Source organism: Gadus chalcogrammus, chromosome 2 (assembly GCF_026213295.1).
Source record: "Gadus chalcogrammus isolate NIFS_2021 chromosome 2, NIFS_Gcha_1.0, whole genome shotgun sequence".
In the NCBI taxonomy this organism is placed as follows: domain Eukaryota; kingdom Metazoa; phylum Chordata; class Actinopteri; order Gadiformes; family Gadidae; genus Gadus; species Gadus chalcogrammus.
The window spans coordinates 6,777,201-6,846,105 of NC_079413.1; the positions used below are offsets into that span (position 1 = coordinate 6,777,201).

The 68,905-nt window shown below is 43.8% G+C and overlaps 5 protein-coding genes across 8 annotated transcripts; all 5 read left to right on the forward strand.

Moving 5' to 3' along the window:
- The first annotated feature begins 9,055 nt into the window (after nt 1-9,055).
- Nucleotides 9,056-28,524, forward strand: LOC130404234 (uncharacterized). Its single transcript, XM_056608881.1, has 22 exons — nt 9,056-9,311; nt 10,599-10,883; nt 10,980-11,330; nt 11,558-11,821; nt 13,317-13,580; nt 13,727-13,882; nt 14,250-14,459; nt 14,874-15,116; nt 15,341-15,496; nt 16,365-16,574; nt 16,854-17,087; nt 17,388-17,589; nt 17,725-17,762; nt 20,904-21,179; nt 21,278-21,604; nt 21,796-22,047; nt 22,328-22,451; nt 24,151-24,365; nt 24,819-25,085; nt 25,210-25,542; nt 26,293-26,547; nt 26,635-28,524. Exons 1-22 carry the CDS (start codon nt 9,230-9,232, stop codon nt 26,640-26,642), a joined length of 4,752 nt encoding a protein of 1,583 aa, XP_056464856.1. The 5' UTR covers nt 9,056-9,229; the 3' UTR covers nt 26,643-28,524.
- A 104-nt stretch (nt 28,525-28,628) lies between these two features.
- Nucleotides 28,629-29,735, forward strand: cmc4 (C-x(9)-C motif containing 4 homolog (S. cerevisiae)). Its single transcript, XM_056577889.1, has 3 exons — nt 28,629-28,744; nt 28,875-28,936; nt 29,014-29,735. Exons 2-3 carry the CDS (start codon nt 28,879-28,881, stop codon nt 29,160-29,162), a joined length of 207 nt encoding a protein of 68 aa, XP_056433864.1. The 5' UTR covers nt 28,629-28,744; nt 28,875-28,878; the 3' UTR covers nt 29,163-29,735.
- A 173-nt stretch (nt 29,736-29,908) lies between these two features.
- On the forward strand, nt 29,909-34,053 carry cdc37 (cell division cycle 37 homolog (S. cerevisiae)). The gene is made up of 8 exons (XM_056577888.1): nt 29,909-30,312; nt 30,499-30,780; nt 31,025-31,130; nt 31,230-31,345; nt 31,472-31,594; nt 31,974-32,156; nt 32,262-32,333; nt 33,470-34,053. The coding sequence occupies exons 1-8, from the start codon at nt 30,205-30,207 to the stop codon at nt 33,632-33,634; spliced, it is 1,155 nt and encodes a 384-aa protein (XP_056433863.1). The 5' UTR covers nt 29,909-30,204; the 3' UTR covers nt 33,635-34,053.
- A 333-nt stretch (nt 34,054-34,386) lies between these two features.
- Nucleotides 34,387-43,775, forward strand: tyk2 (tyrosine kinase 2). Of its 3 annotated transcripts, none has more exons than XM_056577883.1 (24): nt 34,387-34,887; nt 35,194-35,401; nt 35,501-35,621; nt 35,716-35,848; nt 35,944-36,107; nt 36,193-36,571; nt 36,697-36,876; nt 37,112-37,269; nt 37,539-37,656; nt 37,767-37,950; nt 38,200-38,303; nt 38,455-38,622; nt 38,824-38,908; nt 39,116-39,243; nt 39,457-39,592; nt 39,982-40,133; nt 40,758-40,902; nt 41,001-41,092; nt 41,181-41,373; nt 41,733-41,854; nt 42,395-42,567; nt 42,657-42,774; nt 43,010-43,120; nt 43,224-43,775. In XM_056577883.1, the coding sequence occupies exons 2-24, from the start codon at nt 35,221-35,223 to the stop codon at nt 43,368-43,370; spliced, it is 3,492 nt and encodes a 1,163-aa protein (XP_056433858.1). In that variant the 5' UTR covers nt 34,387-34,887; nt 35,194-35,220; the 3' UTR covers nt 43,371-43,775. The 3 variants fall into 3 exon arrangements, with proteins under 3 accessions (XP_056433858.1, XP_056433859.1, XP_056433860.1); XM_056577884.1 differs by having other exon boundaries at nt 34,387-34,800; XM_056577885.1 differs by having other exon boundaries at nt 34,388-34,887; nt 41,736-41,854; nt 43,224-43,665.
- An 85-nt stretch (nt 43,776-43,860) lies between these two features.
- On the forward strand, nt 43,861-55,777 carry raver1 (ribonucleoprotein, PTB-binding 1). 2 transcript variants are annotated; one of them, XM_056577886.1, is made up of 14 exons: nt 43,861-44,623; nt 45,415-45,481; nt 46,172-46,641; nt 48,354-48,545; nt 49,196-49,316; nt 49,445-49,551; nt 50,126-50,207; nt 50,409-50,578; nt 50,682-50,763; nt 50,869-51,011; nt 51,338-51,409; nt 52,220-52,354; nt 53,233-53,289; nt 53,385-55,777. In XM_056577886.1, the coding sequence occupies exons 1-14, from the start codon at nt 44,297-44,299 to the stop codon at nt 53,529-53,531; spliced, it is 2,172 nt and encodes a 723-aa protein (XP_056433861.1). In that variant the 5' UTR covers nt 43,861-44,296; the 3' UTR covers nt 53,532-55,777. The 2 variants fall into 2 exon arrangements, with proteins under 2 accessions (XP_056433861.1, XP_056433862.1); XM_056577887.1 differs by having other exon boundaries at nt 50,129-50,207.
- Nucleotides 55,778-68,905: the final 13,128 nt, after the last annotated feature.

Sequence of the window (68,905 nt, forward strand, 5' to 3'; positions counted from 1 at the left end):
CAAAGCTCTGTTTACACATTTCTTTATTCTAGTACATAAAATATTATATAGTCCTATTTTACACATTTTCAGTTATTATTTTATGATTGCTTTAGCAATGTAATCGTATGTTTTCCATGCCAATAAAACCGCTTGAATTTATTGGAAGTGAATAGATAGTATGGACCATAGACATGAAAATCTTTATATGTCTATGGTATGGACACGCCCCTGAACAGAAAGATTGAGCTTTATATATGCTTATTTGTTTCAAAAATTAAATGCATGAGCTTTTAATTTGACCTTACACTGTCATCTAGTGGTAACTCGTTGTGATGCAGGACAGATTACTGTAACAGTCCTCCGAATGAATAGGCTCGACTGTACTGCGTCTACTCTCTAATATCTTAATATATTACTTTTTTAATGAGCGAGTCCTTTTTTTATTATAGATTGCATGAGAGGTAATCATTACAATGATTTGTTTTTGTTTTTTTGCCCAACCTATAGTACAGTAGAAAAGACAGTGGTGGGTGTCTGTGTGTTTGCATGTGTCTGTGGTCATGTTTGTTTGTGTGTGTGTGTGTGTGTGTGTGCGTGCGTGCGTGTGTGTGTGTGTGTGTGTGTGTGTGTGTGTGTGTGTGTGTGTGTGTGCGTGCGTGCGTGCGTGCGTGCGTGCGTGCGTGCGTGCGTGCGTGTGTTGTCCGTGTGCCTGTCCGTGTGTGCGTGTCCGTGTGCATTTGTCTGTGTTTGTGTCTGCATATGTGTTTGTGTTTGTGTACGTGTATGTGTGTGTGTGTGTGCGTGTGCACCTGTGTGCGTGCTTGCGTGTGTGCGCGTCTGTGTGTGTGTGTGTCTGTATCTGAGATAGCTCCAACACATACAAACTGAAGTCTTTTTTCCTCTGAATCCCGAATGCATTACATCATCCTTAACTCCTTCCCATCCTTGGAATGTTCTGTTAACTTGAGGTCATTCCACAGAAAGACCTCAAGCTCTCCTATCACATTTCTAATCATATAAGTTGAATAAGTGTTACAAGTGCATATTTAACGCATATTTAACGTTTTAGCATTAAATTGCATCCCATTGTTTTCTTAAATGTTGCCAACTTGCTTCGGTCCTGCACATAATTTGATTGGATTATTATTCTTCGGCCAAAAAAAAGAAGTAACTTAATATAACTTAATGTAAATAGAATCAACCTAAACCTTCACATTGAATTTGTCCTTTTTACATAGAAATTACATTTTTCTTCCATTTCATAACATTGAGGTTGAGTCATGGAGAACATGGAGTGAAACTTGTGATTCACTGCACTTCCCTCGTCTGCAACGTAGGTGCAATACAAACTAGGAGCCGTGGGTGCCCTCCTACGAGCGGGAGGGCCGGCTGTGTTCAGGGAAACATTCTGGCTTAGCTCCAGATCAGAGCAACAGGGGCCTGTTTCCCGGAAAGCTTTCCCTTTCTACAACATTACCCCGTGGTAGTGTCAGAGAAAGAGAAAGCTTTTCGGGGATCAGGGGATCTCCAGTATTGGTACATTGAAAGAAGTCGCAGAAGAAAAAAGACATTGGGGAAGTTTATTGACATGAACAGCAACATCAGAATTAGGGTAAGGGTTAAGATAAGAGGGAAGTGGTGGTGGTGGTGGTGGTGGTGGTGGTGGTGGTGGTGGTGGTGGTGTTGGCGGTGGTGTAGAGGGATGGGGGGGGGGGTCCTATTTGGAAAAAATACAATAGGTCTGAACCAATGCCTAAAGGTTAATGAATAAACCAAACAAAGGTTGACTCAGTTTTCCAAAGGGGGCTTTTTTTCAACAAGCACAACAGGAAAATGCATGTATAATTCAACTAAACCCTGTTTGACGCCAAATTAGTTTAATTACGTTTTGGATTGGATCAATGGCAAAAATAACAGTATAAACAGGATATGAATAAAAAGACAATTGGCTGTTCAGTCAAAGGTACTACATTACCACCTGGCGTCAGGCGTCGCCTCAGAAACAAATTTTAAGTACACTCATCCTGTTGGTGAAGACTTTTTGTCGGTTTCCAGTCCTGAGAGTGAGTGTGCGCTCAATGTGTCTTGTTTGCTATCTGACATAATATTCCTTCGACACACCAAAGGCCGCATATCTATATTACAGCAAATGCATAATTCATGACTACACCTCTATTGGTAAAATGTTCCAGTTTATACTAAGTCATTACATACATGTATATCTCCGTGAGAGCAACAAACACGTGTTATATTCTAATATATAGACTTACAAAGAAAGTATGATGACAATATTGAGTTTGTTGTGTTTAGATGCTATAAGCCATGCAAAAATTCTGATATGAGGTTCGCTTTTACTCTGTAATCTGACTAATGTGATCAAGGAAACATTATATCCTGCTTCCTGTGACATTGGGAGTCACTGCTACATAAGGATGTCTAAGCTATGGAGAGTTATTACAGAGAAAAAGGAACGGGAAGAGGAAGTTGCTCTGAGATGCCTTCAGTCACCAGAGGAATCTGTGAAGACAGAGGGACCTCTGTGGGGGTAATCTATTCTCCATGATCACATGACACTTACCTTACCCAGTACAGAAGTTCAGATTTGTGTGTGTGTGTGTGTGTGTGTGTGTGTGTGTGTGTGTGTGTGTGTGTGTGTGTGTGTGTGTGTGTGTGTGTGTGTGTGTGTGTGTGTGTGTGTGTGTGTGTGTGTGTGTGTGTGTCTGTGTGTGTGTGTGCGCGCGTGTGTCTGAAAAGTCATGTGGTCAGCAAAACCAGCTGTTCATTTTGCACTGGCCGACAAATTTTGAGGGCATCCAATGTCCAAGCTAACCATTACCATTCACTGCCTGTGAATCCCATTCACTGTCCCCCCACAGTCTTTTTGAATGTCTATATATATGTATATATACAAAATATATATACATACATAATCGCATTTATGGAACCATGTCGTATATCCAAAGTGAGTGAGTGTTTCACTTCAGGGTCTCTGGTATCAGGTGTTAGTGTGGGTCTGACCATTCATTGAGCTTACTCCAACAGACAGCCTTGTGTCATGTTGACTTTGAGTCATCTTAAGGTCGGGAGGATGAGTTCATTACCCTTTGTTATCATCTACCCCTTCCTTGATGAACTACAGCAAGACTTGGCTGCTGTTTACCTTCACTGATGTAGACTATTCTAATAACCTTTGATCCAAACCTAATGAAATAGTTTTCATGAAAATAATTGCATTTTATATTTTATCTAACCCCAATCAACTGAAAAACTCAAACGGCCTACCGCTATTGGAGAGAGAGAGAGAGAGAGAGAGAGAGAGAGAGAGAGAGAGAGAGAGAGAGAGAGAGAGAGAGAGAGAGAGAGAGAGAGAGTGAGAGGTGAGTTAAATAGCGTAGGCTATTATACAAGGGTCAGTTATCCAAGAGTTGCTGGGCTGGTCGTAGGGACATCATCTTTGAACATATATATATATATATCGGCCCATATTGGACAAAAATGAGAGTCTGGGGACGTGTTGCCATATTGGCAGCGGTTTTGCTCAACCTGACAGGTAAGATATTTATCCTATTATTTTATTTTTTGTATTGCATTTTATTTTCCAAAATATTATTTTGAGTTAAACAAACATCTCTGCTTTCAAACTGGCGTCCATTGCACTTAGAAATACCATCGACTTTCTGGATGAGATGAGATTCTAGGGTTGAGCGGCAGTATCTGACATAGTACTGCTAGAGCCAAGAACTTAAAGACCTAAAGAGGGCAATATAAGTCACGTTTATGCCATCTTATTGGATACAAATGTGGCCATAGCCCTAAGCATATGCCTGTATCACAAGTAAAATCAACAGTTTAATTTGTTTTAATGTAGTATATGTACTAAATAATAATTTAGTAACTGTAGTCCAATTTATCAGTTACTATGTCTTTACATATTACCTATATGCCAACGTAGCCTTAGTCTGTTTAAATTCACTTACAATAGTGGAGCAAACAAAACACCTGAGCAGAATTGAATGAAATCGTGTTAAAGCAATGGCCTAGCTACTGTCACGGCATGCTGTAACTGCTCAGTCATAGGTAACTCCCATCTAATTAACATAGCAATTTGTCTCAATTCAGACTTTAGGTTCATCTCAAATCTGAAGTCCCGTTCACGCAGACTTAAGCTCATCATGGGACTTGATGAGGTTGTTAAGTACCATCAGACTTTAGATTGAACTAAAGTCTGAACGGATTAAAGTTTGAAGTTCTCGGGCCAGACTCTGCGGGATCTCCCCTCAGAGGTTCTTCTGTATCATGGTATAGTCTTGGTCCCAAACGACGTACCAATCAACCACTGTTCAAAACAGGATTCCACAATCTTTTCATGCATCACCCCTTCGCCGGGCACGTTTGTGCATTTCAGCTGTCCTCTTGGTGTTGCTGAGCTTGACGGCAGCTTTGTTTACTGCCGAGCGCCAAGTGTTTTTATCAGCGGCCGTGGACTCCCACGTTTTAGACTCCAGACCTGGCATGGTAAGTTGGTATTTGAGCTGGTCTTTGAAGCGTTTCCGAGGTCTACTTCTGTCACGCTTGCCCTGACGCAGCTAACTGTAAAGGACAGCTTTTGGCAGCCTGTTTTCCTCCATGCGTGAGACGTGACCAGTCCAGCGCAACTGGCGGACCAGCATGATGGCTTCCATGCTGGGTAACTGAGCTCTCTCCAGGACTTCCATGTTGGTGGTGTGGTCCTGCCACCTGATATTTAAGATGGAGCGCAGGCAACGTTGATGGAAGCACTCAAGCAGCCTCAGGTGCTTCCTGTAGGACCCAGGACTCTGAGCCATACAGTAAAGTGCTGAGTACAGCAGGCCTGTATACTTGGATTTTGGTGGTCAGTCGCAGTGATTGGTTGTCCCACACCCGTTTGCGGAGCCTGCCAAATGCACTGTTTGCTTTGGAGAGTCTGTTGTCAATGTATTTTGTGATTGAAGCATCATTTGAGATTACACTGCCCAAGTATGTGAACTGATCCACTGCACTTAAGCAGGTAGTGTCAATGGTGAAGGATGGTGGGATGTACTGTACGCGGGGTGGTGGCTGGTAGAGCACTTCTGATTTCTTGAGGCTTATGGTGAGTCCGTAAGCCTTTGTTGCTATTGAGAAGCGGCTTACAATGAGCTGCAGTGCCTCTTCTTTGTGTGCTAAGAGGGCACAGTCATCTGCAAAGAGTAGTTCTGTGATATTTTTGTCAGTGGTCTTCGTCATTGCCAGAAGTCGGCGTAGATTAAAAATACCACCATCAGTTCTGTATCTGATGTACAGGCCTTCAGTCACATCTGCTGTGGCTTCTTGAGGCATCATGCTAAAGAATGTGGCAAATAGGGTTGGTGCAAGCACGCACCCTTGCTTCACCCCGTTGTTTATGGGGAAGGGCTCTGAGATGCTGCAGTGTGTTTGACCTGTCCTATCTGTCCTACATGAAGTTGTTGGAGGATGGTGAGGAACTTGGGGGGGCAGCCGAGTTTGAACATGATTTTCCAGAGGCCCTCCCGGCCTTCGATAACCGTATCGAAGGCCTTTGTAAGGTCGATAAAGGCATCATAAAGGCCCATGTTTTGCTCCCGGCATTTTTCCTGGATCTGCCTCAGGACGAAAACCATGTCTGTGGTTCCCCTCCCGGATCTGAAGCCACACTGGCTTTCGGGGAGAACTTCTTCGGCGACAGTATATGAAATTCTATCGAGAAGGACCCTGGCTAGGATTTTACCAGCGATCGAGAGAAGGGATAGATAGATAGATAGATAGATAGATCCTTTACAGTAATAATCCTTTACAGGAAATTACAGTGTCACAACAGCGTGGACAGACATAACAAACACACATTCCCTCATATGCTAAAATACTTAAATACTACAATAAATACAATAATAAATACTAAATACTACAAGGTGCAAAGTTAATTTTGTGCATTGTAAAACCGTATGGCAGCTGGTATACAGGACTTCCTATATCGCTCCGTTTTGCATATTGGTGCAATTAGTCTCTGACTGAAGGTGCTGTTCATGATCACCTTCAGGGCGTGGAGTTCGTGAGTGGGGTTAGACATAATTGAGGCCAGTTTGTTGAGGATTCTGGCCTCTGCCACCTGCTGGACCTTTAGCTGCTCAGCCCCGATCACTGAGCTGGCCTTCCTGATCAGCTTGTCCAGTCTCTTTTTGTCCGCTGTGCAGGCGCCTTCTCCCCAACATGCCACAGCGAAAAACAGAGCACTGGCCACCACTGAGTGGTAGACAGTGCACAGTAGGGGTTGGCAGATGTTAAATGACCTTAGTCTCCTCAAGAAAAAGAGTTGACTTTGTCCCTTCTTGTACACCGCTTCCATATGCCTTTTCCAGTCCAGCTCACTGTCGAGCTGTGTGTGTGTGTGTGTGTGTGTGTGTGTGTGTGTGTGTGTGTGCATGTGTGTATGTGTGTGTGTGTGTGTGTGTGTGTGTGTGTGTGTGTGTGTGTGTGTGTGCATGTGTGTGTGCGGGTGTGCATGTGTGTGTGTTTGTGTGTGTGTGTGTGTGTGTGTGTGTGCGTGTGTGTGTGTATCTGAGATAGCTCCAACACATACACACTGAAGTCTTTGACCGACCTCTAGACATTTCTTCAAAATCCCTAATGCATTACATCATCCTTAACTCCTTCCCAAAGTCAATATCCCATCCTTGGAATTTTCTCTGTTAACATGAGTTCATTCCACAGAAAGACATCAAGCTTTATTTTTTCATATTTCTAATCATATGAGTTGATTAAGTGTTATATGTTATATAAGTGCATATTTAACACATGTTTAACATTGCATTTTATGCCATTGTTTTTGATGTTGCCCCCTTGCTTCAGTCCTCCACATAATTTGATTGGATTATTATTGTTGGGCAAAAAAATGAAGTAACTAAATGAACAGGAATATAACTAATCAACCTAAACCTTAATATTGAATTTGTCATTTTTACATTGAAATTAAATTTTTCTACCATTTCACAACATTGAGGTTGAGTCATGGAGAACATGGAGTGAAACTTGTGATTCACTGCACTTCCCTCGTCTGCAACGTAGGTGCAATACAAACTAGGAGCCGTGGGTGCCCTCCTACGAGCGGGAGGGCCGGCTGTGTTCAGGGAAACATTCTGGCTTAGCTCCAGATCAGAGCAACAGGGGCCTGTTTCCCGGAAAGCTTTCCCTTTCTACAACATTACCCTGTGGTAGTGTCAGAGAAAGAGAAAGCTTTTCGGGGATCAGGGGATCTCCAGTATTGGTAAATAGAAAGAGGTCGCAAAAGAAAAAAAGACATTGGGGAAGTTTATTGACATGAACAGCAACATCAGAATTAGGGTAAGGGTTAAGATAAGAAGGAAGTGGTGGTGGTGGTGGAGGTGGTGTAGGGGGTTTGGGGAGGTGGGGGGACCTATTTGGAAAACAAACTATTCTAAACCGATGCCTAAAGGTTCATGAATCAACCAAACAAAGGTTGACTCACAGTTTTCCAAAAAATAAGCTTCCCAGAGAGAGTGAGGTATGCGCCATCCAAAGGTAAGTCCAAACAGGATATGAACAAGAGGACAATATGCTGCGCAGGCATAGGTACTACATTACCGCCCGTCATCTGCCGCCGCCAGAGGGACTAATATTAAGTACACTCTTCCTGTTGGGGAAGACTTTTTGTCGGTTTCCAGTCCTGAGAGTGATTGTGTCCTGTTTGCTATCTGACATCATTGTCCTTCGACACATCAAATGCTGCATATCTATATTACACCAAAAGCATAAATCCTGATGACACACGCCTGGGTCTTTGTCTTTATTGGTAAAATGGTCCGGTTTATACTAAGTCATTGAGAGATACATGTATATCTCTGAGCATCCCTGGATAATATTTGTCATATTATAAACCAGGCAGGTCAGGGTCAAATTTACAGATTTGAGTTTCGTTTTCACTCGGAAATCTGACAAATGTGATCAAGGAAACATTATATCCTGCTTCCCGTGTCATTGGGAGTCATTGCTATTTAAGGATTTCTAAGCTGTGGAGAGTTATTGTTAAGAAAAAGGAACGGGAACAAGAAGTGGCTCTGAGATGCCTTCAGTCACAAGAGGAATCTGTGTAGAGAGAGGGACCTCTGTGGGGGTAATCTATTCTCCATGATCACATGACAGTTACCTTACCCAGTACACTGTTGAACACGAACAACAGACATATTGTAGTACTGTTACTATAGTGTAGTACTCTGTTGTAGTAGTCTTGGTAGTGAGTCGGGCAGAGACTGTGCGTGACGGTATATGCATGTATAGTTTGTGTTTGTGTGCGTGTGTGTGTGTGTGTACGCTCGTGCGTTCGTGCGTGCGTGTGTGTTTGTGTGTGTGTGTGAAGGAATTGGGGAGTTTGTGTGAGTAGGAATGTGTGTCTGTGTGTCTGCTTCTGTGTGGGAAGAAGTGGGGGAGTGTGTGTGTGTGGGGGGGGTTGGAATTTGTGTGTGTGTGTGTGTGTGTGTGTGTGTGTGTGTGTGTGTGTGTGTGTGTGTGTGTGTGTGTGTGTGTGTGTGTGTGTGTGTGTGTGTGTGTGTGTGTGTGTGTGTGTGTGTGTGTGTGTGTGTGTGTGTGTGTGTGAAAAGTCATCTGGTCAGCAAAATCCCAGTGCGTGAGTGTTTCACATCGGGGTCTCTGGTATCATGTTTTTGTGTCGTCCTGACCATTCATTAAGCTTACTCCAACACACAGCCTTGTGGCATGTTGACTTTGAGTCATTTTATCTGTTCCTTCCTTGATGATATACACAAAGACTTGCCTACTGCAGGCTATATCTTCACTGATGTATACTGTCCTAATAACCTTTGATTGAAACCTAATGAAATAGTTTTCATGAAAAATATACTTTTATTATTTTTTTCTAATCAACTGAAAAACTCAAGCGGCCTACCACTTTAAACACTAGTAAATAGGAATGTGCATATTTTATCAGAACTGATCTTAGGCGGTGTCTTCCGGGACGCTGCTATTGTGTGTGTGTGATAGTGAGAGTGAGAGAGAGAGAGAGAGGGGGGGAGAGGGAGTGGAAGAGTGGGCTTTCATTCTCTACAGAAGTATGACTATGCGGGGGTTTCCTTAACGTTCATTCCCGCCGGCAGTTGAGTTGTATCAGCAAAGGTTAAATAGCGTAGGCTATTAATCAAGGGTCAGTTTTCCAAGAGTTCCTGGGCTGGACGTAGGGACATCATCTGTGGATAAAATGTATATATATATCGGCCCATTCTGGACTTATCAAATGAGAGTTGTTGCGCTATTGGCAGCGCTGTTGCTCAACCTGACAGGTAGATATTTATCTTATTATTTTATTTTCCCTTAAAAACAGGTTAACATTGCCTATTGCATTTTATCTTGCAGGCTAGTCAACGTCATATAGCGTTGCAAAGCATTTTGTCAAGAGTCGAATATTTAGGCAACCACATGTCGACTCGACACACTGTAGGTATCAACTTAAAATAGCGTATACTTTTTTTGGGGGGGGGGAGTAAAGCCTATGCTACTTTTAAATGTTATCAAGTGATCGTCATTAATTATCGAACAACGATTGACATCCATGTTGAAAAGGGATGTGCGCAATTCGCTCATGTTTAAATTGTTCTGGCTGGTCTTGTTCTGCGTTAAAATGTAAACATTAGACATTCAAATGCAGACATAAATCCAACCCCGTTGCGCTCCATACTGAGTTTAAAACACCTCTGCTTTCAAACTGGCGTCAATTGCACTCAGAAATACATCGACTTTCTGGATGAGATGAGATTCTAGGGTTGAGCGGCAGAAGCTGACATAGTAGCCAGGAACTTAAAGACCTAAAGAGGGCAATATAAGTCACGTTTATGCCATCTTATAGGCTACGACTGTGGCCATAGCCCCAAGCATATGCCTGTATCACAAGTAAAATCAACAGTTTAATTTGTTTTAATGTAGCCTATATGTAGGCCTAGTAAATAATAATTTAATAACTGTAGTCGAAGTTATCAGTTACTTTGTCTTTACATAGCCTATTACCTAGATACCAACGTAGCCTTATTCTGTTTAAATGCAATTACAATAGTGGAACCTATTCAAAACACCTGAGCAGCATTGAATGAAATCGTGTTAAGTGTAACGGCCTATCATAGCTAATGTCACAGCATGCTGTGATTGTGTTCAGTCATGGGTAACTACACATCTAATTTAATTAATTCAAATTAGACTTAAGGTTAATCTAAAGTGTGATGTCCCGTTCGCCCAGACATGAGCTCATCATGGGACATGATTATGTCATCAAATCCCATGAGCTTTTGGATTAAACTAAAATCTGAATGGATTAAAAGTTTGAAGTTCTCGGGCCAGACTCTGTGGGATCTCCCCTCAGAGGTTCTTCTGTATCATGGTCTAGTCTTGGTCCCAAACGACATACCAATCAACTACTGTTCAAAACAGGATTACACAATCTTTTCACCCTGCAATTCCCTTTCATTCATATTCACATTTGCCTGCAGCTGCAGCACATTGAAAACCAGTATCAAGCAAACAGTCAAGTGAGGCAGTTAATAAATGCCATTGTATCCCCAACTCTAACCTCCTCTCAGGTCCACATGCCTCCTCCTGTCCGCTGGAGATTGAGCCGCCCAGAGTTGTGGTGCCTTATGGGGGCTCTTTCTCAGTCCTCTGCCGTGCCCTCACTCCGTTGGTGGAAAACATCGCCGTGGAGGCCGCACATGGTAAACAGGACCAAAATCGAATCCAAAATGTTACCTGGTCTTTTGAACAGGTGGACGCCTGGGACATTGTGGCGTCGTGCTTCGTTAACCTTTTACCCAGCAGCAATTACACTGAACTTCAGTGTCAAAATGGCATACCCGTCACTGTATACAGTAAGTCCCTTTCCTGCACACGTTGCAACAATGGACCGAACCCATCATTTGCATTCGTTCTTTCACCATAAACTCCTGTTTATTTTAATTCAACAGAATACCCACAGAATGTGACCATCACGGACACTGAAGGCGGCTCGGATGCAGGCGAACTGGATGAGGGAATCCTGCGTGTGTTTCGCTGCGACGTCAACGATGTGGCTCCTGCTGAAAACATCATTGTGACGTGGCTCATAGGAAATAAGATTGTGCTGTCCAATCATCATTTGAAGGGCTCGAAGGACTTGAATGACACGAAGAAACCCAGAGACGTGACGTCGCTCTTCTCCTATGAACCCAGAAGAGAGGATGACGGACTCCAAATCAGGTGTCAAGTGGACTTTAACCTGGGACCCTCTGGACCCCAGAAACCTCAGACCTCCCAGGGGCTTTCACTTAGAATTAGATGTAAGTGTGGTTATTCATGCACTACATATTATTTCATATGCTTGATTTATATATATTATTTTTTTCATGTTGCTGATTTGATTATAATTGTGTTATTAAAAACTGGTAACAGCAATTAAGACTTAGGGTTAATTCATTCTTGTTTTATTTTTAGTAATTTACCCAAAGTTCAGGATGACAGTGCATCTTATCGGCGTTGACATATTCCCTGATGCTGTGGGTTTCAGATCCTCCAGAAAAGATCACTCAGCTGGAAGACACTGAACTGGAAGTTGGTTCGTCGGGCACACTGAAGTGCTTCTCCGATGCCTACCCAGCGCCGACATATCACTGGGATTACTACAAGACTGGGAACGTACAAGTGATGGATGTACCTGGGGGTTCCCATCTGCACATTAACAAGACCACCGATGTCAACATTGGCAACTACACCTGCATCGTGGCCAATGACCTGAAAAATATATCTAAGATGGCTAGAGTCACTGTTAAAGGTAAGCCCAAGATCATAACAAGCAGACATTTTTGAATTACATATTGCTTTAAAATTTCTTGCATAATTATTGTGTTAGTATATTGTATAACATTTGTAGCTGTATATCAATTTCAATTTGTAGGCATTACGTTGCCTTAAAAGTTAAAGTCAATTTTGTACCGGTTGATGGGATTGTTGTCTGGTCATAATTGCCACTGCATAAACCATTAGTGTAATGCTATATGAATTTGTGGTTTCATGATACTGTGCTACTTAAACCATTTCTTACTGAGGATGCTGACATCTTTTTAAAAAAATATGCGCCCGAGTTCGCATCATATATGGCAACACTCACTTAATATGCTGTTTAGTATCAGTCATATTTATAGACCCGGGTGGTGACGCTGGTTTTCGGGGGGAGGGTCGCTTCCTATACTTGGATACTTGGCAAAGTCTGAGAGACAATCCTGAAATGTAACGTTACCCCGGTCTACCGAAATTCAATTTCCGTTTGATTCACGTCCTATGAGCAGTGTACGTCAGTCAATCGTCCGAGCATATCGAGAATGATAAGAACATGATAAGAGGTAGATCATTTCAATGATCATAACTATTTAGTTGGGACGAACATTTTGACAAAGATAATTCCGAAATGAATGCAAACGGATATCCCTTGCGTCCCTCGCCTCTGGCCAGTAAACCCATGTAACTGAAAGTCCCGCCCTCTTTGTAGCCAATAACGCTCATTGTGATTGTCCCGTTCAGGCGTCCCGAAGTGAGATGAAGACGCCAGGGAACTCGGTTATACTTGGCATAACTCCTCTAGCGATTGAATGCGAACGTATAGCTCTTAGTTTAGTTGGCGCTGTCGATTGTAGCCGTAGTTTAAATTAATATTTAAGAAGACACGCCATAACGGGAGGGAAGCATCGATAATATCTAAAGCTTCTCAAGTTTTCCCAATGGAAGATTTGCAATGTGTTCGTCTTCTTTCAATCGTTTTCACGTTGGAATTGCTGTCAATTTCCAATACTATGTCTAGGTCAAGTGAGTATTATTTTCTTTAAGGTGACACAATTTAAACGATTTTATGAGATCGTGATAGCCCTACGAAGTAGCCGATGGTCAACTTTGGCCTCAACACTTCACTCGCCTCTAAAAGTAGCGGCTCCCTAGACATGTAGAGTCGACTTTTTACATTTGGTAAATCAACACACTCAATAAGGAAATCATGTTGATCAGTAAGTTAACAATAATAAAACGATCGGTTTGACCACAATGCTTAACCATTACGTTATCGGTGAGATACATTGTTTTAAATTACAAAGAATTCATCATACAAGTGCCCATTTTCTTGAGTAGGAGGGGTATCCTTCCTGAATGACGCCATCCGTGTATGCTACATTCCTCCTTTCAACAGCTTTGTAAAAGAAATATGCAGCATCGAATGACTGAGGTTTTTTGGTAAAAGAAAGGAAAACACTAATTATCCTTTCCTTTATTCTACTCTTCAGGTGCCAACTCCCAATGCCCTATTACAATTACTCCGGAGAGATTGGTGATGCCATATGGAAACCAAAAATCAGTGTTATGCGAGAATAGTAACGAAGATGCATCAAGAAATGTGATTGCCCTCAACTGGCGAGTCGATCATCACATTGTTCCTGGCCCTCGGTTGTTCCTTGACAAAGTTCTAGTTTGGGATCCGAGGGCCGAATGTATTGGAACCTTTTCCGGAATCGGAAAGTGCAGTAAACCTTTTGATGTAACATTTTACAGTAAGTATGATAGAAGATGAAGGATTGCTTTTTTTTTGTCCTATCAAGCATTAACTTAATAGCTAACAAGAGCCTATATAGAATTGACAAGGGAGCACAAGTCTGTCGTTTTAACATGCTTGCTGCGTATCCCATTGCTTCCCTAGAAACAGCAGACAGTGTGTCGATCCATTCAATAAACCACACAGGTCCTATGTTAGCGGACGAAGAGTACCAGCTGCAGTGTGACATCGTCAACGTTGCTCCTGTGCAAAACCTCACCGTGAGGTGGTACCAGGGCGATGACCTCCTCAAGGACCAGGGTAGGTGACATCGGTCAGGGGTTGTATCAGCAGCCAAACTGAGCCCTTATAAGTGTAACCAATATTGTTTCAGTGAGAATAGTGCGATTATTGATCCCCAGGCGGGGAAATTTGGCTGTTGACAACAACAGAAAGAGAGATGCTTTGTATCATTAAAAATGCATTACAATAAAATGCCAATGATAAATGTATGACATAAAAATACCTTTTTCCGATATTATCCAAAAATCTCTACCCTGCGATTTTTTTGTTGTGCAGGTTGTATAGCTACTCTGCAATTTTGATCAGACTCACTTGTACGTCTGCCAATCGACTGAATGTGTGTGCAAGTCAATATAAGGTCCGTTCCCCGTCTCTCTGTGTCCAGGCAGCCTTCGGGTGACCGGCTGCCCCCACCAGAACAAGGTGGAATGTGACAACCAGGTGATCAGGTCCCCTGTGAACGCGTCCTCCACCATCACGGTCCGCTTGGGAAGGAATCCGGACGGAGCTCAGTTCAGGTGTGAGGCGCAGTTGGCCCTTGAAGAACAACCTCCTCCACCAACGAATTCCAGCGTTCTCAGCCTCAGTGTTCATTGTGAGTACCGCAGTGTTGATGGTTTTTATGCGTGCGTGCGTGCGTGCGTGCGCATACTAAAGGTTAATCATTATTATGTGCTTCATAATCATGCGGTATGTTGTCTCGTTTTGATATCTTATGATAAGATTATCACATGCCCTAATATCTCTCTCTTTCTCTCTCTCTCTCTCTCTCTTTTCTGCAATGTTGAGGATGTGTGTGTGCGCGTATGTGTGTGTGTGTGCGGCTGTGAGTGGAAGCTAGGTTTTGATAAGCATACTCCTAGTTCATGCTTATTATATGCTTCAAATTCATGCGTACGTTCACTACGTTGTCTCTTTGTGATGTTGTTGGATTAGATTGTCTTCACATGCCCTAATATTTAGTCGGTTCTCTCCCTCTCGCTCTCTCTCTCTCTCTTTCTCTTTCCAGACGAGCCTATCATCAACAGAACCAAACTACCGTTAAGATTACAAGTCTTCAAGGGACGCCCAACGGAGCTGGTGTGTGAGGCCGACGGCAGGCCAGCACCAAACATCCACTGGGTCTCAGAAAAAGGCGTCCGTGTATCCGGTGGAAACCTTAGAGTCACGGAAGCAGGAGTCTGGACCTGCAACGCCACTAATGTGGTGGGTTCCAGCTCCCGTGCAGTGGAGGTCACTGTGCTGGTGAAAGGTGCGCACATGCTTACCCAACCTTTTTGATGTTTGTCTAGTATTGTCTCATGGAGCGGCCTCTGCGGACGTCGGGAATATGTTTTGGGTTGTACGGGTTGCTGAACGAGTTGAGTACGAAGGGATTTAAAGAATGCTACTCACCATGCTATTCATAAGGAGAGTGAAGTAATAACAGAGCGTCCGTTTTTAATGTGCTTGATGCGGATCCCATTGCTTCCCTAGAAACGGCAGACCAGGTGTTGATCCATCCCTTGGGACACACAGGTCCTATGTTAGCGGACAAAGAGTACCAGCTACAGTGTGACATTGTCAACGTTGCTCCTGTGCAAAACCTCATCGTGAGGTGGTACCAGGACGATGACCTCCTCAAGGACCAGGGTAGGTGACATCGGTCAGGGGTTGTATCAGCCAAGCTTAGGTTTGAAGGAGTTTGATGCGACATTCCAATGTAATCAGTGTCATTAAATTTAGCTTACAATTGGGGCCAGCAATAACACGTTTTGCTTCAGTGTTCTACATCATGGGTTGGCAGAATGATGACGATTTTCACTACATAGTGTACTCAATAAAAAAGACATAAAAAAGCCAGTGCAATATGCAGAGTCTAACAGCGATACAACCAAGGCAACAGCAAGGTGTGCACCACAGAGGGGAGTCTCGCAAACACAACCAAGTGAGTCCCGTGAGTTTGCTGATATTTCGCAGGCAGTGACTGGGCTACAAAGTGTTCGGGGCTGGAGACTAGGAAAGTGGTACTGGCGTATTTGCTTTTGATTGCTGAAACAGCTCAAAGTTAAGATCCTCTTAATTTTTCCCGGCGATGAGGTACAATAAGTGACGCAAAACGTGACTCAAGAGTGGTACCAATTGTAAATTTAATCTAATTACCCAGATTGTAATGGAAAGTTGCAAACAAAATTCTTGAAAAACTCGTTCTCACTGCCGGAACCAGGGCCTCAATGGGCTTAATCGGCGAAGTGCCGCATAAACAAGGATGTGGATGCATTGGGATGAGCTACAAAATGATATATTTTGTTACCCACACTTTCATCAAATTCTTAATATTTTTTAAAAGCTATTACAAACTTACAATTTTGAACCAGTTTGTGAAGAACATTCTTATTTTTTTAGCTACCCCAATTTTGATTACATGGGTTGATTGACCTCAGAGTCACTTGTAAGTCTGCCAAACAACTCTGTGTGTGCAAGTCAATATAAGGTCTGTGCCCCGTCTCTCTGTGTCCAGGCAGCCTTCGGGTGACCGGCTGCCCCCACCAGAACAAGGTGGAATGTGACAACCAGGTGATCAGGTCCCCTGTGAACGTGTCCTCCACCATCACGGTCCGCTTGGGAAGGAATCCGGATGGAGCTCAGTTCAGGTGTGAGGCGCAGTTGGCCCTTGAACAACAACCTCCTCCACCAATGATGTTCCACCTCCTCCACCTCAGCGTACACTGTGAGTTCTGCAATGTGGAGGATGTGTGTGTGTGTGTGTTTGTGTGGCTGTGAGTGCAAGCAAGGTTTTGATAAGCATACTCCTAGTTCATGCTTATATATTCTTGAAATTCATGCGTATGTCTCCTTTTGATGTTGCTAGATTAGATTATTTTCACATGCCCTAATATTTAGTCCTCTCTCTCTCTCTCTCTCTCTCTCTCTCTCTCTCTCTCTCTCTCTCTCTCTATCTCTCTCTATCTCTATCTCTATCTCTTTCTCTTTCTCTTTCTCTTTCCAGACAAGCCTATCATTAACAAAAAACCAGAGTCAAAGGTTCCAGTCTTCAAGGGATACCCAGTGGAGCTTGTGTGTGAGGCCGACGGCAGACCAGTAGCCGACATCCACTGGTACTCAGCAAAAGGCGACCATGTATCCGGTGGAAACCTTACAGCCATAGAAGCAGGCGTCTGGACCTGCAACGCCACTAATGTGGTGGGTTACAGCGACACAGAAGTGGAGGTGGTGATGAAAGGTGAGACCATGCTTACTCAATGTCAGGACTAAGAAGGACGAAGGTGATCATGAAACACAATGTTTAAAAAATATGAATGGATAATGAATATAGATATAGGATTACTAGATACATTTAACAATTATCATAATCTATAATATATAATCGACTGGGTAGGCCGCTGCATTGATCTTGTGACGTCAATATCGGGTGGATTTGGAAATGACTTGTGGTGGCTAATCAACATAACACCTGGTGTAATACTAGTTCTCATCCGTTGAATTCACATTAACGGTGCGTTTTTTATCCCTCTCATCCCAGAGGACTATCTGCCCCTCATAGCCGGCTTTGTGGCCGCAACGGTTCTCATAATCTCGGCCGTCTTTATTTTCTTCTACTCCATCTACTACAAGAACACCAAGATGCGCCGCTACAGTCTCAAGAACCCCAAACCCAGCGTTCTGAACGGCAACGTAGCACACAACAGCTGGGACTCGCAGCTTCCTATGACCAAGCTGTCCTAGCCTTAATAGACACAGGTCTGTCCGAGCGTTAGTACAAGATGTGTACCTCCCCGCATTGAACCGCTCTGAATGATGTTCTCCTTCTGCCACTGGAGATGTTAGTGGTTTTGACTGTAACAGGTGCCACTTGTCAGCCACAACTGGCCGACGCTGGATGTTGATTTTAAACCCTGTCTCAGAAGCATGCTTCCAGCAAGCTTCATGATGTATTGTCTTATAGGGGTCCCCCTCCAACTTTAGTTGAGTTTTATGAATACCACGGACAAAAGCCTCTTCTAATCCAAGACAATCGTGTATACTACTGGATCGTTGCGTTTCTCAAAGTAGTAATGGGAAATGATCTCAAAGGGAATAACTGAAGGAAATCTTTATTTTATTTTATATGATTGTGATAGTTGGTAGCTCCAATCCACAACTTTCAATAGTTCGAACGTTTGTTATGAACAATCAGAAGGTGTGTTTTTCTAAGATTGCTGTTAGATTGAACCAACAAAGAGTGCACTGGTCTATTGCCTGCCTACTTCTCTGCTAAAGGGCAGCAATGAATCACTGCAAATATGATTCATACCAGCGTCATTATTATGGTTAAAATTAGCCTAAATTTCAGAGAACCATGTTTCCATCACTATGCTAAGAAGCCAAACACTGTGCACTATTGGTGGTTTAAGTGCCTGGTCCCTTTATTCAATGTGCTGTTCTTGACTTTTTGGACTTCTGAGTCCTGTTGTTGCCTGCATAATTGTCTGGTATTGCAGGGTATTCTGCTAAAAACCTTTTGTATATTTTTTTAGGTTATGTGAGTATTTTTTATTTTTTTTATTAAATTGATATGAAAAATATATGTAAATGTTCTATCAATTGGACTGCAAGCTAAGTAATGTAATTAGTCAGATAAATCAAGGGACCTTATATGTATGTAATTTAAAGAAACAGTCTAGTCTATACTATATACAGTATATTTTATGAATAAAGCAGTTAAAGTGTAATTCCGGCGAAAATTTAACCCAGGTTCTTTTTCGGCATGAAAACCCATAAAATAAGAACTCCAGACACTTTTTTCCCCGTTGCCAATAGAGTAAAGCACTTGCCCAAAGTTGCCCTGAGCAGTGCAACAGCACAAATGGCTGCCAAGTTATTGGCTAGGGGCACAGCGAACGCTTCCTAATCTGTGTTTTTTTAACCATATTGCTAAAAATAGCACCAAACCTCTGCAGTAGCATGATTAGGGTCCCTACACATAAAACGAAGCATCAACAAGTTAGTTAGCGTACCGGGAGTATATTAAAAAAGACTGTTTTCCAAGTCTATGCCTTACCGGTAGGTTGTGTTTCCAGGAAGTCCACTCGATTACCGGCTACCGTTAATAATTTAATAGAGGCGCCTACAAATACTCAGTCTATACTCTATTATCAACGAAAAAAAATGTCTGGGGGGCTAATTTTATGCGTTTTAATGCCGAAAAATACCCTGGGTTTAATTTTCGCCGGAATTAGACTTTAAGGAAGGGAAGAATCGGAAATACTGTTGCTAATGCCTAGCGCGTTGTTGTCGCAAAAATGAGTATATAGGTCTTTATATTTAAATATCTTAAATCTGATGTGATTTACATTATGTCTGAAATGTATGATATAAAGATTTCTGGAAAACCGAGCACAACCACAAACATTGAGCCTATCAATGACTATATAACCAGGTATTTTGGTAAATTATAACTGTATGAAGAAGGAAGAGCTAGGCTACTCTTTTTTGCGTATACTGCTGTGAATATATTTTTGTGACTTTTTGTAAAATGTTTGACGATTACACTTTTTGCTATTGGCTTTATTGTTATTTTTCAGCCAGTCAATACTGCTTCCGATATTGCTGATATTGTACTTGTTAGAGATATAACACTAATCATTAAATTGCTTTGGTCTCTTAACCTACAAGCACCTCTGTGGCGGTGTCCAATTTCAGGCAACTCCACCGCCACCTATAGGTGTACATTATTTCTACTACACCACACAGATAAAATGTTAATAAAAAGTAACTTCACAAAATATCGAAAAAGGCACATTTCTAAAAGGTCATTTCGAGTCAGCTGTCTCAAGTCTAAGTTAAGTCATGAATACCAAGTCGAGTCTTGCATTAAGGTTTGTCAACCAAAAAGGTTGCAACATTTTTCCGGTTTGTCTCAACCTGTAGGCTATTGCCCTTTTCCGCTATACAGGCGCGGCTGGGATTTCCATTACCGTTACAACCAATATTCCCCCTTTTGTGCTTCCTCCTCTCAATAGCTCACTGAGAGCCGATTTATTTCATATTATTCCTGTTTACACTTTGGACTATTATACACCGCTATTTCACAGAGTGCCACACGGTGTCCTTGATATTATTTCAATATGGATATCAGCGATCTAGTGTGACATATTGTCAGAGTGTCTTTACACCCAGACTAATTAGAACGAACTAATCCGTCCAATTTCAACTACCTACTTTGTTTTGTCAAACCAACATCACCGCGGTTCGCTTCTCTTCCTTTATTAGGCTATATAAAGCTTCTAAAGTTATGAAACGAACAAATAATAAAGAATCAAGCTGTTATAGGAACTCTTGCCATAGGCCTACTACTCTCCGTGCATGGCAATGCGTCGCATACAAAATAACATACCTTTTACTGTATTTTTTAGGTAGGCTATATGTTTCTACAATTTGAATTGAGACATCGCGGAAATCTCTGAACAGAAAACCGTCATGATGACGTCATCGAACCCCGCCCGGATCTTAAAAATACTCTGCTGGACTGATCTGCCTTCTTTGGAAATACATATCATCACGCCGACTCAGTTGCAAAGGCAAAGTGTGAGCGGACCTTTGTCAAAGTAGTCTGGTGGTGTTTAGGTGATTCAGTCTAATACCCACCTGTAGCCAGCTTACAACATGTGGCGTGTACGTGCGTGGTTCCTTATTTTTGATGTAGCTATTTTTGTTTCAGGTAAGAACTGGGTTGAACTTTTTTATATTTAGGTCAAATTGATGGAATAGCAACGTTGGAAAGTAGGGCACGATTGCTATGGGTTAGCGGGATTAAAGCAGCTGTTGTGATATGTCTGCTAATTAAACATCCGTAGAGGGAACGAATGTTTTTTGCATGTAGGGCTGTGTAGTTAGTGTAGTAGGCTACTATACGCAGCAGTGGACCGACCTAACGTTATGTGTTAAGGATCACGCTTCATTGTTTAATCTTTGAATAACTTGATCTCGGCGGCACGTCAATGTATCGTAGTCCGGTGATACAATATGTTTTGAAAAAAGCTTTTGATTCCACCTGTAGGTCAATCTCGGAACAGTTCGTGTCCCCTCGAACTGAGCCCTAGCAGTGTTATTGTCAGGTTCGGAGACCCCGTCTCCGTAAACTGCAGCACATCGCTGGACGAGTTCGAAGGAATGGGATGGGAGGCCCCAGAAGGAGGCACATCCTTGTCAGGAAAATTACAATTTGTCACATGGACATTAGCTTCACTTAAGACGTGGTCAATAAAACCAATATGCTACATAACTACCATTGATCAAATTCAATGTGTGCAGGATTTAGAAGTCACTGTCTACAGTAAGTACAACTTTATATAGGCTACCTGTCCAACAACATTGTTTCAAATTGTATGGCCATTTTATCAAACACAAACATTTTTTATGTTTTGCTTTCAGAAATGCCGGACAGTGTGTCAATCTTCCAGCCAAATTTAACTGGGCCCATGGAGGCCGGTAGGACTTACCGGCTGCAGTGTGACATCCGAAACGTTGCGCCAGTGAGAAACCTCTCTTTGACCTGGTACAGAGGAACTGAGATCATCAAGACTGAGATGCGTTACAACGATAGTGCAACGCCTCAGAATGAGTCATTTTCTCTGCTGATAACCGCCAAGAAGGAATATGATGGACTCCAAATCCAATGCAAAGTGCAAATGAATCTGGGAGTTTCTGGCCCAGAATTGTCTCCAATAAAGTCAGAACCATTTGACATGGTGGTACATTGTGAGTCTCTCAAGTCACTTGCTTCAGAAACACTGTAGATGGGTGAAATTGTAAAATTTGATTTTAGTTAGATTTCTATTCCTATTCATTTGTTTGTTTCTATTTCTAAACTTTTTCCCATTTTAATTTGTCAAAGAGCTCTACTACCAGCCATGGTGGTTGTGTGTTTTATAACGTTGTACTCCCTGTAGATCCACCATCCTTCACCAGTCCTCAACAAGAGATCCTGGACCTCGCAGTGGATGGTAAACCCATCTTGAACTGCAGTTCTGATGGGAACCCCCAGCCTTATTACCGCTTGCTGTCCCCTGCTAGCGATCTGAAGTCTCCAGAGACCAGGGGTGTCTTCAGGCCCCTCTCACCCCTACTTCCCGGCACCTACAACTGCACAGCCACCAACCGTTTGGGATCCGCGACCAAGGTTTTCATCGTCCATAGGAGTAGTAAGTTCCCGTTATTGCTATTTTTGATGGATCTCATTGACAACCCTAACCCAACCCCCTCCCCCACCCTACCTCACCAACTACCTTCATTCTTCAGCAGGTAGCGCGGGGAAGACTGCAGGGATCGTAGTGGGAGTGCTCATACTTGTAGGGGTTGCATTGGCTGGTGTGGTTTATTACAAGCAGCGGTCTAAAGCCTAGACGAATCTGGAGTAATAAGCTGAGGGGTCAGCGTCTGTTACGTTTTGAAGAATGTAACGAAAGCTTCCTTCTCCCACAGACAGTTCGGCAACGTTTTGGCTCATAGTCGGACCGGTTTCGGCCCTGGCACTTGTTCTCATTGGCGGTACTGTTTGGGCGACAAGAAGAGGCCACTCACAGAGCTCTCCCAAAACAAACATTTTGTAAATAGTAATTATGAACGATTAAATGCATGTCCCTTTTTGAGTTTGAGCTGGGGAACACATAGAGGTTTCTACATCACTTGTGAGCATGCAGTCCTCATGCTCTCATATTAAGCCTTATCAAACACATCTTGTGAGCGGATGCTGGGACGGATATGGCGGGCATTTCCTGCTTTTTCAACTTTTTTTTAAACCATGAAAGACAATTTACAATTCAACATAAATATCTGTTAACATTTGCAGGATAACGGTGCTTATTCTTTTTTTATTTTGTGATTTTACTCTTCTTCATATTCTTGCCAATGATAAAAGTTGTAATGGTGTATTTGAAATATAAATGCAAGCATAATCAGCAACACTTTTTATGTTGTCTTGATGATTTTCTTGTAATTTTAATGTCCAGAACCAACTGACCTTGAGGGAGTTTGTTTTTATAATTATTTTTGTAATCATGATTAGTCCGCTGTTATGAATAACAACATAAGAGGTCACATGAATAAGAAAAGGTCACATAAAACCGATGAAGTTTTGATGAAATGGCATGTATTTGTATGCCGGATTGTGTTTCTTTGTTTATTTTCAAGTGCACTTTTTAACTTGAGTGTTTAACATGCGGTTTGCTTTTAAGGCTCATGTTATTCATAATTTGTCCTTTGCCAAATAAGTACTATTTAGCTCACATGGTATTTTTTAAGCAAAACATGTTTTGCTTTGATTGCACTAATTTATTTCAATGTGTTGATGTTGAAATGTTGATATGTTTTGTTTATCATTTATTAGTGTGATTTTTGAATATATATATGTATATTTAATTTCTGGTTGTTACAGCACAATTATTAAATACTTTAATGTATGATGTTAGAATCTTATGTTTTGTTTACCTTTTTATGCATGATTTTTTAATGTATGCATTTGTAAGATGCTAATGGGTCACTCACTCTGTAGCATTCTCAGGCAGCATACTGATTAAAGCAAAGTCAAACCAGTGTTTTGCACTGAAGCATGTTTCTCTGCAACCTTTTGTCACCCCCTTGGACCTCTCTTTCACTCTTTCATTCTAGAATCCATTAGCCAGTGCCAAGACAGCCATACTAATTAGTGCAAACCAATGTGAATGTAAATCAAAGACTGAGGCAACCGTCCTGTCATGGGAATATAAAACATTTTTTCACAATTGCGTCCTTCATACTCTCATTTCTTCAGTATTGGATTTTTTCATTAATGTAACGACTGGTAAGAAATAATTCGAACTAGCCTGAAGTCAGAAAGCTATATGCATTTTAGATTAGAAGGTTTGCTTTCCATGCATTCATTGATCCTTTTTTGATTAACTGATGTAATGCCAGGGCTGATGTGCTGTGTGGGATTGTAATCACAGTAGGAGCCCTGCAAGAAAATCGCTTTTGCTTCTAGTTCTGCATGCAGGGATTCAACATACATTCATTTTAAAGCTATAGGATATTAATTCCATTATTTCTATAAAGGTAATATCCCAGATGTTATAGCTTAGTGATTCAGTCTCATGTCACCCTATAAATAACTAGTTTGCAGAATAATTTGTTATGTAAACCCAATTAGTTAAATCCCGGGTCTTAGAGAATCATTCCATTGTTTGGTTGATAAGTAGGCCGTTTGTGGATTATATGACGATTATTAATTTAGTCAGGGTATGTAGCCTACTGAACCTCGGAATTTAAAGTCCGGTTCAACAAGGCCAGCCACCTGTAAGATTTCCCCTCTCTCCTAGATCCCCGCCATCGCTCGGTCGGATGGGAGGGGGCCTTTGTTCAAACATAGTTCAATGTTACGTTGCCAAGCACGGTCAAGTTGGAATTTCTCTGCCGTCCCTCACTGCAATGACGATGGGAAGAAACTCGCTCCAATGGATTTCAGCGATTTGCATGATATACTTAGGTAAGAAAGCGTCTTCAGCACCTCCTAAACTGATTATTTTATTATATTTGATGCAAAGTGTTAGTTAGTGCCTTAATCAGGAGCCTCTACCATTCTTAACCTACTTATCGCAAGGTGACTCATGGTCCCAACACGACGTTCTGTGAGGCTTCGTGTCGAATGTGATGGTGGTCAATAGCCATTCCTTTAGCATGTTTAAAGCGGAGCAAAGTTTCTGAATAATTGAATTTCATACTATGGTTAATTTTGTGTCTGTGTGTGGTCGAGTGCCGTGCGTGCACGCGTGTTTGAACTGTGTGTGTGTGTGTGTGTGTGTGTGTGTGTGTGTGTGTGTGTGTGTGTGTGTGTGTGTGTGTGTGTGTGTGCGCTCCCCTGTGCAAAAGCAAACATTACAAATCCAGGTCCTGCATTATAATCGGTGCATTTGTAATCACATCATCACTGTATCTTTAGTGTCAGGGGAAGGTTGCTCCCTGGTCCTCAAGCCCGCCAGAGTGGTGGTGAAGTTCGGGGAGCCCGTGTCAGTCACATGTGAAGCCGCCCGTCGACCTCGAGTACTGGGTTGGGAATCAACAGTCGGCGCAGCCCATACCCAGCAGGACCTCTCGGTCCAGTGGAAGGCAGACAGCCTTATCGATTGGATAGAGGAGCCTATCTGTTATGGAGTATTTTCCACTGCCCCCAGGCAGTGTGAGGAGAAGCTCAACCTGGTCCTCTACAGTGAGTCAACCACTTGTTTGATCTTGTCCGCTCATATAGGCTAGTGTACTAGCCATTTGTTACATAACAAGCATTGATTTCACCTGCTATTGACACACCGTTATTCTCCTCCGTTCTTTCTCAGAAACCCCCGACAGCGTCTCTATCCGCTTAGTGAACCACACTGGCTCCATGAAGGAAGGCAAGGAGTACCAGCTTCTCTGCGAGGTGCAGAACATCGCTCCTGTCCAGTACCTAGTGCTGAGGTGGTACAGGGACCAGACAGAGGTCTATCACAGTGCCTTCACTGAACTCACACAATCCTCTCCGGTGCAAGTCTCCTCCATTCTCTTGATAACTCCAACCAGAGCGGACAATGGAGCCCAGTACAGGTGCGTGGCCGAGCTGGACCTTGGACCAGAGGGGCCCCAGCTGGCTCCTACAGTCTCCTCCGGCACCCTGAATGCCTCCGTACACTGTGAGTTGGAAGCCCTGCATATATATGTTTAAAATATAAATGTTTTCATTAGGATTGAGCTTGTAGAAAACCTTATTTGAGTTTGGAGGCAAGTCAAACATTCTGCTGATGGGTGTTACGTATTTTAAATAATCTAAGCTACCCACACATAGACTCAATGAAGCAGGACCAAACATATAAGCCGTAAATACTATACATAGCCACAAGGGGAGCAATACCTTATTGGAGGCTGCTCCAGCCACAGATAGCAGCACTTTTATATATACGAAGAAGCCGAAGTCATTACGTCACCCCGGCTACGCCCACTAGGCCACGCCCACTTGGCGGTCTCTTACCTGTGCGCCCAGTGTGAAGAGGGCAGAGATTAATAACCACACGCGCGCAGGGTCACGGGCCTCTGCCCGTGGCCCATAGATCAGAGATTTGCAGCGACACCCGCGAGGGGACATGGGCCTTTGCCCATGTCCCGTAGTAGCCAGAGTTATTATCTCTCACACGTGTTCCATTCTTTAGCTAAGATGGGTCGTATATCCTTGTTCGCAAGATTACAGTCAAAATGTTTAAAGGGTGCAGGTTGCTTGAATAATGCTGCATATGTTGTAACTCTGTGTTGCATAACTTAACAATTCAATCAGAGCAAGTACATTAAAACCATTTTATGAGACTAATACACTGTCAAACTATATCAAGTGGCCATTACACAAACATAGCTCTATGTTTTAAAACAAAAAAGTGTGTTTTTCCCGGTAGATCCCCCAGACTTTCTCAGTCCGGAGCCAGAGATGCTGGACCTGGTAGTGGGGGAGGAGGTCACCCTAAATTGCAGTGCCAGCGGGTACCCTACGCCCATATACAGTTGGCTGTCAGCCCATACCCTGCAGGAGACCCTGACGGATGAAGCCATCATCACGTCCTCTGCGCTGCTCCCTGGTACCTACACATGCACTGCCTCCAATAGGCTCGACAGCAAGAGCAAGCGCTTTCTGCTCAAGGCCAGATCTAAAGGTAGGAGGGACTCAAGAACAATCAAGTCAATCTTTATTTTATTTTTTATGTTTATTTTTTTCTACATAATGTTTGTTTTTTGCTTAGGTGTGTAGAAAACTGGATCCTGTGAATGCGGTGGCAGCCAAGAAGAACATTGAGAGTATGAGAAGTATTCTTCAGGGGAGAAAATATGTGTCTTCCAGGGAAGGGGTGCCTTGAAAACTCAAAGGATATTTTGGGGGGCCTTAACACGGAGAATCACAGGTCACTTAAAGCGCAGAAGGTGAAGCAACTCTTCAAGGAGTTGTTATTCCCTTGTAACAGATGTGTTTTATTTGAATATAGATGTTCTCAAACCTAATTTGTAGTTTTAAGATATATTGCATCTTTTAGTTTTTGACAAAGAAAGGCTCTTTAAGACTATTAAAAACTATATTACTTACCTTGCTAGACAAAAAGATAATCTATCTGACCTACAAATATATTTAATGTCTAAAATAATATTATTATTTTTTTTTCTGTTTCAAAATTAGTATAGAATATGCAAACAAGTGATAGCTAATCCTTTAGAGCATTACTCACCATTATAGTTAGAAAAGTATAAGCGTGTGGAGGTATAACAGTGCCAAATGACCTCAATGCAAAATGGCATGTTGAATTAGTAAAAACGTAATAAAAACATAGCACAATAACAATGCTTGAATATTTGCAATGTCTGCATTGCAATTTGATGCTTGAAAATGTTTATTGTCGAATTTGGTTGATAAAATACCATCTTCATTATTCTGCAGGTACAATGTATTTCAACCTTGCAAATTCAGGTTTAAATTCAGCTTCAAATGCTGTCTTAATATTCACCTTCCGGGTATCACAGAAAGAGCAACAAATTGCCAAGAAAATAACTGAAAGTGGCTTGAACCGTAAATTTGAACTTAGAGCTTGGTTCATCTTGTGGCTTCCACTGTCTGACAATCCCATCCCTACCACTCCCATAACCACCAGAGCTTGGAGCATGCTCTGCCTCCAAGCGTATGTGTAAGTGTGTCTGCAATCCATTGCTCTTCCTTTTCTGGCATGTTCAATTTAATATTACTTGCCAAATAATTAAGATAGTAATTTAACAAATTCAACAACAGAACTATTTCTAGCATCAGATGCAATGCAGAAAAATCAAAGCATTGTTTTTGGGTTACGTTTTATTAAATTAATGGAATTCAACATGCCATTTGCATTGAGGACTCTTGGCAATATAATACTTGAACATAAGCATCATTAATACTTTTGTTTTGTTGGTTTTCTCCAATCAAATATAGAAAATACAACACACAACATGAGTGGTTTGTAATCTAGCAAATATACATTGACAATGCAAGTGTCAACATTTGTTCTGTTTCTGGAAAAATGCTATGTTTGTATTTCATTTGTTTTTAATTAATTTAAGCCTGGATTTACTTGCTTCACCATGTCCTGGACAGGCCTACAGCTGCTACTTACCGACTTCATCCTGGAACCATCTGAGCCATATTGGACAAATAGGGTCCAAATTGATTCATTATTTATATCCCTTTGCTCCATGACCTGGCCACCTCTGATACTTCTGATTAGATTATTAAATGCACACATGTAAATGTAAGAGTTATTTTTTGTCTACAGGCCAGGACCAGCTTATTTGTTTCATCAATGACATTTCCTGTAAATCAACTACAAACCATGTTTCCCAATTAAAATGAACTCATGCTAACATGGAACATTTGCATCTATTTAAATTAATATTCTACTTTAAAATATGTCAAAGGAATATTGCATATTTATTCTAAGATGTTCTGTTTTATTTATCTTCTTTTTTTCCCTATTTCATACATCTAACCATACCTTTACTACTGTGTGATGCTTTCTTGGTCGTGTTTGACTTGGAATTTTTTTTTTTGTCAGGCCATAGACTTTTTCGACTTAAGTACAAAGGGTTTTTATAAATAAAGTTCACTAACTTTCTTTCAGCAAACATGTCGTGGTGTACTTACTCTATCGGCCACCATATGTCGCAATCGAGAAAATGTTTTGCCATTTGTAAAGTACATTCATTGGTTAGATGGTTCGGTCACGTGACCAAAACAGGAAGTGTAATGGGATAGTCGTAAAGTACTTCTAGGTTGTTTTTGTGTTCGTTTCTTGAACCTAAAAGTTACCTTTGTCAAAGGGCCATCCGTTTATAAAGGTATTGACGTTTAAATAAACTACTACATATTTAATTCAGAAGTATGCTATGTATACTCAAGTGTCTGTTTATTCACAATGTTTTACAACAAAAAAATGTGTGGACACATCTCTTGAATGATGTTTTTCAGAAACATGCCACCGAAAGACCCGTGTCAAAAGCAAGCATGTGCAATTCAAACGTGTTTGCAAGGTAGGCTACGACTTGGTTGGTTTATTTTGAGAGTAATAAGCTACTGGCGCCTTCTAAACGTATTTTCTCCTCAACAGCAAACAAATATGTCGAAAGTATGTGTGAGGATGTGCTAAGGGAAATGCGACGATGCTGCCAGAGTCTGTCTGCCGACCGTGTGTCCGTTTGTTGCAGCGGGTTTTCAAGAGACCAGAATACTACAAAGAATCAAACGACTACTTTATAAGAATTATGTAGATGTCATTGCATTTTATATTACAATACAATCGGTGTAATCATGTATTTATGTTATTACATTTATTTGGAGGAGATAATGTTTTGGTTGTTGTACCAAAATTAATAAACGTGCAAGCACTGGTTGTAGCCTATCACTTGTTGTATAATTTATATTATTTATAATTGTAACAAAAATAAAGAATGACTTTCAGCAAGATACAAAAAATAAAATAACTGACTACATTTCTATGTTGTATTTGCAATAAAGTCCTAGATTGTGCGTACAAATAAAGCCATAAGGACGTAGGACTATTTGGTGCTCTGCGCACACTCCTGTCCTTAAGAGATAAAACGCACCTAGTATATGGGCCATTTATCCATGGTTTTATTTCATGATACGCGTTTTATAATATGTAAAGTAACCATCTTTGAACTCAGACGACAGTTTTTACAAAATCGTTGAACTCATTGACGTGTTCAACGATTCAAGGAGGTGTGCAGTTCTATCATAATTTGCTTTTTTTTATTACGTTGGGTCGATTTATTACTTTTTATTACTTATTACTTTGGGTCAGTAAATTGGGTCGATAAAAGGCATGATTAACATGATAAATGTCATGTGATTACCAGCCCACCATTTGGAACTACATGTATTGATATGTATACATATATGGACGCATATACTTGGTAGTATACTTCTGCACAAGTAATTACGCTATTACAAGCCGTATAGGTGGGGTGGATCAAATCCAACCAGGACTCGCCCTTCCCTCGCCGTGCGTCAGGGATGTGACGTGCTGACGTCAAAGCGGAAATCTGCAGCGATTCTTTCTAGAATTTTACAGGAGCTGTGGCGTTAGCCGGAGGAAACCTTTAGCTGAGAGCAGTCCACAAAAAAATAAGCCAAGCAAACATTAGAATCGGCCGAAATAATCTTTGGGGCCAGGCGTTATTCAATCAGTCTGGCAATATTAATGTGGTCCAGTTTTTAACGGCCACAGTTCTGAAATAACTTTTACCTACTGCTATCAACGTTAGCACTCGCTAGCATAATGTCTAGAATAGACTACAGCGTGTGGGACCACATCGAAGTCTCTGATGATGAAGACGATACACATCCCAACATCGACACACCCAGTCTATTCAGATGGCGACACCAGGTACACTATAACGATGCTTCGTTTTCCTCGATATTCAAACATAGGTGCCCGATTCATGGTATATTACCTAACGTTAGCATACTTGGTCGGTAAGCAGTTGCAGGTATTTGCTAGCAGCAGCAACGAAGTTCTGTCGCAGGGATGATATCTTCATGTGCATATGACAATTTTTTTTTCTTCTATTAGGCACGCGTTGATCGCATGGATGAATATCAGAAAAAAGGAGAAGACATGGAGAAGGCGCTTAATGAAAGCAGACGTAAACTGTCAGACGCGCAGAAGAAAACAAGGGAGCTCGCTAGCTCGGCCACCGATGATGCAAAGGCGGAGCTGACCAAGGCACAGGCAGAGGAAAAGAAGCTTAAAAAAGAGGAACGGGAACTGGAGAAGAAATTTGACGATCATCAACGGGAGGAGAAGAAGATGCCATGGAATGTGGATACACTCAGTAAAGAGGGTTTCAGCAAGGTGGGACCTCTGCGTTGATTTGTGAACACATTACATTGGTACTTTTTATGGCCAAATTTTGTCTCAAATATTTATCAGTGTGATCCGCAAAATGCCGCTACCTCTCAAAGAATCTCAATGACCATGCTGCTAGTAGGAGAATGGTTGGCATTGTTTGTCAGTGTGGTAGGAGGGTAGATGTCCAAGACATGCAGGCATCAGGATCATATTTGCTGATGTAAATCATCTGTTATCTATTCCATAGAGTGTTGTCAACGCCAAACCCGATCCAAGTGAGGAGACAGAGGAAGAGAAAGAACACAAACATAAAACCTTTGTCGAGAAGTACGAGAAGGAGATCAAACATTTTGGTAAGCAATTTTTGTGTTAATTCCTTCGGTCCAGCAATTAATAGCACAGGGTTCATAATGTTGCATAGCGAGGGTCCTCATTGCCTTTTCTTCCTGCAGGAATGATGCACCGGTGGGACGACAGCCAGAAATACCTCTCAGACCGGTCTCATCTAGTATGTGAGGAGACCGCCAACTACCTGGTTATCATGTGCATTGACCTTGAGGTGGAGGAGGTAAATCTGCAAATTGCCATTAACTGCATTCAATAGAGCTGGGGTTCTAGTCTCATGACTGTTTTTTTTTTTTTTTTTTCCTTCACAAATGTGTGTAACGGCTGGACACTTGTGTTTTCTTCAAAGAAACATGCGCTGATGGAGCAGGTGGCTCATCAGACCATTGTAATGCAATTCATTCTGGAGCTGGCCAAAAGCCTCAAGGTGGACCCACGCGGTTGTTTTCGCCAGTTCTTCGCTAAGATCAAGGTAACGTTGCTTTGGTTAATAATACAGCATGTGGCTTGGTACCGTCACATCAAATCCTTTGCATGGTCCTTCATCACAGTCTTAAAGGGCTTTAAAGGACATATTGTATGGCCTGTAAAGCCCCCCAACCCTAGCTCCCAAAACAGCAAGGACAACCCTTTTTTTCTTTTTTTCAGAGTGGGGATCCCTCATTCTGGAGGTGGTTAGGGGTGCAATGGTTGCCTTAATAGACTTAGGGTAGCATTTCAAGGGAACATTTGAAGTAAAATTAATTAATTTCCATGTTTCACACGAAAGTTGTTGCAGCAAACCACCAACACACCTCAAGATATAAACAATAGATTGTTTATATCTTGAGGTGTTGACTGTTTATATCCAGACCGCCGACCAGCAGTACCAGGATGCCTTCAACGACGAGCTGGAGTCCTTCAAGGGCCGGGTGCGTGGCCGGGCCAAGATCCGCATAGAGAAGGCCATGAAGGAATACGAGGAGGAAGAGCGGCAGAAGCGCATCGGCCCCGGGGGCCTGGATCCAGTAGAGGTGTACGAGTCACTGCCGGAAGTAGGTTTTCACATCATTACACCATTGTATCCTTTGTTTAGTTCTGTATTTTTTATTATTCTGACGAAATTTGGTCCGTTCATTTTCTTTCTTTTTTTTTTACAGGAAATGCAGAAGTGCTTTGATGACAAGAACATTGAGATGTTGCAAGAGGTTATCAGCAAAATGGACCCTACGGTAGGTTAAGAAGCTATGGGATTTATAGTGTAGTGGCTTGGGTGTTTGCCCTCCAGCTGAGAGGTTCAGAGTGTGATCGCCTGTTGTCTGCTGTCTACCTGTATGCGTTCTTTAGCAGGATGCCTTATTCCGTCAGTTCCTTAATGGAAGTGAGGTCTCTGCTGAATGATGAAATAGTATGTGGTAAAATGGATGAGCTGGTAAATAGAACCTATTTCAGTCAACGTCATGATTAAAAATGAAAAAGCAACCAATAGTAGGCTACACCAACTAATATATCCATACTATATCATCTTTCTGTGTTGTTGAGGGCCAGGAAATTAAAGGCTGTTATAGGTATGGAGTTGTGACTACAGTCAAGTCCACCTATTCAAAAATGGGGGAACTAGGAGGAACAGGTGATTGGTATTATTTGTAACTCACTCAGCGGATTAGTTGAGAGAGTATGACCTTAAGCAAGATTTTTTGATGGTCAAAATTAAGACAGAAAAATAGGCTTTTAGCCTAATAAGGTATAATCTAGGCTAATATTATGCAGTAATCAATATAATACATCCATGAAATCAAAACCTAACTGGTCTGGGGAGACTGAGAGCTTGGCCCTGTCTGCGCACAGTTTTCACATTTGTTAAGGTGAAAAAAATCAATGACAAATGTAGAAGTATGGAACTGCAGCTTTTGACTGTAGTCTTGCAGTTCGCAAATAGATCTTAGCTCTCTAAGCTAATTCGCTAAGAGTGTTACTAGATCAATCACCTGTTCCTCCTAGTTCCCCAATATCTGATTAGTTGATTAACATATCTGATTATTATAATGAAAAACATTAGTCACCTATCCAAACGTTATCATGCTGGCACTCAACAACACAGAAGACATAGTTGGTGTAGCCTTCTAATGTTACAATTTCCTCCAGGTGTACCTTTTGTTTTGTCTCCACCTAATGCAGTGATGTAATCATGACGTGAATGCAAAAACAGTCCATACTGGGCAGATGCTGGTGGAAGCCTGATGGACAAATCCATCATTAAATGCTGCAAAAATACACCCATTTGTGATGTTGATTCTCGCACATCGAAAACACGTTATCTTAAAAACGAATTTGTTAGTGAAAATAGAATTGAACTTTACCCTTTTAGGAGGCGAAGGTCCATATGAAGGCGTGTATAGAGTCAGGCCTCTGGGTGCCCAACTCCAGGACAGACGACGCTGAGGACAAAGAGGAGGACAAAGAGGAGGACGGAGCGTACGAGGAGCTGAAGTCGGAGGTGGAAAAAGAGAAGGTGGACGAGAAGAAGGAATGACAGACCAACAACGCTTTTACGAATTGACTGCTGTTTATGCAATTGTATTGACCTACTGCACCGCTACATCCAACTATATGTATGACTAGTTTGTTGCCAGAGTATTCGTACAGCTGTGTAACTTCTCAAAAGATATTAAGCTCTGATTTTAAGGATTAGTCTTAGCATCCCAAAACACATTGTTGTGTATTACCTGCTTGGAATCAGAATGTCGCCAACTCTGTTTCTTAAACCTTTTTTTTTTTGTTTTGACACCATTAAATATGTATTCTGTATGTTTCTCCTTGCATCCTTTCCTGTGCACCTCATGCTGCCTTTTTTGCCTGTTTCCAAATGACGCTCTACCACTTTATATTGCCTTTAGTACAACTTTTTGCATCTGTTTGAATCATACCCACGTGAAAAATCTGTCTGTCAGGTAAATTACATGTCCTTCTATGCAGAATATCGTGAAGTTAAAATAATCAACTGATCGTTTCTAAAGTCATTAGTGCGTCCCCAGATGAACATTTGCCCGTGTGGGCACAAGTGTGGGGTGTCAAATTATTGTTGCCTATACTTGGGTTATATATAAAAGAAGAATCGGTTAACTCCATCCACTTTATTTCCAGAGCTCCCAACACAGTCAAAACAGCGACCCACACGCAGACACTTCCGTTCTCCTCCTTCAGAATAAGAGTCCCTAACAGGAACTGGGTTACATATGCATTCATCAGTGCTTTTAGACGTGTTCAGTGCTTAGACTGAACACGTTTAGACGCGCACAAACAAATGGCTTTGTTTGCGAGAAAGAACTGGCTGCGTTCAATGAAATCAAAACCAAAACGGATTGAGCCTTCGTTTGATATCCACGATTGAGCCCCTTTTATAAACAACCCTTCCGGGTTTTGTCCGTTGGCTTGTGTCGATACGTCAAGTGTCGATCTGGCAGCCGAGTCAATCTGGTACCCACGCTGGCGGTCAGGGACGCTAGGCAGCCCTTCTACGTCAACAGGAAGTCGCTGCGAATCTTGGAGTCGAAAGGGGAGTGGCTCTAGGACGGTCTCTGGTTCCTTGCGTGTCTGGCATGTATTTCTTCGGAAAGGCAGATCCAAGCCTGGGATTCAATATCAGGAGACGTCACTCGTTCCTGTTGAACTATTGAGTCATTTTTACACCGAACTGAGGTTAGTCAAACCCACTAACAGATACTTCTGTTTCTGTGGATTTGAGCGCTGTGTTTCTTTTTCATGTGCTGGTCGATTGGCATATAGGTGGGTTTCTTTTATTGATTTTATTGTTATTTTAGGCGATAACGTGGTGGTTTTCCGTATGTTTCGTATGGTTGTTTTACGATATGCTGTTCACCGATAGGTAAACAAAACGCGCTATAACCCGGAAGGCCTATAGGCTATGTGAAGAGATTCGCTATTAACAGACTGTTTGTTTCGCTCAATGGCTTCAACAGGTGTCCACACTTCTCTTTTCTAAGACTATTCGTTTTATGTACTTGGGTACTTGCTTATTTTATCCCGAGCACTATCATCTCACGACATACTGTGTGTTATTGCTTCCTAAAGGCCACAGCGATTCGGGCTGTCCCAACCATGTTTGGAAATAGATACAATTTCAGACGGGTGAACTCGACTTCGAGACGGTGTGAGCCACCAAAGAGTCTGGGTATCCACATTTATCTCTTATGGACCAAGGAAGGGGATCGCTACCATTCTCACTCAGCGGGAGATGTCACGGCAGAGGAGCTATGCATGTCTGTTGCAGAAGCTGTTGGTACGTCTTTTGCTGTTGCGCTAGTGGCCCATCATAATAGTTTAAGTGGATTTATCTTGTTGAAAGACCTTGTATGTGACCTAAATGTTTCCAATGTAGGCATCACCCCTCTGTGTTCCGTGTTGTTTGCTCTGTACGATCCTCTTGCCTGTTGCTGGTACAGTCCCAATCACGTTTTTACTCCAGATAAGACATCCCTTGTACTTCACTATCGTATGAGGTAAGTCGATTTCTTTTAATGCTTCCTATGCCATCTTCTACTAAGTATTACATGGAGTGAAAGACAATTATTTATTCCTATCCCGTAAATTCAGGTTTTACTTTCGGAATTGGCACGGGCTAAATGATAAGGAGACGACGGTCTCACGGTATGCACCGCGCTCGGGATCCGAGCAGGGACCTTCTCCTCTGCTTGAGCAGACGGCTTTGGAGTACCTATTTTCACAGGTTTGTTTGTGTACCGTTAATGTGTGCTTGCGTGCTTCCGCATATTGTTTATTATCATGTAAATGTATCTTTTTGATTAACGATTATCTCTTTAGGCCAAATATGATTTTGTGAATGATGTGGTGCCGATGGAGGAAGCGGAGACAGATGAGCAGCTCAATCAACTGCAAAATGAGAGCCTGGGCATGGCGGTGCTTCATCTCTCCCATGAAGCGGCCCGTAGAGAGTGTAGCATAACAGAAGTCTCCGACAAAATCAGGTAACGGGGGGGGTTTGGACAGATGAGGGCTGTCGGTATGTTGCATCTTATCAAAGCACACACTGATATTCTTCCCTTCCTTCAGCTTTCTGGACTGCATCCCAAAATCCTTCTCTCAACACATCGGTCGGAACAACTTCTTGACCAGGCTGAGGATCAATCGGGTGTTTGCAAACTTTGTGAGGAACTTCCAGCGGCAGACTGCGGACATTGGGAGGTTGGGATTCCAGGACGTCATGTACAAGTACATCTACACACTCGAGCACCTTGCCCCGAACTTCGCTACCGAGACCTTCTCTGTGTCCCACATGGCAACAAAGAGGGACGGCTATGGCGGCGGATCTAATAGCCACTCTTTTTACGCCTATGGGAACTCGACAAGCAACATTGACGCCCTGCTTGCGCACGAAGTGTTGGTTTCCGGCACCAAGGGAATACTGTGGAGGAAATCGCTTGGGCAAAAGGTAAGTGTCCCCAGGTGACGATGGCAAATCGTTGCGCAATTTGTCATCGCATGTTGTTTGGTTTTTCTCTAGGTAGGAAGGGATAGTCTCTCCACCTTCTCTCACTCTCCTCACCCACCCACCAGGCTCGAGAGAACAGTTACTTCAGGAAGGATTACATAAAGAAGAAAGCAAAACAGCAGAACAGCCAGCCGAACGACAACAGAGCCAAGGAATGGCAACACTTCTGCGACTTCCCAGAGATATCCCACATCACCATCAGTGGCGAGGCGGTGTGCATTAGCACTCAGGATAACCACTCCATGGTGAGATGACTTGCATCTCTGGCTTCATGTTAAAACCTGTTATGCATTTATTACACAAACTGTTTGTGTTGCTTGATTTCTGAGCCATTAGGGTTAAACGATAAACCACTTCTATGCACACTTTGGGATATTGAATTGTGCAGGATTGTTTGTCGTCTGCAGATTAGTGCACACTTAACAGGAGGAAAGGGATTGTGATCTTTGCCTGTTGGTCTGTGTGTCTGCGCAAATCTAGGAAGTTCACATGAATTCCACCCTGGAGGCTCGTTCCTTCGTCTCCCTCCTCGACGGGTACTTCCGCCTGACTGCAGATGCGCACCACTACCTCTGTCATGAGGTGGCTCCACCAAGGGTGGTTATGAGTGCAGCAAATGGGCTGCACGGACCAATGCAGTGAGTCTATTACCCTTTCGTTATTAGGGCTGGGTATTGGGCACCCAAATCGATTTTTATTCAGATTGACAAGGATTTAATCTGGCATGGGATTCGATTCCCATTCGTTTCGAAATCAATTGCGGATATTTCAGCGACGATACCAAACTGATTAGATACGAAGAGCATCCCCACATACCTGGTAGACGTCTCTCTTGCGTCTTTAGACTTCGATCGTGTTTAAAGAGACACACTGATACATCGTCAACTGTACATCGTCTCATTTTCAGGGAGGAGTTTGCAATGTTGAGACTCAAGAAGGAGGCGATGGAGGATGGAGTGTTTCTCCTTCGTTGGAGTGCACTCGACTACCACCGCATCTTACTGGCTGTGATGAACTCGAGGGCGGTAAGGTTAAAACCCAAGCACAGAAACACTGTTCTTCTGGATACCATGCATACAGAAGGTTCGATTTTCTTTTTTCCTTTTTTAATGTATGCCCTGAAACCCATTTTTAGGACGGTTCGACTTCAGTCCACAAGCAGTTCAGAATCCTGCAGCGGGGCTCAAAGTACTCCCTGGAGAGCTGGGACCAGGAGTTCTCCAGTGTGAAGGAGCTCATCGAAGGCCTCAGGAGCTTGGTGCTCCGATCTGGTGCCGACAGCTTTACTCTCAAGAAATGCTGTTTACCCAGGACTGCAGGTTGAACACCGAGAATTACGCTCTTCTTTGTAACATTACTGGATCATGTTTTGCCCCTTCTCTACAGCTTCAAATACAACTATTCAGAAGTTGATCAAATAAATATGGCATATTTGGCCAACTTGCCATTGGTATGGAACATGAACTAAACTGAATGCTGTCTTTGGATCTTTTGCGTTTGTAGTTTGCTGCTACCCTGGTTTGTGTTTGTTTGACTCATGCAAATGTCTCCGTCTTTATCTGATGCAGAGCTATCCAACCTGCTGTTGGTGAGAGACAAATCCATCCATCCCTCGTCTTCGGATGTACCCCATATGCGCTTTCATCAAATTAAAGTGAAAGACATTGTACAGGTGAGAGACACACACACACACACACACACACACACACACACACACACACACACACACACACACACACACACACACACACACACACACACACACACACACACACACACACACACACACACACACATTAATTGTATTTCATGTCCCTGAGTAGGAGCAGCACATGGGTCCTGGGACGTGGACAAACATCTTCTCCGGTCGTTTTCTGGTTACTGGTGAAGGAAATGACGAGGATGAAGAGTACAACAACAACCTGAACGACCCCAAGGGGAACAGAGTGGTCCTGAAGATTCTCGACCAAAGCCATAAGGAGATGTCTTTTGTAAGGAATTGTTGAAAACCCAACACAACTAACGATTATCCATTCCAAAGTTAACAACTGATTGTATGGACTAAATATAATGTGACTAAATATAATGTCACACCCACACCACAAGGGTGTGGGTGTGTGTATGGGGGGTTGTGTGTACAGTATACACATGGCTTTTTCCCTAACCTTTTCCTACTTCTTTCTCGTCTCCAGGCATTCTTTGACACAGCCAGTCTGATGAGCCAGGTGTCCCATAATCACCTGGTGTTTGTGCATGGCGTGTGTGTGGGAACTGAAAGTAAGATGAACATCCCCATACACTAACCTTTGTGGCTTCCCTCTTTATTGGTTCACGATTACAATTCTTTGATTGCTGGATTTGCATTTTATTGACTTGTAAACTTCCTCAAAATGAACCCCTGAACACAACAGCACATTCAAACCAATTTAATTCAATGATAAGTTTTGGTTGTTTATTGGCCTCACTTTGGATTTCTTTTCAAAGTCATAATGGTCGAAGAGTTTGTGGAGTTTGGGCCCTTGGATGTTTTTCTGCGGAAGGAAAGAGCCTCTGTGTCGCCTCAGTGGAAATTCATTGCTGCAATACAGCTTGCCAGTGCCCTCAGTTATCTTGTGAGTTTATCCAATTGAAAATTGGATGCACTTGTATATCACCGAAAGTACCATATCTGTAAGCTAGTATCTCTATCTCCAGATATTCTGGATTTTTTTACACAAATACAAAGATTTTACAACATACATTCTCATGATGCTCTGAAATTCATTAATTACGTTTTAAAAAAAAACAGTTGGGCTTGAGTTGACCTGTTGATTCAATTATTTCAGGAGAGTAAGAAGCTGGTTCATGGCAACGTCTGTGCCAAGAACATCCTTGTGGCCCGGCGTGGTCTGGAGCACCAAACCACTCCGTTTGTCAAACTGAGCGACCCAGGCATCGCCTTGAATGTCCTCTCCCGGGAAGGTAGGCCTCGAATGCAAGCGACAAAGTAAATTGCGTTTAATGCACAGGAAACGCCATGCAGATCACATCTCCCCTGTTCACTTCCTAAGACACAGCGGCAACAATGACACTGTTAAAAATGTTTGTTTGACTTGGACTATGAAATCTTGTTCAGAGCTTGCTCAATTTTTGTTACTCGCTCTTCACATAAAGCAGGCAAAATTTGCATTCATAACAGTCTTGACAGTACCATTAACATGCAGACAGGAAAGCAAGGGAAAACGAGTGGATAAAGAAAAGTGTCAAGTGCTTTTCACGCAAAGCAATAATTCAAGTCGGTTCCCAAAGGAAGTCAAATCGCACAGATTTCATCTGAGTCCGCGTGGCACTTTAATAACACTCATCCCCAGAACGTCTGGAACGTATCCCGTGGATCGCCCCGGAGTGCGTTCAGAGTGGAGCGCCCATCGGGAACACGGCCGACCAGTGGAGCTTCGGTGTCACGCTGCTGGAGATCTGCAACAATGGAGACGTGCCCATGAGTGGCTTCACATACCTGGAGGTGAGGCTTACCACCATAAACCAGCACAACATCGACCTGTCCTTCTGAGCCTCATCTAAGGCCAAAGCCAACAGCCCTATCATGATATGCAAACGACGTTGTTTGCTTTTTCATTTTCATGTCCGGGATAGACTTGAGTCCTTTACGAACCAAGCGACAAATTCAGCCCAGCTATATTTGTGCTCGGTGTGCTAAACTCTGTTAAAATCGGATTATTTTCTTCTAAAATACAATACAAGTCAGGGTTATGTCGGGCGAAGCAAAATAGTTGTGCCGTCCTCGAAAGGAGCTTTAGGCAACATTCGGCAACAATACAGTTACATAATGGATGTTCTGTTATGTTGTGTTCGGCCACATTCAAAAAAAACTAACTGGACCTGGACAACCCGAAACCCAATGTTATACAACAATAAATGTGGCAACCAGACAATTTTTTTTTTTTATATCATATTGCAATATTCATAGATTTGCAGAATCAAAATACATATCGTCTCTGCACCCAAAATTCGTTGAGGAACTTGTGCCCGATTCCCTTCCCCAACAAGTGCAAATTGAAATTCCCGCTCTGTGTGCTTTGGGCTTCATGCCTGACGCGTCTCCGAACTCCTTGTCCCCTCTGAACAGAAAGAGCAATTCTACCAGCAGAAGGGGCGCTTGGTCGAGCCGCAGTCCCCGGAACTGGCCAGCTTCATCAGCATGTGTCTGACCTACGAGCCTGTCGAAAGGCCCTCTTTCCGCACAGTGCTCAGGGAGCTCTCCAATAGCCCAAGTACGATGCTCCGGGTTATAATTGCACTGAGTTAATAGTTTGCTTTCTCCGATTTTCTGGTCCAAATCCTAATACAATGTATTTGTGTATGCGCACAGATCTAGATTTCGCCCCCAGTGGCCCTTTCACCATCTTGGACCAAAGCGTTTTCCACAAGCGCTACCTAAGGAAGATGCGGGATTTAGGAGAGGTACTTTTTGTTATGTTCTCGTAAAATCAGGTCCTTCTTGTATCAGAAAAAGCCTAGTCACCCCACCTGACTCGTGACCTGTCCACAGGGTCACTTTGGAAAGGTCACACTGTGCATGTACGACCCCAACAATGACGGCACTGGAGAACATGTGGCGGTGAAGGCATTGAAGCACGATGGAGGCGGAAATCAGCATGAATGCTGGTTGAAGGAGATCGACATCCTGAAGTCCCTCTACCACGCCAACATCGTGAAGTACAAAGGATGTTGTACTGAGCTTGGTGAGTACGTTACATTACATCTATTTAGCTTATACTTTGGTCTGATACTTAAGTGCAAGAGTCACGCTGAGTATTTTACATTAATCAAATAAGCCAACAGTTTTAAGTGCTACAATATAGAAACCAGAGAAGGATATGTTTTTAAATTTTTAATTGAAAACATACTGCCTATTTACTCCCATATAACCTCTACCAAAACTATTACAATGATGGCAATGTCTGGGCATTTCTGGTCCGCTACAATGGATTCATTAAAAAAGACATGCATATAATGCTTGAAAGATGAACAATTAATCAAATAAACCATATAGCCGTTTTTATTTTTAGTGTGTTATTAATATAATTGTCTGGTTGATTAGCAGGTGGGAAGGTTGTGCAGCTGATCATGGAATTTCTGCCCCTGGGGAGTCTGAAAGAATACATCATTGGGTGTAAGATAGGCGTGCCACAGTGTCTCCTTTTCGCAGGGCAGATCTGCCAGGTAAGCAAAGTCTGGGTTTTAAGCTCATATCCACTAGGAGACAGACCACCTGATAATGAGTCTGCCGACTCAGTCGGGGGGGGGGGGGCGGTGGTGGGGTGGGGGGGGGGGCTCAAGACATGCGATTATGTGGTCCGCTGTATAGTCAGGAGAACAGTGTTATTATTTTGAAACTGAGGCTGAAATTTGGGATTACGCTACCAGCAGCCCATGGGCAGAGACGAACGGCCCCTTCCTCGTAACGGCGGAGTCGGATATCGGGATTAAAATGTTGACACACGGACGTAAACCAATGAAGGATTTTCTTCATTGTCCTTTTTAAATGGATCAAGCTGCTGCTTTACTATTTACTACCAGAGCATACAAGTCCTTTTAGTCTAACCGGCATAAACCCAGGCTTTAAACGGGGCTCGAAATGTTAAATTCAATAGAAATGTCGAAGTTCTCCAGCCATTTGGCTAGAGGATGGGGCGGGGGGGGGCATCAATAATCAGTGATTCTTTAAAAAAAATGGCACGCACAATTGTATTTCTATCAAAGGGGATGGAATACCTGCAGTCAAAACGCTACATCCACCGGGATCTGGCGGCTCGCAATGTTCTTGTGGAAAACGACAACTTGGTGAAGATCGGAGACTTCGGCCTTACCAAGCATATCCCAGAGGAAAAGGAGTACTACCGCGTCCGGGATGACGGAGAAAGCCCTGTCTTTTGGTTTGTCGATGCACCATTGAAGCTAAGCAGTTTCCTCGTTCCTAGCTCCTGAATGTACGCCCCCTTTTTAACCGCACGTGTTCACACAGGTACGCCGTCGAGTGTCTCAGGGAGAGCAAGTTCTCCTTCTCCTCGGACGTCTGGTCATTCGGCGTGACGCTGTACGAGATCCTCACCCGCTGCGATCCCGCCATGAACCCACCGAAGGTACTTCAGATACTTCAGAATATTAATGATAGATATATTTTTAAAAAAACCCATAGATAAAGGTTTAAATGTATATTCTGCTCACCAACAAGGACTTGTTGACCAGTCTTTGTTGACTTGATTTTTGTTTTTTTCTGCTGTCCCTGAGGTTTTAATTAAATTTAAAATTTGCAGCGTTCTTGCTCTTGAAATAGGATAACTTCCTAATGTTATCTTTTGTTTGTGTTACCTGTAGAAACTGACCGAGATGCTCGGGAATGCGCACGGTCAGATGGTGGTGACGGCGTTGATCTCACTACTCGAGAGGCGGAAGACTTTGCCTTGTCCCAAAGATTGTCCCCACGAGGTAACGCTTTATGTTATGAGAACAATGCAACTTATTATATTACAAGCAATTAGTCTGGACATTTAAATCTTTATACTTTTTTGTCCCTGTCCCTCTCTCGAAGGTGTACATGTTGATGAAGCAATGCTGGAACGTGGACCCTGGTCAACGGCCATCTTTCAAATCACTCATTGAAAGTATTGCAACCATTCGCCAGAGTTACGAAGGACAACCCAATGGGAATGTTTCCTTGCGCCATATTCACGCTTGAGTCTTCAGTCGTCATTCACACAGGATCATTTTGGGATTGCATTTTGGGTGGGTTTTAGGTGATATTTACAGGCAGGTTTTTTTTTTACTCTTTAGCGCCCCCTGGCTGCTCTTGCCTTCCCAGATACACAAAAGGATTGTGTATGCAAGCACTTGTCATCTATACATTTTAGTGAATAACCCATTTATTGACCAAATATATCATGTAGATTGATAATTCTGTTTTTTAACGACGGAGCAATCTGATCAAATAAGTAAAAACGTACTATGAAATTATAATGGCATTTAAAAATATATAATATATATATATATTTTACAATGTAATGTTTGTTTGTTGGTTTTATGTTTCTTTTTTATGTAATGCTACGTCATTAAAAAAATTAACTCCTTTTGCTCCTTTTAACTTTTTTTTGTTATTATATGGCTTTTAACAAATGCTGAACCATATTTGGATAGATGTATATCAATGTGTATGACAAATTTGATTTTGCCTACGAGTTAAGTATAAAGCAGGATCTCATTATGCCGGAGTCCAGGTAATCCGTTTCAACACATTTGTGACGATTAAAGGCTCAGACTTTATCTTAATATCCCTTTAAAAGCACATGTCCAGGATTGGCATCTAGCATAATCAATAATGTTGTATTATTCATGAAGACATTCCTTATTTAATTATGATATGGGAAGTCACTTATGAACGTAATGGCTAAAGTGCCTTTACACAGCTTATAATACTACTTACAATGGACCCATGCTTTAGAGATTCAAGCCACGCCTCTAACCCCACCCCTTTCACTGGGTACGCTGCAGTCATGGAGAATGCATTCCACTCTCGACCAATGAGAAGCGGCGCCGTGCCCATGTGTGTATTGTTTAAACTGCTCAAATCAACCGTGTGTTTCGAGATTTAGAAAACTTTCAAATTGAATGATGGCGGCCGCAGTGTCCGTTAGCGCAGCTGCCAGAGAAGAAAGCACAGATATAGGCACCATCAACTCTGCCTCCCGTCCACTCCACGAGAGCTACGACGTCGACCAAGGAAACTGGATGTCAAGAAATCAGGAGCACGTAGAGCTTGAGCCCGGCGGGGAAGATGCGGCGACATCGTGGCACGACTGTCCGCGAAGAGTCGACGAAGAGTTGACATCGTTGAACCCTGAAGAGATCGAGAGTCGCCTCGATAGGACCCGTCGAGAGTTTTATAACCGCCGCAAAATCACAATCAAGAATTTACCATCAGATATTAGTAATCAGGTACGTTTTTGTCGTGGTTGTGGAGAAATATGTAACACCGAATAAGTTCGGACCCCCGCTATACCGTTATTGCTTAATTGATTATGTTCATGTGGCTATCGTTAGCTTAGCACAACAACTACTGCCAAGCCAGCAGTTGTGTGCTACTGGTGTGCTTACTTCACTTTTTACTTTTTTTTTGTCCTCTTAATTTCGCATTATATATGAAAGTTGGCTATTTAACCGTGCTGTTTTATCTTGACAAGCCATACGCCAAAATTGACTTCAATTAACTTTTCAATATACTTGACTATGGCTAACCCATCGTTCGGGTGGTTGGCCAGATATGTCAGTACATATCACCCACCACGGCCCATTTGATCTTTTAATCACTCTTCTTTGACGGGTATGTTTCGGTTTCCTCATGTCAGAAGCAATATGATAATTAGTATTTGAGGGGTCTAAGCTGAGCATCAAAACTACTAACCGGTCAATCAAGTGTCAATCGTTCCCAAATGTGAACATGATGACACACTGTTTGTTGGAACGTGCTTGACTCGTGGGGAACGGTGGGCCCGCGGCGTGCTATTGTTGGCTCGGGAGTATTGGGAGTTCGAGATAGGGATGGGGGTGCTGCCACAACAAAAGGTTGGGGGCCTGGAGACAAAACGTTTCAGAAAGTGCTGGACATCATCGGCCTTCGTTTGAGCAGGCAAAGCATTGCGACATGATAACACATGTCCGCCCTATCGCGTCTTTTTTTTTAGGCATGACGTTATAGTGTTAATGATTATTATTTTTCTTCTTTTCAGGAGGTGCACGAGCTTTTGAGCAACTATGATCTCAAGTACTGCTTCGTGGACAAGTACAAGGGCACAGGTTGGTATGGCAACAATCATACAATTGACTCTAGATACGTTTTTAACCCACTTATTATGTAATTCATACTTTTTCACCACTAATAATGGTCTAACTTGTATTAATCAGCCAATCAAACATTAACCAGCCATCACTAACTCCATGAGTCAACAATATAATTATTATATGCATTTGTCTTATGTTAAAGGACAGCAATATATTACAAATAATGCACTTTATTTGAGATATGATCATGATATGGAAAGCCACAACTAATGATAGCCAGCCCAGAATGATCCCCTGGTGAGCATCGCATCGGTCTAGATGAGCAGAAACTGCATTCAGCCAAACAATAACTCGTTTGAAGGAGAAAAATATCTTAGCGTAGCTGCCGTATGTAAAAAATCACCCTCTACAAATCATTTCTACAATTTGATAATTTTACACATGGATGTATCTGGGAAAATGTATCCCACATAAACCTCTGAACAGAGTAAGCTGCAACGGTTCAGCTGAATTTGCGCATTCCTCATCTGGAATTTTAAGTCAAGCTGTAGGACCTAAATTTGCATTTCAGAGGCTTGAGTCTCCCGGTTGCTGAGAAACAGGGCAACAGGGACACTTTTATTTATTTGAGCTAATGCAAGCAACTGATTTCCCCCTCTTTAAGCTCATCATTAAATGTCAAACCTATTTCCCCCCCCAACACAGCCTTTGTCACGCTGCTCAACGGCGAGCAGGCGCAGCGGGCCATCAAGGAGTTCCACCAGCACGCGCTACGCGACCGCGACCTCTCGGTGCAGCTGCAGCCCACGGACGCGCTGCTGTGCATCGCCAACCTGCCCCGGGCGCTCACGCAGCAGCAGTTCGAGGAGCTGGTGCGGCCCTTCGGCAACCTGGAGCGCTGCTTCCTGGTGTACAGCGGCGCCACGGGCCACTCCAAGGGCTACGGCTTCGTGGAGTACATGAAGAAGGACTCTGCGGCGCGTGCCAAGTCGGAGCTGCTGGGAAAGCAGCTGGGCTCGCGCACGCTGTACGTCCACTGGACGGAGGTGGGCTCCCTCACGTACCCGCTGCTGCACTCGCGCTGCCTGTGCGTGGACCGCCTGCCCCCCAGCCTGATGACCGCCCAGGACCTCCGCAACGCCCTGGCCGACGCCCACACGTCCATCTTCTGCCAGGTCTGGTTTGCCAACCCCTATTGTGCGTTCGTAAAAAAAAATGAAAAGAAGAGAGGCTTCAATCGGGGTTGATGTGACTTGGGTTGTCGGGGTTTGTCGTTTGGTGGTCAAAGGGTGAGGTGAGATGGTGTCATAGGAGATTTATGATGCATGAGCACTATTCTCCGTGCTGACTACTCCATACAAAAGGGTCAGGGTTTAGATGTTCAATTTGTTTTCAATTAAACTGTCATGGCGGTAAATTAATGTTGAGCAGTAAACGGCAGTTGAAGTTGGATAAATGGTAACCTGCCACAGAAATGCGGGAAATGATTAAAATTTTAAACCGTTGACATTATTTTTTTTTTTAAACACCCATCACCTTTGCCCTGCTTCCCCCTGCCTCCCCCACCCCACGGCCTTTCACAGTTCATACAGCATTGAGCCAAGCTGGTTTCTATGACAATGGCCACCTGGCGCCCCAGGTGGCGTCATTCAGCCGTGCTTTCTGGAATGGGAAAGAGCACTGTCCTTTGGCTGCAAAAGGCTTAGTAATGTTTACCGTTGGCTCCTGCTCTTAAAACACAGTCACAAATGTTTTGGTAATTAAGGGCTTCCCTTTAAATGATACGGGCATCTCTACAAAATGAGATTCACACATCTAATTTGATGACTAGACTAGAACAATTGAACGGTGGATGTTGGTAATCAAGATTTCTTTTTTTATTCTCATTAAAATGTTGTGTAATGTCAAGATGGTTGTCCCCGGATAACCTGCAATGAGACTGCGTTGCTAACTGCAGGGTTTACGTGGGCCACTGCCTACCCCAAACCTTAACACTAAACTGAGGCCTACAGCAGTTTACTGGAGATGCTGCCTGAACTACATAACTGCGTCGGCAAGCCAAAATGTAAAGCCATGGGCATAGATCATGTCATATGAGTCACGATGTTCATGAAGTCAGTTGGAAATGGCAAGATGCTCCATAAGGATAGATTTGCATACATCGCTTGCACTGTTTGCAGCTAGTTTATCTAAGACATTCGGTACAATTCTTTAAAATATAAGACTGGTTGAGCTTTCTGCGACAAGTAGTACATTGTAGCAAACTATTGTTGACATTTAATCAAAATGAGTACTCGTTGAGCGTAGGAGTGGATCTATGGAAGAAGGAGACTTCCATTTAAGTATTTGAACCCAGCAGGACTTGTTTGAATAGGAGAATTGCGTACAGGACACACAGCATTGTAGACTAGACAATGTCGTGCGCACTTAGATGTCTTAATAGCATCTTGGCTTTCGTGTTTATTGATAGATAGATAGAAGAGTCTGTATATTTCCCGTTGAAATGTCAGGAGGGTACAACTATTAAACCAATGGATACTGCCAAGGCCCAATCTCTAGATTAATGTTTTATATAACCAAGTCTAATCTGTTGATGATGCCTCTGGAAGATCTTCTCCCAAATATAGAATGCTGTTGGTGTTTTTAAAAATATATATCTTTTGCACGAATGTGCCAAAGTCTGGCATTACCACTTGGCAGTCGATCTCGAATTGGCCGCAAATTAAAGATTCCCATCACGACTGAGAAACGTGGGCGGCCAATCGAAGACTTGTCAGATCCGGGTCTGGATTGGCCTTGACATCAGCTAGACCTACGTATGACGTATGACCGTGGGTATCCACGAGTTGGTAAGCTCACGGTGTCATTTTTTTTGCTCCTTCCCCAGCTCGCCCAGGGACAGGATATGAGCTTTCGGCGCTTTGCGGTCCTCGAGTTCTCCTCGGGGGAGATGGCCGAGGAGGCACAGCGGCTGGCCGACGGGCGCCTGCTGGGCGGCTCGCACATCCGGGTCTCCTTCTGTGCCCCCGGTCCGCCGGGACGCAGCATGCTGGCCGCCCTGATCGCTGCCCAGACCATGGTAAGCCGTGTCCCCCCCCCCCCCACGCACTCTGCACTAGGGAGCCATTTGGAGGTATAATCTAATTGCGATTCTTTTGACCAATATTGCGATTTTCTTTTTTCTTTTTGTGGTTGTCCGCGCATCCTTAAAAAATCTTAAATTCATGTTTCTAAATTTAAGGCCTTAAAAAGTCTTAAATTCGATACAAATGTCATATGCTGGTCTTAAATACTGTACCTCAAGGTCTTAAATTTGTCGGGGCAGGGCTATTATCTGCGTGCTTGCTAGCTAGTCAAATTCAAGGACAGTTGGCTGGAAGATGTCAGTTTCCGAAGTTGGCTGGCGTCTCACACAACGTTGAAAGAAGTCAACATATTGTAGCTGTAATAACATAAATGTTATTTCTTTTCGGTCAGGCCTATGTGTTTGATTTTATAACCTCTTTATTTAACTATTGAATAGTAAAAGAATAATAAATATGAATCTTACTGATCTCAAGTCAGTAACGGTAGCAAATCGCACCCGTTGCGATTTGCAAATCACGTTCTATTACATCGAAATGTCGGTTTGATTTGACATTAGGTCGGGCCATCACGCTGCATCCGTCTGTGATCCTGGGGTGATTGTGTTGTCATTGCCGCTTGTCTCCCTCCCACTCCCAACCCAAGGCGGTGAACCGGGGTAAGGGGCTCCTGCCAGACCCCACCGCCATGCAGATCCTCACGGGCCTCAGTAACCCTGCCACGCTCAAGATGCTGCTCAATCCAATGAGCCAGGGCCGTAAACAAGGTGAGCCCACTGCCCTCAGAACCCTTGGCAACGTGGTAGTCTGGCGGCGGCGGCGCTGTCTGCGCTGGAGCGGACGCCCCGGTCCGTCGTCTCTGCTGGTGTTAAATACGTATTTTGTTGTTGCGCAGGTATTCTCGGGATGGGCCCGCCTCCCTCCATGCCCCTGCTGGCAAACCCGGCCCTCTCTGCTGCCCTCCTGCAGATGCTCCTGCAGAACCAGGCTCAGGCTCAACAGGTACCCCTGCACCCCTCCCCCCCACCCCCCCTCAACTCACCCCAGGCCTTTCCTTATCGCACGCGTCTCTTGCTTTAAACTGTCACACGCAGACTGAAAGGTTCCACTCCTCCCCCCCCCTTCCCCATCCCCTCTTTTTTCCCTTTGCCATTAGCAAGCCTTTCTAGGAAATCATCTTCTCTGGGCTCAGGTGCTGCACAATAAAGAGAACCGACTAGTGCCATGTGTGAGTGATCATGGCGTGTGTGTTTCGTGTTGGGCTTAGTAGTTCAGTGAGGAAAGGGCGACCAAACCCAGTGGTTTTTTGTTGTTGTGTCCCTGGAAGCAATGAGGATCTCCCCGCGCCTTGTGTTCCGTTTGAGTGTTCCATGTTTTGCAGTTTCGTTTTTTCTCGTGTGATGTGGTGCACATGCCTTAACAAAATGTCTCAAAATGCGAGTGGCTTCCATCTGCGGTAAGTGTCCATTGGCCCCTAACTAGTTTGCCTACGCTGCGCGTTTGGCCAGCAGCCAGTCTCCCTCCCTCCCTCCTTGAGGTCTCATCCAGTGCCCTCTGCTCTCTCTCCTCTGGCCAGCAGGCAGGACTCATGGGGGATAGTCCTCTGGCGACGCTGCCTCTCCAGCAGGGCCTCCATATGCTCGGAGAGCTCCCACAAGGTTTGGCAATTGCTCACTCCAGCCGTCACCCCCGTAAATACCATGCGATGTTGCAGTCCCGTTTGCAAAACATCTGCCCCGTTTTTCCTGAATGTTCAGCCGTTATTTTAAATGGGGGGGGGGGGGGGGGGGGTTCGACTGCTTAATTTGAACCGTCTTAACCACAAGGTGGCGTGCCCCCGGGTCTTGGTCTCCCCGCAGATGCCCTGGCCCCTCTGAAGCCCATGTCTCTTAACCGAGGCCAGGGGAGGGATCAAGAGTCTCCCACCGCGGCGGGCTCCTTCCCCCAGACGCCCTCTCCCACCCTGCAGGGCATCTCCATGCCCCACATGGCCGGCATGATGGGAGCAGAAGGTCTCGCTCCACAAGGGGTAAGGCTTCCCAAGACGTGGCTGGAATATTGACCTCCTGATGGGCAGCGTTTTAATCCGCGTAAAGTCCTGCAAACCAAATGAGCTCCTCCCTATTTTTTAGCTGTCGATACTAGGCGAGCCGCCGAAAGAAGTCCACCACGGCCAGGGATCTTTCCTCAATGGCCACAACATGTATTCATCAGGTACGTGGGCCTTTCTTTTAAAAGGATTCATCTTTTTTTATACATTTATATTATACATGGGTACCATTGCTCAATGGACTTCCTTTGCCTCCCCCCCCTATATAGGAGCGAACTGCAGACCCCACCCCTACAGGAAGAGGCAGACGTTAAGCAGCGCGTCCAACCATCGCTCAAACCACGGCCTGCATGGAAACTACAACCTGCGCTACCAGGAGTCCTACAGCCCAGAGTACCCTCCCTTACACCAGGTAACCGACGGCAACAGCACGCCCCGGCCAACACTTTGTGACGGAGGATGGGGTTGAGCATGGCAACAAAGTTGACGCGCTACCATTTCCCCTTGAGGTTCCTGGGACGAAAGATTTAAAAACTAATTTAAGATTATAAAAAGTCGACGATGAATCATCACAGGGTTTTTTTTCAAGACAATTTGGCAACAGAAGATTGCCGCCGTACTGGAACGAGTCGCGCTCCGTCGTGTCGATCCGCCTTGGGACGGCCGTGCGCTCCGGCTGCTTGTAGGCCGTCCAGTCTGATGTGGCCTTTCCCTGTGTGGTGTGGTGTGTTGCTGCAGGATCCTCTGGGCCATCTGTACGAGCAGCAGGAGAACCTGGACGCCGGGGCGCTGGCAGGCTTCGGGCTGCAGGTAAGAGGGGGGGGGGGGGCTCCCCTTCTAATCTCATACCGTCGTCCACAGCAGCTTGAAACGCCACAGGACGTGTTCTGCCAAAAGAAAATCCCATGAGCCCTTTTCTGTTTGAGGGCTTGGGGCGGGGTTCAAGCTCAAAGTACACTTCCGGATTAGTTACGGGTTAATCTTCAATGATGTCGGTTAAAAACCGCCACCGTTGATGCCTTTCCCTATCGGCGCTTTTGGAGCAGTAATTATATAGGCCATCCTTTTCTTATGTGCTACTTTTGTATTGGTGGTGGTGGGGTCCCTCAATCCCTTTTCAATATGTAGTTATATAAATAATTCATATTTATTTTGCAATAGTAACAGTCACGAGTCGAGCATTTTAAGAAGGCACTGTTTGCATAAGCAACACTCACCAGCTCAACTGAACTCCAAAAAAATACGTCCATGGCGTTAACTCAAATTATTTTTTTACAAGAAACCATGTCCAAACCTAAAGACCGACCGCAGAACATTAGGTTCTCAGAAAACCAATTTCAGCCGGTTACAAACATACTGGCTCGGTCGCGCTCGGTCGTGCCTGCTGCTGAAAATAAAAGTCTGTTGCACTTCTTCCTCAATCAATGGCATCTCATTACCGAGCCGCTGCGGCACGACGCCGTCCTCTGGCCCCGAGGCCATCGATCGTAGTCGACAGACCGCCGATGTCACAGGGCGGGGAGACCGTGTTCACCCTCCACCTGCTCGAGGGGCTCATCGGAGGCGACGGGGTCGTGCTGGGCCAGCTGTGAACAACCCGATGCTCTTGTGTCCCCGCAGCTGTCCTGTCCGCCCGAATACGGCGAGCGCTCTGCCCACTACGGCTTCGCTCCCAGCCCGCCGCTCGCGCCCTACTTCAACTCGGCCCCCGGCGCGCCGGCCAGGAACGGCCTCCCCTCCGCTCACCTGAACAAGGTGAGCCTGCACTTAATTGAGTCTGTTTTTTTTTTGTTGTTTTTTTATCAACGTTTTCTCATGCAATGTCATTTATTTATATATTTTAGTGCTGTCAAGCGATTCAAATATTTAATCGCATTAATGTCATGGTCATTAATGTCACTATTAATCGCAAATCTTTTTTCTATGCTAAATATCCCTTGATTTCTTTGTCCCATTAATTGTTCTCATTTTAATGCTCTTATCAACATGGAGAAGTGCATCGGCTTGCCCTGTGCAAATGTTTTTTTATTGATAACAACATTGGCATATACTGATCAAAACAGGACGATACAAAAAAAAAGCCTATATTGCAATTAAACGATGAACATTCAAACATACTGCCTTGAACATAGCAGTCAGGCTACTGCTTCTTTGTTTTGAGCCAAAGAAGGCTGGAAAAAATTGCGTTAATCGCGCGATAAAAAAATTAACGCTGTTAAAATTGGTTTGCCTTAACGCCGTTAATAATGCGTTCAACTGACGGCACTAATTTACTTTTTTATTTTTAAGGGTTGGGATTCGAGGTCATTAATATGTGATACACATTGGGATTTGTGAAATATTGGGTGCCCTAAAATATTACTATATTATGTTTTGTGTGGGTTAATGCAAGGGTTTCATGTCGAGCAGAACAGATTAAAGTTGTGTATTGACTAGCACAGCAGTCTGTGGGTTGGTACTGTTAATTTGCCTCCATTTGGATTACATTGACGGTCCTGGCTTTGTATTTATTTTCCTTTTTTCTTCAAATGTTGTCATCCGTTGATGGCCAAGAAAACAGGGAGGTCATATTTTAAAAACGTTGTGACGTTCTGCCCGTGGGTAACAATTGTTCTGTTTCCCTTTGTTTCCAGGCCGTAGGAATGCCCCCTATGAGTAATCCACTTGACTACCTGGGGAATGCCATGAAGGTATAAACTCGACAATGCTTCATATAGTTCACCATGCCGATTGCTAATGAACGTACCGCTCATCATCGGGACGTCTTGCTTTCCTCTACCCGCAGACACCCATCGGCGGTCACAAGCGCATGTTCTCGCGCCTCATCCCGTCTCCGGAGCCCAGCCCTGAGGGGGGCTACGTGGGCCAGCACTCCCAGGGCCTGGGGGGCCACTACGCAGACTCTTACCTGAAACGCAAGCGCATCTTCTGACCGGAGGCCTGGCTGTCTTTCCTGTGCTAGCCGCCGTCTCCACCTCCTCGGACCCGGCGCAGCGCCCCCAGCCACCAGCAGGGTGACCCCTCCACCCGGTTCCTTTTCTGTGTGTGCTCCCGCTGGCGACCCCTGGAGGGCGCTAGGGAGCGCGGCTTGTTTGCCATCTGGACAGTTGCGTGCCAGCCTTAAGGGAGTTTTCTTTTTGATGTATTTTATTTGACAAATGTATATATGATTTCAGTGTGTTGGTAAATTATTTTTATTAATTGCCTTACTTTTTTGTGTGGCTTTTTTTTAATTTCAGGAGGTCTTTTTTTTTTTGCCAGATACATTTTTGTATTTTGTAATGAAATGGAGAGAAAAAAAATGGTGATGTTAACTTGGCTAGCTACCCCACCTTCCTCCTTATCGAGTATGACTTGTCAACAGGTTTATCTCTAGTTCATTTCCATCTATGGCCGTCACAGCTCCATCATGCTGCTACGTGGTGCTTTAAGGATCTACATGTGCTACTTGTATTATTCTTTTTACTTTACTGTGATGCATTCATACCAATTTTTATTTGAGTCTCTACCACCCAAAGGACGTGTGGATGGCAGCTTTGCTTGTGCCATGGTTATTCCTCACAGTTGTTTTTGATAGACTTTTCTGTGTGTAAAAAGTTCAGTCTTTTTAATATTTTTTTCTGCATTAGGTGTTCTTAGATTCCTTCCAATTTCATCCCACCGGTTTGGCTCTTTGTTTACATAGCTGGACACGATTCAGGCCCCTCTACTGACGCTCATCGAGCTTTCCGCCCGTCTGTACAGACGTCTGACGTCAACCCCCCACCGACTTTGTATTTACGAACCCAGGAAACCCTCCGTCTCAGCCACGGACCCTTCCACATGGTTATGTCTTTGAACTGCACTTCTGTTTTCCTCTGCACTAGTTTGAGTGAAGCACTCCTCCGGTCACACTTCCCGGTGATTCCCTCTCGACGTATGCCCTGAAATGGAGTGGTTACTTGTTGGTGTGATGGTATTTTTCTTTTGACCCCCTCTTGTTTGTATTTAGTATTATATTCTTCCCCCCCCCCCCCCCTCTGCTGACTTTCAGATGGCTTTCCGGTATATTCCTGACCCCTCACCTCAAATGCACCGTTTGACACATTTAAACATCCAAACCCCCCCCCATTTCCCTTTTTCTTTTTTCTGGAGTTAAAGTATGAAAAGTCCCTATCTAGCGACTCCGTGGGACATGGTGGGGACCGCCGAAGTAGGCCGTTAACCACGTATGCTACCCCTCGCTTTTAAGTTTCAAGTCTGAATAATGGATGCTGGGCAGCGGGGGATATGTCTGTATGTTTGCGTGTGTGTGTCTGTGGAGCCTTGGTGGACTGTTTTGATTGTATTAACCCATTACCTCTGACCTCGTATGGGCCTGTAGGTCTACCTGAGCCTAGAAGTGTGTCTGTGCCCACAAGAGGCCCCGTGATCGTTTCCGGCTATACTTGGTTTCTGTGTTCATTGCCGTGTTAATACTTAAGCTTGATCATTTTTTCCTTGGAGTCCCGAACTCTTGTTTTCTTCAGCTAAATCAGCCTTTGGTCCGGTTATTTTTTTATTTTTCAGAGTGAGTGGGCTTAACATGTTTTCTGTAAATTTTGAACGGCTAGATCGCCATGAATGATTTGAGCCAGGGGCCTTATGTTAACTGCACCAAGTGATGCTGCTGTTCTGTAATAATTTCTGGTTTTCTTTGGTCTTTCCATTTGCAAGTGCTTTCATATGTATGGTAATGGTTGTTTATATGTGCGTGTGTGTGATGTGAGAAATTAAATGTTATTTAAAACAGCTTAATTTTTTGGATGCCTTCATTTGTTTTATATAAGTGCTTGTACTCAAACTTTTAATAGGAGTAGATCTTGTGAAAGTGCCACAACCTGATATTCAAATTAGTTTCCATGGTAACAATTTCACGAACGCAGGATTTTTGATCACTGTATAATTTTGGAGGCTTGAAGGAAGGTCATGGACTTTTTGATTTGTTAAATATAAATCCAGTCATATTGGACCAGTGACGGTATTTTATGTGAATTATTAATTTACTTTAGATCTATCCTATTAACTAATCCTATTATTAATGTCATACAGCCAGGCCAAAGAAAAGGAAATCCCTCTGTCCAAGCCCTGCTGTATTAAATATAAATGGAAGTTCAAAAGTTCTGGCAAAGTAGATTAATCATCTTACATTAGATTATTCAGTTTCTTCAAATATATTTTGCTAGATGTACTTATTTTATTACGGATGGGGGAGGGGGGTCGAGGGAAAAGGAATCGAGAGCATCACAAGTCTGCGACTGTATTGAAATTGATTGTAAGCCAGCAACATCAATGCGATTTTTTTTTTTTTCTGTAAGTAAATTAATGCCATTTTCCATAGTGTGCTATAGTGTGTTCGCCTATAGTCAATACATATGATGTAAGGTTCGGCCATGTTCATTAAAAATGCAATGATGGACACTCACTGAACCACTTTTTAAATAAATTACGCATATCTGTAATCAATATATTATCAGCCCCCTGCGGATTAATGATTGCTCTTCATTTACAGCACATATTTTATTCTGTTTTATAAATGCAGCTATAGCTTCATATTTTGGTCCTGTCCAGTAAATGGACCCTGTCACTTGCCATGAACACATTTTGAAAAGCAAAGCTTCAATGTTACATTTCTTCTTTGGTTAAATTTAAAGAAACATGACCCCAATGACCCTGGATGAATGGATTCAGAATCCAGTGGGAAGAAGAATTCACTTCAAGGCCATGGCAAGGAATTGTTTAAATTAAATATGTAAAAGCACACTGTATACGCAGCATAGACATTTCAAATGATTGATAGCAGATTCAATATATCCAACACGATAATATTAGCCAGGAAATTAGAATTAAGTCTGAATGATGGTTAACCCTGTTCTAATCTATTTTTGTCTTAGCAGTCAGCCTGTCAGAAGCTAGAGGCACACTGAAGAATGTGCACACAATTAGCAATAACTTTTAAAGGGGAAAAAGTTGCAGCGTGCTTCACAAATGCAATGGACGTAATATTTTCCTCTGCGGAGTACTGCGGTATGCTTTTTATTGTTACCCACTGGGATGCTTTCAGCCCATTTATTTTGTTTTTTACGTAAACACGTAAACTCCCTGCATCTGCTGTACCTAGGATGCAACCCATTTCTATGGCAATGCAATTTGCAAACATTTAGTGTAATTTCTTTACATTCTTGAAAGGGCTTTGGAGAAGGTTAATCACGTTAAAAGGAGATGGAGAGATATCAGACACAGAAGCCCAACATTAACAAACTGTGTCGCGGTGTAATCCTGTAATCCGTTACGCGTCTCTTAATATATGTTCTTAGACCTCGCCCGCCTGTGTCTTATCCAGAGTCCTCTGAGGGAATCACTGGGGCTTGGTGGACGATATGTCAGACACATTTAGATTTCTGCCTTTCATGCTCTCCTCCCACACAGTCACCCTGCACAGTAGCTGCTGGATGCTGCTGAAACCTGTGATTTTCCCAAATACAGGGAGGTGGGGGAGCACTGCAGCAGTACAGCGAGACCTCACGTATGAAGAGGATCTGAATGCAAACGCACACACACACTTGTGTAGCTCTGAATTTGGGGTTCTCGTGGTGAGGACACTGCCTCTCCCACCTCACCTGACCTCCCTGCCAAACCCCTTGGACCGATTTGATGGTGCTTATGTAGCATTGTGTTATTGCCTGTTTTCCTGTGATGTCATATTGAAATGATACATTTGTAAACAGGCCTACGGGCTCAAACGCGCCACGATGACGATGTATTCGTTTTAGTCGTAATGTGGAATCCAGCCTTGCTGCATGGGAATGAGAAAGACAAAGTGTCGGGAATAGGGTATGTCACAAGTGCTGTTTATAGAGAAATTAGTCATAGACATCAGCCCACTCCTCTGTTTGACAATCAGTGTCTTCTTAAAAATCAGAGGAAGCCAGTATAGTCTCCCTGTTTCATTCGAATTGTAACCTCCATTTTGTGGTGGGTCCTACTATCCACTCGAGGGGACATTAATTAATGCCCCTCCAATCTGCAATTACAAAAAAGAAAAGAAAAGAAAATGATGCAAGATATTTTTAAACTGTTTATACTGTTGCACCATGGAAGCTCTCGATTTGTAGAGGAAGCGGGACCTGAATGACTAAGTCCTGCAATAGACCTCTGGCTCTATCTCCTGTCACAAGTCACAAAACATCAACGCACACACTTTAAGAGGGATTTTTAAGCCCCTCTTCCAAAGTGCTATTGTCGATGTGCATCTAGTGTGCAGTGAGAGGTTATGGATTTCCACATCAGTGCAATATGAAAGACGCTTCATAATAACCACTGGCGTCATTCACCCAATAACCGTTTCTGCCACGTGGGAAGTGGAAGGTGGTGGTGGTGCCACTGGACGAGTCTATGTAGAGAAATTGGACAGCCTTGTGGTTATTATCGATGGCGCTGTTTCCAGTCTCCATTTAAGGCTTTGGCAGCCCCGCTACCCAATCAATTTCTCTTTGGAAGAGCTTTGTAATCCAGCGACTCTGTGATTCGAGGTCTCTGCGGCGCTTAGTGTGTCCCAGGAGTGATCCTCCCCCCTCCCTGGCTCTCCCAGACCCTTAAATGGCATCGTGTTGCAAGACCGGGCCGTTTAATGGGCATACGAGGTAACCACAAGCGTCCATTGAGTGGCATGATGGAAGTAGATATACACGCACGCAAGCACATACACGCATACACACACACAAATGCTGGTTGACTTTCTAATGGATTCTGCTCTACACTGGTCGGTTCTATTTAATTGGGTTCCTGGTACTCATCGCGAATGGGGGATTCGTTTTTTGGATGTCCAATTCTATGTCCAAGGCTATACAAGGCTAGTTCTAGCTGTTGCCCACAGTTGGTGTGCAATAACCATAGGTTGTAATCACCATATGTCCTTGAAATTGACATGCCCATGCATCCATATGCATTGGCAACAGAAGGGGGTTGTCAGACTGACATACGGGGGCATCAGCCAGATCCTCTTCCTCCTCCTCCACCTCCTCCGCCTCCTCTACCCCCTGTCACTGCTACACGGCAAAAATAAAAGCCAGAGAAGAAAGAGCAGACACTTGAGTCTGAGGCTATTTTCAGGAGTCCTTTTATTGCCACGATACACACGTCTTGATGGCCTGCTGGACCTGTAATTCCCACTGCTGCATCCTCTTCCTTCTGCGTTCCTGAGCATCCCTGCTGTATACATCTGCTCTTGTCCGTTTACTCTTATCACTTACCCTCTCTCTGGCTCTCTCTCTCTCTCTCTCTGGCTCTCTCTCTCTCTCTCTCTCTCTCTCTCTCTCTCTCTCTCTCTCTCTCTCTCTCTCTCTCTCTCGCTCTCTCTCTCTCTCTCTCTCTCTCTCTCTCTCTCTCTCTCTCTCTCTCTCTCTCTCTCTCTCTCTCTCTCCCTCTCTCTCTCTCTTGCCCGCTCTATCTTTGTTGCACCCACACGGTCACAAAAATACATATTCTGACACATCTCATTTACCCTCCATTGTTCTACACATTTGCAAAGACATGCGCACATATGAAACCTACACACACACACACACACACACACACACACACACACACACACACACACACACACACACACACACACACACACACACACACAAACGCGCATACATAGTTCACGCTTTAGTTGCAAGGACTATTTCCTTGCTGTCAGGTGGCGGAGATCAATTTTTAATGGCCTTACAAAGGAGAGGAAAATCAGCATTCCCTGGCGCCCGCATGTGTGTGTGTGTACTCTTTAAGGACACGGGACTAAGGGTCTGTCTGTAGGCGATGAAGAGTTAGCTGTCATCGATTTGAATGCGTCGGATGTAGACGGCCTTTCCCAAGTCCCGGCCTTCATTATGATAAAATACTGTACAACCGTATCGGCCCTGTATCGGCCTCTCTCGTTCTCTGCAGTTCTGTGTCCTCAGGCACGCACAGTGCATCTGTATTATATAACACTGATACATACCTTTAGCCATGGTAGACACACACACACACACACACACACACACACACACACACACACACACACACACACACACACGTGCGCACGCACGCACACGCGCACATACACAAAAACAACCCTATATTATGCAGTCTTTTGACATTTCAATTACTCCTCACAGTATGAATGTGTAATGAGAAAGGCCATGATTTGTCTGAGTTGGACGATATGATCAGTCAGTCGCTAGATGAACTGCGAGTCCAGCTGTACGCAGACCTCGCTTTCTTACCCTTCCTCTTCTTCTGTCGGAGTCCACCCGGCTGTATTGTGGCCTGTCGTTACTTTTGCTCGTGACGTCGTCCAAATGCACTTTGTTTTCAGCATTTTCATGCTGCAGTGGACCATGGAAAAAGAGATGATACAAACAGACACATAAAGTGCTTTGTGCAGTGATGCCATTTTAAGCCTCATCAAAGTGTCCTCGCCATAAATCACGTTTGGCGTCTCTTAATTTATTATTATGCTAAAGTATCGCCATAGCATAACGAGCTATGGAAAAATAAGCCAATAAACAGTGTTGGTTATGCATACCGTTATGTCAGTAGACTGCTTCATTACTTTGGGACAAAATAGCAATAGGATCTTTGAGGGTCACAAAGTGACTATTATAAGACAATAATATATTCTATACTCCCATTCTAAAGGCATGCCACTTTGGGACATCCGCATTGATATATGAGACGTAAACAAGCACACTTGGGTCCGAAAGGGAGGCTTGGGTTTCCTCTCTATGCTTGTCCCTCTCTCAGTCGTCCCTTTTCAGAGGTGGACTTGGATTCAAGGGCATGTATAATTACCTTTCTATGCAAAGCACCGTCTTTAATGAATGAATCAGTATTTGGTAAATCTATAATAACACACACACTCTCTCACACACACACACACACACACACACACACACACACACACACACACACACACACACACACACACACACACACACACACACACGTACACACACGTTCACACAGAACCTCATTAAACCTTGCGCGTACATTATAAATGTTGAAATGGATGTGGTATTTTAATATGCTAACATTAATATTCTTTCTAATAGCCCCATAGCCACACTAGAATGCCAGAAGTCTAACGACAATGCAATGCGTTTCACCATCCAGGCTTCCGGTCCCTGGGCCATTATTTGTATAAGTTATGCTCACACATGGAAACTAATTGCAAATAAGGCCATGGTTAATTGTAGGCTATCAGAGCCAATGTGTTGTCTTGTGTTAGATTGTTAGGCTCCCAATATGCAATGCAAATCATTAACGCATTGCTGGGATGTGAGAAATAAAACAAGAATGAATTAACAAGATGCCAGCTTAAGTCGTAACTTGCAAAAATTGTGAAACCTGAATAAATTGGCACTTCAGCCTTTCCTTTGTAGCTAAATGTCTCAAGGATTTACAATCCTAACCATCGAAGCCAGCTAATTCTCAGACACAAATTAGTTTGTGATTTCATGTGCATCATTATGAAAGAAGAAAACACTGAATGAACGTCCATATTATACAAGCTGTTCAAACTCTTTTATTTAATTTAATCACCCTAGGGGTCCCTGGGTAAAACGTCACCACGGGCCCCCACTGACGTCTGAGAATGCCCCATCCCAATCGTAAGCACGTTTATGGTCATTTTGGGATAAAGATGGGGAAGAACTGCCTAATGGCAACATTGGACTTTCAGGAAATATTTGGTCGAGGGCACCAGGCCATGTGGCCCTTGTGATGACCTTGCATAGTGCAAGCATATAAAAAATATTCCAAAATGGCTATCACAAGAGTAAAATATTTGAAATAACAAACACTGATGCTGTTGTTCCAGATGCCTCCATAGCCACCAGCAATGCAGTGTGCATTGTTTATTTCCTATCAAGGAATTGCCCACAGTCCACTGTATGACAAACATGGTAGAGCAACGAAAATACGTAATATTCTGCACTTCTGACAGACCCTTAGGGTAGGCAACCACCAATCGTGAGTGGATTGCGTTGAGAGATCGAGCGAATAGACCGAGCGAGCAATAGACAGCGCGAAGGAGGGGGAGAGAGATAGAGACTAAGTAAAAGAGAGAGAGAGAGAGAGAGAGAGAGAGAGAGAGAGAGAGAGAGAGAGAGAGAGAGAGAGAGAGAGAGAGAGAGAGAGAGAGAGCAAGAGAGAGCAAGAGAGACACGAACCACTATTATCGTGAGATTGGTATAGAAATGTTGCCATCTTAGAGTGTGGAAAAGAATCCTCCGCAGTTAACAATTAGTGTCTTCTATCTATAGGATGCGCTGTCACCCGAAAACTAAAGAGAGGAGGAGGGGAAATGATGGAGAGAGAGGGGAGTAGCGTGGATGTTTAAATGCCCACCCGGCCACCAGAACGATCTTAGACTTTTGTAACATAATGACTTGAGCGTGGCGGCTTTTGTGTATGAAGTCTCGATCCATCCAGCGTCATCCTGAACGTGTTGGAGCAAACAGTTCCGCGGAAGAGATGCTTGCAGGGTACGCGCGCTGATGAGGACGCGCCGGTCGCCTCTCGTGCGCGAACGCTGAGCAGCATCAGCAGCACTTTTATGGCTCCAGTTGGAGACGGTGGAGGACCAGACCTGTGTACAGGCAGCAATAATACACCGCCGCGCGACACACCGGGAGGTCCCGGTTTCCTTTTTTTAAATTTTATTTTTGCCTCTGCCATAAAGAGGCTGATAAAAAAAAGAGCAATAATTTCTTGAAAACAAATGATCCAATACGCTATGGGTGAGGAGGATTCGAACTTCAGGAGGAGACGACTACTACTACCACCACCACCACCGGTGAGGCTTCCCTCGCCACGAGGATAAACCCCATGGTGAGCATCTCGCCTGAGAAGGAGAAGAGGAGGACAGTGGCCCCCCTAAACCAAGACGGGAAACAACAACAACAACGAAAACAATGAAATTAAGGTTTTTGTGGATTCATTTCACCAGTAGATTACACGTTGCCACTGTGATCGTGGACTGTGGACAGTTTTTATTCTTGTGATTTATAAATGTGGACATTATAGGAACACTGGACTTGGTCACTTTGATTTAAGTGACAGTCACGGACATGAAATGTGTTTTGTTTTTTTATTTGAAGTGAAGTGAATTTTAATAGCCATATATTATTATCGACAATAAGTTAAGATATCGAAAAGGGATCTTTTCATTTTTTTTGCACTATGATGGACCCACCACCATGCCCGAAGAAGAACCTTTCCCTCTCCCTCCCGGTTCCCCGGGAAGGGCAGGCCACCCTCAAACCCCCGCAACATCTCTGGAGACAACCGCGGACGCCCATCAAGATCAAACACCGGGGATACTCCGACACCGATCGGCATCATCACCGGATCGAGCGCTCGAACGCGGTGGATACGAGTGACAGACCCGGGTTGAAAAAGTCTCGCATGTCCTGGCCATCGTCATTCCACGGAACCACCAACACGTCCATCGGCAATTGTGGCGGGAACAAACGGTATGTTGAGGTTAAAACCCCAAGAAAAATCATGGGAAAGGTCCACACACGCAAGTCAAATGCGTAAACAGGGCCGTTTAATGAGGGCATACTAATGCAGTACGCCTGAAGGGTTAACCGAGCTGAAGTGCTTTGTATTGGGAGGCGGGACGCGTGGGCTCCCTGTGGTGGTGGTGGTGGTGATGGTGGTGGTGGTGGTGTTGCTGGTGGTTTTGCTGGTGCTGGTGCTGGTGCTGGTGGCGATGCGTTCTTCTGCGTCTTGGATGGATGGGGCTATTTTGCCAGATTAGTTTTAAGCGCATAGTCGGAGGACTGTGAGCAAACTATAGCCACCCACTCGAAAGCAGAAGCTGCATCTGCAAACACCAATTTCGTTTTTACAGTATAACCTGTCTACCCTGCTAAATGAGAGCTACACCAGTTGATAAGAGACTCGTGTGGCGTGTTGGTTTTAATGGCACCAAAGGTCTAGTGGTTGCTCTCTTGCGTGTGGGACATGCTTCACCGCGCTATTACTATGCGCACAATTTTACTGCTGTGCGTGTGCTTATCAGCTTGTCAATACCATGACCTTAATAGATAGGGCATCAAGGGTGACAGGTGTTCCCCCTCATAAACCCACTGACTTCCAGACAATAAGCCTCTATTAGTTTGGTTACCAACAAAATGAGCACAGTGCCACTGAAAACCGTAGATATACGCTCAACTGACACACTCCTCTTAATGTAGACATTTGGATTCTTCCATAGAGGACTTTATAGGTAACCAAGATTCATCATTCCTCGACAGTCATTGTATGAAAGAACACAAGTAAAGTGGATATTGCTGAGGGAGAGAGAGAGAGAGAGAGAGAGAGAAGCACACACACACACACGCACGCACGCACACACACACACACACACACACACACACACACACACACACACACACACACACACACACACACACACACACACACACACACACACACACACACACACACACACAGCATTGCAGGCCATATTTTCAATCTTTTCAATCTCTGTGTGACCTTTGCCCCCAGCGGTTGTGCCGCAGAATCTTAAACAGACTATTTCTTCAACAGCAGATTTGTTGGAGGATTTCTTGTGTTGTGAATTTTCATATTAGTTCCTTCTCCATAATTGTCTATTCAATACTCTCAATTCACTTAGGAACAACACAACCCATCACACACACACACACACACACACACACACACACACACACACACACACACACACACACACACACACACACACACACACACACACACACACACACACACACACACACACACACACACACACACACACACACACACACACACACACACACACTCACACACACACACACAGACAGCACACACCCATGGTATAATTAAAACTCAATGCATCAACATTCAACAGTGTATTCATCCCTGAGCAACCTGTGATGCCTCCGTTATATATATATATATATATATATATATATATATATATATATATATATTTATATTGATTTCAGTTCATTTTTTCTTTTGGTTGTATTTTCCCCGCGCCTCAGACAGCCCTCCCGACCGGGGGGCCCCCGGGGTCCCTCTGGCTGAGCAGGATGGAGGGGACCGATTTGTGTTGTGGGGTTCCCAGGATACGCTTTGAGGCGACGTAAGCATTAGTGCAGGGGATTGACTCGGCCAGGCCTTCGTCTGTGGGCGGGCGAACAACAGAGGGAGAGAGACGGAGAGAGAGAGAGAGAGAGAGAGAGAGAGAGAGAGAGAGAGAGAGAGAGGGGGGGGGGGAGAGAGAGGGGGGGAGAGAGAGATAGAGAGAAAAGAGAGAGAGAGAGAGAAAGAGAGAAAAGAGAGAGAGAGAAGCATGGATAGGGAGACCGAGAGAAAGAGAAAGAGTGGGAGGGAGGGAGAGAGCGTGAAAGAGAGAGAGATGGAGCAGAGGGGGAGACGGAGGAAGAGGGAGAGAGCGAGCGAGAGGGAAGGAGGAAGAGAAAGAGAGAGAGGGCGGGAGAATCAAGAAAGAAATAGGGAGGAAAGAGAGAAAAAACAAATGACCATGAGAAAAATATGGAAAGGGAGAAACGAAAGAAAGAAATGGAGAAGAAAGAGAAAGAAATGACTTAGGCTTAGACCAACATCTGTGAGTGTGTGGGTGCGTGCTTGCATATTTGTGTTTGTGCATCTGTGTCTGCGTGCATGTTTATACCAGTGTACATCTGGTCCAGTAATAATGTGTTCAAGCCTGTGCAGTACCACCTATCATAATGATGTATATTTGTTACTGTAAAGTTTACTATTGTTTGCAACATGTATAGAATTTATGCGCAGGATGATATGTTGTGGGGTGCTATGTCATGTATGTGATTTGCTATTGTGTACGTTTCCATTTGTGTGTGTGTGTGTCTGTCTGTGTCCACATATGCGTGTGCGTCTGTGTGTGTGTGTGTCTGTGCCTACAAATGCGTATGTGCGTGTATGTGTGTGTCTGTCTATGTGTATGTGTGTCTGTGCCCACATATGCGTGTGTGTGTGTCTGTGCCTTCAAATGCGTGTATGTGTGTGTGTGTCTGTCTGTGTGTGTGTGTGTGTCTGTGCCTTCAAATGCGTGTATGTGTGTGTGTGTCTGTCTGTGTGTGTGTGTGTCTGTGCCCACATATGCGTGCGTATCTGCGTGCTTGTGGGTGTGTATGTGTGTGTTTTTTTGTGCGTGTGTGTGTGTGTGTGTCTGTGCCAACAAATGCGTCCGGCGTTTATGTGTGTGTGTCTGTCTATGTGTGTGTGTGTGTGCGTCCGTGCGTGCTTGTGTTTGTGTGCCTGTTACGTGTGTGTGCTTGTTGGTCGTATCCTTTTCAGATTCATATTAAGTACCTTTTCATTTGCCTTCAGCACTGGGATCCCACCCCCCCCCCCACCCCCCCCCCCCCAACAATATTGTTTCTCATATCCAAATAACAGCAGCTATAATACAGCCATGCAGCAGAGAGCTGCGAGCGCCTTTGTGTTTCGCTGCATGTTTCAAGTTCTGCTTATTTGCATTCAGTGGCCGTTGTCACAGCCTGGAGCTTTTTAGGATTTTTCCGCTCCGTCCGTGTTGCTTGGAAGAGGCAGCTTCACGCCCAGATGCTCTTTGGAGGCACTAGCTTGCCCCGGGCCCCTGCCCCCCCCCCCCCCCCCCACCTCCCACCCCCCTGCTCCTACTCCTCGCTGTGGATATCCACAAGGTGCTGTTTTCTCTGTGGCGTGGAGACCTTCAGAAGGAGGGCCGATGTGGATGTGGAGGTTGATACTGACGGTGGTGCTGATGCCGTCCGCACTAGTGCTTCTGATTGACTGGGAATCCTTGGTGCTTGAGATCAGAAAGGCCGCTCCATCGGTGATGAGGGGAGAGTCGAGGCTTTGTCCGCACGAGAGAAAAAAAAATCCATCAGTGTGTGTTAGATATAGATGTGAAAACGATGAGCATCACTGGTTCCCCCGAGAATAAAAGGGTACAAACGGCATTGTGTTGATTCTAACAATAGGCCTGGATTACTAACCGAGACGGAGCAGGATAAACAGCCCCGGACAATGCATCTCTATCCATCGTCATACACCAAAGTCGGTTATTATTGTCCCTTGAAGTAAAACAACCAGAGATGTGGAATTAAGGGAACATTCACCATCTCTCGAGCGTTTTGCGATGTGCTCCTCATCCTCTTGTCGTCTCTGTTATGACAAGATAAAATGGGGTCTTATCGATCGCTTTTTCGGCCCGACTTTATGTTTGTGTGGGTGTGTTTTAGTGTATTTGTTTGGGTGTGTGTGTGTGTGTGTGTGTGTGTGAGTCATAATGTCCTGGTCGTCAAAAAACCCACCCAGGGAACCCTCGGAATGACTGACAGTCAAACTGAGGCTAGCTCTCTTCCCACGATTCTGTTTCTATGGTTACTTGTTTTTATTGTGCATCCTTTGAGTGCCTTAACTTATACCCCCCTCGCCAGTGGGGACGGCAAAAAGTATGAGGGTGCTAATTGCTTTTTGCAGTTCCACGTTTCTTTATTGTCGTGTGTGTGTGTGTGTGTGTGTGTGTGTGTGAGCGCGTGTGTCTGAAACGTACACGACGCAGACATTATATCTTAGCACGGAAGAAAAAAGGCAAAATGACAGTTGGCCTTGTCTTTAACTGGAGAATAGGCTGTGAGTCACAGGACTCCACTGTCCACTCACTGTTCTGTTTACTCCCCTGCAATGTTTTCCACCAACAGTCTCTCTCTCTCTCTCTCTCTCTCTCTCTCTCTCTCTCTCTCTCTCTCTCTCTCTCTCTCTCTCTCTCTCTCTCTCGCCTCCCCAACCACTTTAATTCTCTCTCTGCCTTTTTCCCCCCCTAGAGCTTATCACTGTGTCGGGTTCTAATATTAAGTACTGCTGATTGGTCAGCTCTCACGATGCATTAGCACAACACAATGAGGCCCACCCACAAAAAAAACACAACAACAACACTAGTCGTATTTTTTTTGTGGTGTTTACGTTCGCAGACTCCGCACGGAACGGATTCGACCAAATAAACTCAGACGACACGCTGGATTCAATTAGCGAAATACTCAACGAGAATGCTGCTGTTTCCTCTTTTTTTCCTTTTTCCTTTTTTTCAACCACTCACGAAGAAAACATTTAGCCTCATTTGTTGTTGTGTAACCATCTGGTTAAGATACAGCTTGTGCCCGCTCTGTGACTACAGCCTTGTGTTTCATCCCTGAGCTCTAATTAGTAACCGGAGGCAGTGCATGAGCTGGAACAGTGCACAGCAGCCAGAGCTTTGGCTCCTGCAGATCTCCGGGATCTCAGGTTGTAGCCTTGCAGGTATTTATCCACTGACACTAAAGCCCTGTATGTCTGTTGCTCCGGGATCTCTAGCCCCCCTGGCTTTTCTCTGGGTTGTAAAAATAAATAAATAATAAAGACCCCGCTCTTGTTTGAGATTCTGGCCCGAGCCGGAGACTTAAGGAGTAGACAATGCCTCTGTTGTTTTGTCCAATCGCCATCCACCACGGGGCGTCTCATTAGCTTAAGTCCAGTGATGAGGCTTGGTCATTGGTGGGGCTCTTTCTATTTCTGTAATTTTTTCGAATTTCCACTTGACCTAGCCACAGAGAGTTGATCTGCAGGGAGAAGAAGAGGAGGAAAAGATCAGTGATATTAACCAGAGTCACAAAAGGAAATACATCTCCCTGTTTCAAATGATCTTCCCCTTCCAGCTTCCGATAGACAGATGCTGCCGTGGCGAATAGGACAGCCCAACGCATTGTGGAATTTTGCTCGGTATTCACACTAATTCATATTTGTACGGAGGGGGGGGAAGCAACAAGTGTAAGCCAACCTTATCTCTTATCTGAAAGAGTTTAAAATGGCCGGTGAGCTCATGTATAATGTACAATTGACCTGCGGTCGCTGAGCTTTTGTGGTGCTAGCCATTTATTTCTCTGGCCTTTTCACAGCCTTTTCAGTAAGAGGAGCTGTCAATGATTTTTCTATTCTGATAAGCTCATGCTGCTTCTCCATTACTCCTTATCTAATAAATGTTGATCATATCAATCTTTTGTCCGTTGAAATTACATGCTTTCAACGTCGCCTGTCTCCCCTCAGCAGTCCAGTCTCTCATCATATTATTCCTCACCGCTGTGAACGGCTGCATATTGATTCCATCTTTTATTTATCCTCAGCTCGCTTTGTCTCTATTGTCAGGGCCTCTCCCATTTGGTCCCGCGAAGACTCCCCCCCCGAAAATATTCGCCTTTGAAAGTCTTGTTCTTGCTT

What these genes read in the sequence shown, in the direction of transcription:
- LOC130404234 (XM_056608881.1), top strand. Translation starts at nt 9,230, where the DNA reads ATGTATATATATATCGGCCCATTCTGGACTTATCAAATGAGAGTTGTT. An exon ending in GCTGTTGCTCAACCTGACAG is followed by an intron (nt 9,312 to 10,598) that starts GTAGATATTTAT and finishes ACCTCCTCTCAG; the next exon opens with GTCCACATGCCTCCTCCTGT. An exon ending in GGTCACTGTGCTGGTGAAAG is followed by an intron (nt 15,117 to 15,340) that starts GTGCGCACATGC and finishes TTGCTTCCCTAG; the next exon opens with AAACGGCAGACCAGGTGTTG.
- cmc4 (XM_056577889.1), top strand. Translation starts at nt 28,879, where the DNA reads ATGCCACCGAAAGACCCGTGTCAAAAGCAAGCATGTGCAATTCAAACG. An exon ending in AATTCAAACGTGTTTGCAAG is followed by an intron (nt 28,937 to 29,013) that starts GTAGGCTACGAC and finishes TCTCCTCAACAG; the next exon opens with CAAACAAATATGTCGAAAGT.
- cdc37 (XM_056577888.1), top strand. Translation starts at nt 30,205, where the DNA reads ATGTCTAGAATAGACTACAGCGTGTGGGACCACATCGAAGTCTCTGAT. An exon ending in AGTTCTTCGCTAAGATCAAG is followed by an intron (nt 31,595 to 31,973) that starts GTAACGTTGCTT and finishes GTTTATATCCAG; the next exon opens with ACCGCCGACCAGCAGTACCA. An exon ending in TCAGCAAAATGGACCCTACG is followed by an intron (nt 32,334 to 33,469) that starts GTAGGTTAAGAA and finishes TTACCCTTTTAG; the next exon opens with GAGGCGAAGGTCCATATGAA.
- tyk2 (XM_056577883.1), top strand. Translation starts at nt 35,221, where the DNA reads ATGTTTGGAAATAGATACAATTTCAGACGGGTGAACTCGACTTCGAGA. An exon ending in CTGTTTACCCAGGACTGCAG is followed by an intron (nt 37,951 to 38,199) that starts GTTGAACACCGA and finishes TATCTGATGCAG; the next exon opens with AGCTATCCAACCTGCTGTTG. An exon ending in TCGCAGGGCAGATCTGCCAG is followed by an intron (nt 41,855 to 42,394) that starts GTAAGCAAAGTC and finishes TTTCTATCAAAG; the next exon opens with GGGATGGAATACCTGCAGTC.
- raver1 (XM_056577886.1), top strand. Translation starts at nt 44,297, where the DNA reads ATGATGGCGGCCGCAGTGTCCGTTAGCGCAGCTGCCAGAGAAGAAAGC. An exon ending in TGATCGCTGCCCAGACCATG is followed by an intron (nt 48,546 to 49,195) that starts GTAAGCCGTGTC and finishes TCCCAACCCAAG; the next exon opens with GCGGTGAACCGGGGTAAGGG. An exon ending in GAGCCAGGGCCGTAAACAAG is followed by an intron (nt 49,317 to 49,444) that starts GTGAGCCCACTG and finishes GTTGTTGCGCAG; the next exon opens with GTATTCTCGGGATGGGCCCG.